At 40.1% G+C, this 72,089-nt stretch overlaps 2 protein-coding genes across 5 annotated transcripts; one reads left to right on the top strand and one right to left on the bottom strand.

Moving 5' to 3' along the window:
• Positions 1-24,977: 24,977 nt before the first annotated feature.
• On the bottom strand, positions 24,978-54,854 carry LOC120311430. Its single transcript, XM_039350901.1, has 5 exons — positions 54,839-54,854; positions 53,409-53,530; positions 50,616-51,053; positions 39,617-39,681; positions 24,978-25,184 (listed from the first exon to the last, which is right to left on the bottom strand). The coding sequence occupies exons 1-5, from the start codon at positions 54,852-54,854 to the stop codon at positions 25,031-25,033; spliced, it is 795 nt and encodes a 264-aa protein (XP_039206835.1). The 3' UTR covers positions 24,978-25,030.
• Positions 49,577-66,637, top strand: SPRY4 (sprouty RTK signaling antagonist 4). 4 transcript variants are annotated; one of them, XR_005557691.1, is made up of 4 exons: positions 49,577-49,800; positions 51,994-52,089; positions 56,986-57,047; positions 57,788-58,475. XR_005557691.1 is itself a non-coding variant. In XM_039351376.1 (3 exons), the coding sequence occupies exon 3, from the start codon at positions 64,950-64,952 to the stop codon at positions 65,838-65,840; it is 891 nt and encodes a 296-aa protein (XP_039207310.1). In that variant the 5' UTR covers positions 49,581-49,800; positions 51,994-52,089; positions 64,902-64,949; the 3' UTR covers positions 65,841-66,637. The 4 variants fall into 4 exon arrangements, 3 of the variants coding, with proteins under 3 accessions (XP_039207310.1, XP_039207326.1, XP_039207319.1); XM_039351376.1 differs by lacking the exons at positions 56,986-57,047; positions 57,788-58,475 and adding an exon at positions 64,902-66,637 and having other exon boundaries at positions 49,581-49,800; XM_039351392.1 differs by lacking the exons at positions 51,994-52,089; positions 56,986-57,047; positions 57,788-58,475 and adding an exon at positions 64,902-66,637 and having other exon boundaries at positions 49,581-49,800.
• Positions 66,638-72,089: the final 5,452 nt, after the last annotated feature.

Here is a 72,089-nt window from a genome sequence, read left to right as displayed (position 1 = left end):
GACTGGGTATGTGATAGGAGAGAGTCCTAAAAACACAGGAATGGGCTTTTGCACATCGGCTTCATTGTCTTTATTATTTACTAGGCGATGCTCCAGAATGCCTCTTGATGCTGCAAACAAAATGATTTTGTAATATTTACTGGGGAGATCAGCACTGTTTTCCACTTCCCCCCTAGTTTGCTTTTGCAGTCTAAACTCATTGCTGTAGTAGAAATATTGTGCAAAGTGAAGCGTGAGGAAACATTCTACATCTTATTTTGAAAATCTTGCATTCAGCAGCTTAATAGCAAAAACTGAAGTCAGTGCTATTCAGAGTTTAATCAAGCCCTTCCTCATCCACTTCATCTCCTTCCTCTAACCTCACAAGAATAATGCTATTACAACATTATGTGCTGTTTTCTAGAAGTTAAAAGCCATGTACACATTTTTCTTATAATTTTCATGTTCAAGTCTGACCTTTTCACTTCAATCTGGTTGCTGAGCTACAGTCAATAATCAATCATGGCTTGCTTTTCTCTCTTCCCCTGCCTTTCCCTCAAAGAGCCCAGGATACTTCACAGCATCTAGTTTTCTGACCTTTGACCAAAGCAAAACAACAAAAATAATTTCATTGTGCTGCCAAATTGTATCTAGTCTCAAATACTGGCAGCTAAATGTGCGGCACCCATTTGACATGAATTATGTTTCAATCATTATGAATATGAAAAATTATCACATATTCCGAAGCATTCTGTACAATGGACAGGTATCTTTCAGCCAGTTAATGTCTTGATTTTGTCCCAGAGAACGGAAGTTCACTACTTGTAATGTATGACAGATTTGGTGCCACCTTCAGGAATTTCAAAGGTTCCTACTCAGTTGCCAACATTGATGTGTGAAAAGAAAGAAATTGCATGTATTTGCAATATTGCAATTGTGAAAAATAATCACAAGGTTAGGTTTAATTTTAATGGAAAGTAAAAATAAATGCTATAAAAATAGGATTTATTCACTAATTTGGGGGATGTGGACTTCAATATGCCACAAAGGTGAATTGTAACACTTTTCCTGGAAAACAAAATGTGGAGTCCTGCAGTTGTGCTTTAAAATTTTTTGCAACAAGGCCATATGCTTTTCCATGAAAGCATGGGTACTAAAGAGTGTCTCAAAAACCGTGCTAAGAAGTTACATGGATGATAATCAGCTATACTCTTTTCAATTACAGCTACCTATCTCTGAAACTTCTTTTCCAAAGAGGTTTTCTTGTGTTCTTTTCAGTGCTAGTTGAGTTTTGTTGTTTTTCCAGACCATTTAGTTGTTTGCATTTACATTGGACTATATTTCTTCCATTTGTTTTATTATTGATATGTATTCTTTGTTATACATCAATAATTCATATAACTGTGATGCCAAAATGATTGCACTTAGTCTGGCATTCTAATCTTAGTGAATATGGTCTGTTCTTGTGGGTCCCTCAGGGTGAAAAAAAGTCCACACAGGAAGACTTTTAGGAGGAAAAATACATATTATTATTACTATACATTATTATACACACATTTTCTATTTTTTTTTTGACCTTTCCACATTTATTCTCATTTATTATTTCTAATCTCCAACCAGTCATACCACTTATTCCATATTAAATAGTACTCTGTGTCTTCCTTTTCTTTTATCTCTTTTGTTAATTTGTCCATCTCCACACAGTCCAGGATTTTTCTTATCACTTCTTCCTCTGATGGTATATTCTCATTTTTCCAGAACTGTGCGTATACTATTCTTGCTGCCATTGTTCTATGTAGAATTAAGTACCGTATTTCTTTACTATATTTTCTGTTTAAAATACCCAGCAGAAAGATCTCTGGTTTCCAGTCTACGGGTTGGTCTATTATTTCTTCCATCCATCTTCTTATAATAAAAATAAAATTATTATCAGTATCACTACCATGTAAATAATTGTAATATGCAAAATGTTTGTTACATTCATCACCTAATTTAGGATAATTTTTATAAATAACAGGAACTCCAAAAATTGCTGCTATTAGTTATTTATCCTCCTGTGCTTACCCACTGCTTTTTCTAATTTTTTTGCCTAATGCTGGTAAATCTATTTAGGAGGGAAAATGGAATAACTGACCAATTCCTTTTGCCTGGAAACACTAAAAGTCCTGATATCAACAGGCTGCTCTCTCTGTTATCTTACTGATTACTGATTTGGTTAGAGTTAAGCACTCATATATGAAATAGGCTTAATATAAGAATAACATATGAAGGTAGTATTTGAGCACCACAATTCCAATTAGATGAATCTCTTCCCCAACTGGATATTTTTCAAATGAGTTAGGACTATAGAATATCATGCTGACCTGGGTCTTGTGGTCCTATTGCAACTGAAAGACATTATATTACAAAGACTAAAGTATATTCTTGCCTTGCATTTAGTACCTTAGATTTTTCACTGTAGCTGTAGGTAGAACAATAGAAAACTATTTTGCTTTTCTTTTGCTGTATGAACTATCTTGCTCTTATTAAGTATAATTAATTTATAATAATATAAATATATTTTAACATGTGGTTTCAACTGAATTTTCATACTACCCAATAGACAATGTTCCTTCCATTCGGCTCCATGTGGTCTGGATTATGGTTTTACTCTAATGGAAGGTGAAAGGGAGAAGAAAATGGATTAATTCACTAGTGCCAAGTCTTCCATTGCCAAATACACTGTAAATCACAAGGAACTTCACTTCTCTGACTATTCAGATTGAGCAGCTGGTTGCCATAAAGTGTTGCTGCTAGGAAGATGATTTTTCATTGTGCATATAAAGAGCATCTTGGAAACTACAAACATGGGAACATTTTTCAAAATTTATACAATGAATTTATACTGCAGAGTATCATTGGACTCTGTCTCCATTTCAAAGTTTTCCAACATTTACAGAACACCCCCTGGAGAAGTCATTTAGAGATTTACGATGTGATAATGTCAGTACATTGTACTGTGTACTTGTATCACCCTCTCTCATTAGTTCCAGTTGAGGCAATGGAATCTCTGAACAGGTAGATTCAAGATGGGGCTAAACATGACCAATAAATTAAAACTTGATTGTATTTATTTAATTGTGTCCCACCTTTATTATTTCTACAAATAACTCAAGGTGACGCACATATCCACCTACTCCTCCTACTATTCACAACAAGTACCTGTGAGGTGAAGTTGGCTGATGAGAATGACTGGCCAATATCACCCAGCTGGCTTTCATAGATATGGTAGGAACTAGAACCACAGCCTCCCACTTCTCATGCATGGTGCCTTAACCACTAGACCAAACTGGCTCAACTATAATGTTCAATATGTCCCAGACAGGATTGAACCTGCCCCAAATGATCACGATCACTCTATTCTAGGTTACTTCTGCATCTAAAGAGATCTAAAAAGGCTGCCGACTAGATGTCGCTTCTCCTGGAGAAAAATGACCCCTGACCACAGTTTCCTGTCTTGTTAAAATGACTGCTTATTTATTTAGTGTCCTATGATGATTTAATTATCATCTAATGTATATATTTATTCCACTCTTCTACTTACAAAACATTCAATATGTGAAGCTGTTTTTGAAAACAAGTCAGAAATTTAAATTATCTGGATGGGACCTCCTCTGTTCCACTCCAGCTAATGATCCCCAGCAATTAGTTTAGTGTCCTATTGCCCCTTATACCAAAAGTGACAAGTCCCGCATGTATTGAAAGATTTTCATTGCCTTCCCATCCATCTCTGAGGACCCTTCAAAGAGCTGGCAGCTTAGAGCAAAGCTATCAAAAGAAGTCTGCTCCACACCAATCTGTCTTTGTGCTGATGTTATCTGTTGGCAGACAGACAGCCCTGTCCTCATTTTATATTGCCATCCAATCTAGTAGAATAGTATTAAGCACACCAACTCGAGGAATAAAATTGCCATTGTGACTGTTAATTATTTTGGGGCTTACACCAGATAGACACAGTTTACTTTGTCCAGTTTGTTGGTACAAAATAAATGAACTCTTCTTCCAAATCTAAAACCAACTTTAATTGGTACCAAGGCCCCTTTTGTTCTGGTTTCTGTTGCCCTCTTTCCCAATCTTCTCAGCCTGTCATCCAGCTACTGTTGTCGAGGACTATTGTCAGACTAATTTAGATTGAAAACATCTCACAGTAGGGATCCTTCCTCTTGCATTTTAACTTCTGTCCTCTGTTTCCAAGCTCAATAAAAAGGTGCAACAGAAGTAAGAGATAAAATAGTCATGAAGAGGAAGTGACAGTGGAATGTTTTTGAAAAGGATGCAAGAATGAGGTGGTAATAATTACAGGAAAGCTTTCCCAGCAACATCTGAAAGACTGAGCAGTTTACATTATATTGTTTCCTGGCAACTACCGTAATGAAAATGCAGAATGCTGGCAGGATTGAATAATATTCTCAATATCTTGGTTAGAAGATATCTGGCTGGCATGCAGGTTGAACCCCATTCCTATTGTGTTTAGCTTCAGCATGCCAACACATGGCAGCCCTGTCTGATCTTTGGTTACACAGAAGTAAGTCATTTTTTTCCAGTGGAACTGATCTCAAGTGAATGCACAACTGCAACCTTCTTCTCTCTGTATTAAGTAGTTTAAGTGTAAGCTTAAATAAGGAAGACAAAGACTTATTTTGTCTTAATTATAATTTAGTTGTATTGATTTGATCAATATCCTAGTGTCTCCTCAAAGTTCAGATATCAAAGGCACAGAAATAGCATGAGGCTCTTTGAAAAACATGTATGTTTCCCTGACACCGCAAAGTTGAAGATGTTGGCAACAACAATGAAGGCAATCTCTCTGTGTGGTGCTGGAAATGATGTTATATTCCCAGAAGTCTTCAGAGTGTTACTATATTAAGTGACATTTCCAGCAAGGGCTCCAAAGCTTATATGTAATAGGCAGAAATTAACAGACTAATGTCCTACTATAAATAACTTTTTGTGCTAAGAAAACCTGGGTTTCCTGATGTTGAAAGAAGAAGTAAAAAATGGAAGGTCTAACATTCATTGCAATTTGGCGAACCGATTAGGGCACCAGACTGGGAGAGTGGGGAGTTCTAGTCCCATCTTAGGTGCACAAAATCAGCTGCGTGACCTTGAGCCAATCATTCTCTCTCAGCTCTAGGAAGAAGGCCATGGCAAACCACTTCTAAAAGTTTTACCAAGAAAACTACAAAGACTAGTCCACACAATTGCCAGGAGTCAAAAACTGACTTGGAGACACACACAGAGAGCATCCAGTAGGAAATTACCAGCTTATTCACCAATTAATCTTTAAAAAAACATTCCAGTTCAAAACAATCTACCTTCTTTGGTTGTATCTTTTATTCTTTTCAGTTGTGAAGATACAATTCCATACATTTTTGTTCAAGACTCCTTTGAATCAAGTTAAACTCTTGGTATCTTCATGGAGAGGTCTTTGAAGTATTTCATGCAACTATACAGAAACATTTTGCCACTTATTTTTTCTTCTGGAACATTTTGGGAACTTCCCAACATGATCTGCTTCCTCCTTTTTAAAAGAAAAAAGAAAGAAAACATTTACTCTCACCATCATAATCAAAAGGCCTTCTCATCAACTGATGGCTTTCTTGGTGGACGTCATCTCAAATCCCTGAGCAATGAGATTTTTCTCATAACCTCCCATCACTTTTATGCACATTGAAGGGAAACCCAGGGTGTATGCCCTAGCAGTTCTAACTAGATCATTAAAGCATGTTTAATTAATGCCGAGAGCTATGGTGTGATCTTGTACCTGAGATACTTAGAGGTGATGCAGCCTAAATAGGAACTGAATAATAATAATAACAACAACAACAACAACAACAACAACAACAACAACAATAATAATAATAATAATAATAATAATAATAATAATTAATAATAATAATATATAATATAAAGTTGGAAGGGACCCTGGAGGTCATCAAGTCCAAACCCCATGACTCAGGCAGGAAACCCTCCACATATTCGGACAAAAATGGCTGTCCGTCTTTCCTTTTAAAAGTTGGAGCATCACCGCTTCTGGAGGCAGGTTGTTACATGGTTAATTGTTCTAACTGTCAGGGAAAAAGTTTATCACTTATTCCTAGGTTGCTTCTCTCCTTGATTAGTTCCATCCGTTGCTTCTTGTCCTGCCCTCAGGCGCTTTGGAGAATAGCTTGACTCCCTCTTCTTTGTGGCAGCCCCTGAGATATTGGAACACTCCGATTTGGCACCTCCAAAAGCACTAGTATGAAAACTCTTCAATTGCCTGAATTAAACCTGAAATCATTTCTGGAAGGTTCTAGATTGGGAAAATTGTTCTACACTAAGAGCACTGCTCAGCAACAAGTCCCTACGGCACACCCCTTTATACAGAAGCTAATTCACATTTCCAATAAAAGGTTGTATTTATTTAAATAAAATAACACAGCAATTCTCACTGCAGTTAAAAGAACTAAAGATAGAAACACATTCCTCTGATTACAGCACTTCCTGGCACCTGCCTCTGGCTGAGATTTGTTCTGGCTTAGAGGAATGAAAACAAAGCAAAACACAAAACTGACTTGATAAATGAGAGGGATATAAAAGGAGAGGAATGGATTTGTGGCTTTTACCAAAGATATAGAGTGAAGTGAAGGCAGTTGTTGTTTCAGGTGTCTTCCTGGGAAGCTGCTTTCTTAGAATCTGGAAATGACATGTGTTCTTCAGAAAATCTTGTCAACAGAAAAAGCACCACTGTCTCATCCTCTTGTACTTCCTGAAGGCACTATAGTTCATGGGAAAGAAATCAAGAAGGTAAAAAGAAAGTGAGATGAAAAGACTTTGCTCTACCATATATGTTCTAAAGCATTGGACTGATTAAATTATTACATTATTTAGCTTACTTCCTAACTAAGTGGTTCGTTGGGTATTTAGGATTAAATAATTACATCATCAATAAATACATCAAACTCTGAGATTCATATTGAGTTGCTTATTGGTACCAATGCACCTGCAGACATTTTGCCAGACATATCCCTACCACACTGGACTGAATGATTGACAGATGCCTGTATAGATGGATGGATGGGTGGATGGACTTTGTTACTTTAGCAGTAGAATTAAAAGCTTGCTTCAAAGCTAAATAACAATTCTGAGCATTGTAAGCATGACTGCAAAATAAGAATTGCAAGGCTATGCAGCCCAGTGCTCTATATACCCATCTGCCAAGGAAGAGACAAAGGTAAATGAGGGAGAGGTTAGATAGCAAAGGGGGGCTTTAATTGGTTATGATGAGCAACCTCACCAGTTTGCTCTTGAGGAAAAGAGTGTTTTATGATATGTAACTCTTTCCATAGCAATTCTTGCCTGGGGATATGCCTTACAACATTTGATGCCACAGCACTCTACACATCCATAGTCCCAAAACTCTCAAAAGAATTCATGACACTCTTGTGCAGGTTCTGAAGTTTTGCTTGATAAAAAAAAAATACAGGAAACCAGAAGTTGCCTTTACGTTTTTATTCAGCTGAACAAAGATGGGCTCCTCTAAAAGAGAGAAGCCCCGAATGACAAGAAATCCTTGTATTTATTCTTTCTGATTACATTAGCAATCCACCCAACAAAGGTGACACACATAAGATAAAGATTTCACCCAGGAGGTTTGGCACACTGTAGATAAGAAGGGAGAAAGCAGAAGTAGCTAAAAATGTTCCCTTTTGGGTGTTTCCTTAAAGACATAGTATGTTCCCAGGTGGGTTAGGATATTGGGTGTTTTCCTTGCTGTCCTTTCATGACCCTGCATCCAGGACTCTGCAAGTGCCCAAAGACAGCAGGGTCAACTGCACATATTCACAACTGATACTTCCTATGCTGTCTCCTAATTCTGGGTCAACAACACCAGTACTATACAACACAACTGACCTAATTAAATACACTAAGATCAAAATAATGAGAAATATGAACTTCATCAACCTCTGCCTCACTAGCTAGACAGATATAGCAACAAATCAGAGGAATACCCATACGATCACCACTTTTAGGACTCATAGCAGTGACTCTAATGAAGCATCTAGAAACTGTAGCACCCCGTTGCACTATCCTTTCTGGATATCCTCATCAACAGAAGAAATGATAGAAAATTAGAAATGCAAGTCTACCAAAAAAAAAAGAAAATCTACAGTAACCACCTAACCTGGTATAGATATAAACTTGACAGATCCATAGTTCCCTGGGCCCTCCTTCTTCACCTTTTTGAAGGTAGGGACAATATCCTCTGATCTTCTGAAACCCCTCCAGTTCTGCTGGAATCTGCAAAGTTCCCTGAAGATGGGCTCCAGCACCAGTCTGAAAGCTCAAAAGACCAAATCTCTGGTCCCAGTGACCAACCCAGATTGGATCCTGCAATAAGGGTTAGGTTGTTGCATGGTATCTAGAGAGAAAGTATTGGAGCATGAAAACCTTATTGAATGTGTTTGGCCAAGCACTTGCCCTGTGGAACAACAACACCACCTTTCTAGGGAGATCCAGTTGAACCTGGTTGTTCCCTTAGGCACTTTGGCCAGGAGTTTAGGTAAGTTCTGCTGGTAATGCTGCTTTTATTATTTGGATTTATTGTTTTGACTATCGGCATAATGATTTAGCTGGTGAAGTGTTTTATCTGGAAGACAATGAAATCTCATATAAAGTTTGCAGATAGTCCCTGTGGAGACTCTCAACAGGAAAATACTCACCAACACAACCTTCGTTATCTTGAAAGCCATTCTTAGCTTTCTTTGATTCATGACCGTTCAAGTAGCCTCTTGAATTCCATGGCAAGGTTGCTCCATGTCAAGGTGGCTGTGGATTACCTTCTAAAGGGAAAGCCTACTAACTCTTCCTGAGTTTCACTAACCCTGAGTGCATTTTGACTTTTGGGGGTCACATGTTTTTCACATGTTGATTTGGTCAAAAAGAGTTTTATTTATTTATCAAACAATATAGGATATCAAATCAAGAAAATGTACAATGATCAGTCAGATAACAGTGTAAGATAATGCACAGAAATGAAGGAAGATCTCTCGACCCAAGCTTTCATTCATCATAGGTCATTCTCGCTTAACAGCTATTCATACAGCAACCATTCAAAGTTACAAAGTCATCCCCCCCCATATCTGCCCTTTTGGCCACCCTGCACTCCACCATCTCTACTGCCTCAGTCCCTCCAGTTGACCTTCAGCATCTTCTTCGTTCCACTGCTGACAAGGTGTGTCCAGTCAAGGGAGCTGCTGGCCCTATGCAAGTCCATGCAAGCCTCCCCAAGGCAGGGCCGGCAGCTGACTCAACCAGGCATTGCAACAGGGAGAGGAAGAAGATGGCAAAGGGATGTTGGGGGTGGCAGGAGTGGGCTGGGAAGTGCAGGACAGCCAAAAGGGCAGATATGAGGCAAAGTGGGGGGGGAGTTGAAATGTATCTGTGGACATGAATGCAGGCAGATTTCCAAGCACCTGAATTTTGATCATGCAACCGCAGGGACACTGCAATGGCTGTAATGTTGAGGACCAGTTGTAACTACCATTCGTTCAGCATTATTGTAATTTCAAATGGTCACTGAATGAATGGCTGTTTTTTTGTCCAAAGACTAAGGAATAGTGCTTTAAAACAGTTGTCTGGGAAACCTGCAAGAAATCAGATGCAAGAAGTCAAACTTTTATCTACTAGTCTGGTATCTTTTCCTACTATTTTTCCAAGATTTTGCAAAGATAAAATATCCTTTGTTTCTATCAGCCAAAAATCCAGCCTACCCTTGACTTCAACATTCCTCTGTGATGCAAGTATACCAATTAGAGCTGTGTTGATTCTTTTTTGTTTAGAAAAGAATATCTTGCATACATATGCTGGTCTTGAATCTTTAACGCAGTTCCGGGACAAGCAACTTCAACCCAAATAAGACATTCCAGGACCGACACTGTGAATCTTTTGTATACTTGTTGTTTCAGGTGTCCAATATCATAGCTCCCATTGGGGAGAGGAAGTGTCCCATGTCACACCGTTTTGTCCTCTAGTATTATGATATCAAAGGATCAGTTAAATAGTTCCTGTGATCAGTGGATTGTGGTTTAGTTACTTTCCCATCCTATCCCATCCTAATCCCAGCTGTTATGACTCTGAATGTGCCTGGCTGCTAAACATGGAACAAGATAAAGCTTTACTTAAGAAGTTTCTTTGAACTGAGCAAAATACTGTAAAGAAGAGAAAGGGGGGGGGGAGTGGGAGGGAAGGAAGGAAGGAAGGAAGGAAGGAAGGAAGGAAGGAAGGAAGGAAGGAAGGAAGGAAGGAAGGAAAGTTCTATTGAAGAGGTAACCCAATTTTAATGCTTGACAAGAGAAAGAATGATAAAACTGTACAGTGCAGAAGACTAAAAAATAATTCCTCATAAAAAAATCAGTAGCATTGTTGTATAGTAATATAATTTTAGTTCCTTTTATGTGAACACTAAAAACACGTAGCTCCCATTCACCACACCCGTTTTTGTTTTTTGTTTTATTGTCCTTACAACCGAGAAATAGTTGCCTAAACCGGTAAACCTGTAAATTCAGTATAAATGTATATGGAAAAGGCTTTCTACATATGCCCACATACAAACACTCCAATATAATAAGCTCTTGGAAAAGAGAGATTCCTTGTCAATAGTGGGTACACAAGCACAGACCTCCAGACATCTATTGTTACCTTTCCTTCAGGAACAGACAGGATTTTACAAAGAAACAAGGATGGGTTATTTGACTAGCTGCCCAGCAAGACTGGAGCTTAACATTATCTACAATCTACTCCATGGATCAATAGAGCCTCCTGGCAAGATTTTGTGCTCTGGTTCCTGGTTATTCACTACAAAAAACAAACAAACCATAAAGCTTCAAATACAATGAAGAGTGATCTGAATATGGTAGCTTAGAGACACAGTGCTCTCTAGAACCATTTTATTTATATCCCCCACCTACTTCAACAAGTTCAAGGTTCAGCTTCCTCCATTTTATTTTCACCTCAGTCCTATAAAATAAATTTAGCCTGAGAAAGTTGCCCAAACTATTGAACAACAATTGGCATTATCCCTAGCATATTGCGTGGCATTATGGAAACATGTTCTCTGGCCTTATGGAGGTATAATCCTAGCACTCAGCCCTAATCATTTCGTTTAAACTCTGTGGCATGGAGATTCCATTTTACTTTATTTTTAACAATAGAAACCAGTGCAAAAGTTCCAAAAATCTAAATACCTCATCTGTGAATGAAGAAATGCAAATTAGGTGCTCACTTAGTCAGTGAGCCACTAATGACCCCACACAATTGAAGACAGATTTAAAAACCTAGCCTGATTAACAACAGATGTCTACATTTGGAAATACTTCTAAACTTTGCATTGCATTGTAATATATCCAGGTTTGTACAGTTGGATTTAACAAAAATCTGCTTGGTTAAAATGCAGTCCCCATTTCAAAAAAGCAACTATTCTGTGTAATCATCGCAGCTGCACTCCTCACATCGATAAGAGTTGATAAGAAGTTGGATGGGAGGAAGGGGTGAGGGGAGGAGGAGAGGAGAGGAGAGAGGGAGTAGGGAAGTAAGGAAGGAAGGTTGAGAGGGTGGATGCAGTGGGGGGGAGATAGACGAGTGACATCTAAGGTCTTATTTTAAAGGTATTTTTCTCTCTTTTTTTAGTTTTATATATAATGTATGGAAAGTATTATATGTATTGAAAATTCAAATAATTTTTTTTTAAAAAAAGAGTTCTAATCCTTCCGCTTTTCCAATCTTCTTTGTCTCATCAGAGTCTGTCAGCCACTAACTGCCAGAGGTCATTCACTATTCTTTGGTTGAAGCCATACAGGAAGGAAGCTCTTCTTCACAGCCATGTTAATGTGCCTTCCAGCAATCCTTGATTCAAATGGGAAGCATACATTGCACTGCCTCAGTGTTCAAACATGGCCCTAAGGCAGGGGTAGGCAACCTTGGCTCTTTTATGACTCGTGGACTTCAACTCCCAGAATTCCTGAGCCAGCACAGCTCAGCTTGGAAACCACTCCCTTTCCCCTCAGCATGGCTGGCTCAGGAATTCTGGGAGTTGGTCCACGAGTCATAAAAGAGCCAAGGTTGCCTACCCCTGCCCTAAGGCAGAAGGCTGGTGCTGCCCTCAGAGAGTTAAAAAGGGACAAGTTAAAGGAAAGCAATTGGGGAAGTTCCCTGCCTTTGCTGTGCTTCCCTCCCACCAAGTGACACTGTCAGTGGGAAAACCATCCACTACAGGTGGTCCTCAACTTAAACATTTAATAACCGTTCAAAGTTACAACGGCACTGAAAGAAGTGACTTATAACCGTTTTTCACACTTATGACCGTTGCAGCGTCCCCATGGTCACGTGCTCAAAATTCAGATGCTTGGCAACCGGTTTGTATTTATGATGATTGCAGTATCCCGGAGGTGTGTGTGTGTGTGTCATGTGATCCCTTTTTGTGACCTTCTGACCAGCAATGCTGAAGCCAGATTCAGTTAACAACTGTGTGACTAACTTAACAGCTGCAATGATTAACAACTCTGGCAAGAAAAGTCATAAAAGGGCACAAAATTCATTTAACAAATGTCTCACTTAGCAACAGAAATTTTGGGCTCAGTTGTAAGTCGAGGACTACCTGTAATTGCTAGGTAGCATCATGGAGCAGGGGAGGGGAAGGAGGGAGTTCTTGCAATAATATTTTATTTTATTAATTTTATCAAAGTATAAAATACAAGGAAAAAAAGCATAGAAAACTAAAAGAAGAGGGAGTGAAAAAAAGGGGGGATAGTGTAAAGGAAAAAAGAAAAAGGCCCTGGCTTCCGACTCTCTTTAGCACAGTAAAAGGTAACAACATTAAAATTCACAACTTTTTGCTTTTACACAATAGAAGGGGCAGAGTTCTGATAGAGTTTCATCATCTGTCAGAATATGTTCTGCTTTGACCCAATGGATGCCACACTAAGGAAAAGTGTGAAATCTATTTTAGAAGTATTTTTCTATTTTAGAAATAGCTCAATAAAGATTGGGGAGCTCTTCTCTGGGGCCAAGCAACACCACCTTCTCATGCTGTTATTATGTGATGCAGTTGTTATTAAAATAGTAAATCAGTGGTACAAATGGTACTTTTGAGAAGAGGAGATCTTCCCCCACACACACACACACATACCTGGCTCTTTAATGAATGCTTTCCTGGAAATTTAAAACACAGGCACGCTTCTTCTCCCACAACCCTCACTGAATTTTAAAGGTATCTCTTCTAAATATAAAATAATAACAATAATATATCTTGTGTGCCATTCAAGCTTCTTCTCCCACAACCCTCACTGAATTTTAAAGGTATCTCCTCTAAATATAAAATAATAACAATAATATAACTTGTGTGCCATTCAACTCTCAACAACTCTGGGTGGCTTGGAGGGAAAGGTTGTGAGAGTTGCAAGCGTTAAAGGAAAAGTCACAAGGTCCTGTCATTCAAACCGATTTGAAAAACTGTGTGTAGAACTGGTGGGTGTTCAGGGAAAAAAAAACATGATTAACAGTAGTAGGAGGAATAGTAGCAGTAGTAGCAGGGACTGGAGGAAAGATCTTTACTCAACAGCTAAAAAATAATCCTTGGGAGCCTAGGAAGGTCCCAGACCCTGGCTGCTTCATCAGCAAAACTTGTGTCAGTAAAACAGAAAACACAACTGCACAACTGGAACAGTTAAGAACAAATTTAGGTGGAAATGATATGGTGTGGAGTAATCAGGACAAGCACCTTTGTATTGTGGTTAGCAGGACATGACTCCCGTAGGAATGACAGCAAGTGGGTCTCCAGGATTTCAGACAAATATCTTTCCCAGCTCAATTTAGATATCCCAGAGAGACTGAATTTAGAATCATTTGCAAGCACGATGCAGGCCAATGTGCATGCAAGATTTTTAAAATGAAAAATAGAGATTAATGGGGATTATAGGTAACATAGGTAAATTAAAAATGCAAATGAAATATCGGTAAGATCTTGGATGGGAGAGAAGTACTTGTTCATATACAAAACTCCTCTTGTTTATTTTTAAGCTCTGTTTTGGTATTATCTGCAAACCCAATAGTGGGAGAACTGATATGGCCCAACCACTGCTGCTGTTCATATGAACATCCTCCCTGCCTTTTTTCTAACTCTTGTAGATGGAGTGCCCATATAACAAAATGCCATCTTAGATACTGCTCCCAGAAATATGCATGAGAACCTAAGAAGTTTAGTATTTCAGTACTGAATTTGGAATAATTAAGGTCAGTAATCAAGAAAATGCTGATAATTACCCATCCCACTTTGAATGTTCCCAGTGCTATTTCTCAGGATACTGATCCAGCCAGCCTATCCACAACTTCACATGCTTTGCACAGGTAGTTGCCACCGTGGATTTAGATTTCAGGTTATTTCTTTTCCTAATGAGAAAATGTCCCAGTGAAAGAAATGTGCTCATCTCAGGCTTGGACATTTGACAAGGTTTCATTTATTTAAAGTCATTCCACCTCATGAACTGCTGAGGACATAGTTTGACCAAAGCAGAATACATGATGGACAGGAACATTAAACGAGCTGATCTTTGGAATTTACACCCTACTTAGATTCCTGATTTTCCTCCTTTGTACTTTGTGCAGCTGTTTCATTTCACACCCCAAGAATTTACCTTTCTCCTCTCTGATAGCCAGGTACAACAACTGCTTTGGAGTGTCTCAGCTATGGGCCCGGGCCAGAGTGAGTTAGTGTTCAAAAGGCTTGCTCACTGGCAAAGGACATTAGGTTACATTACAAGTGGCACAAACCTCTGAAGATCCCAAACAAAGAGCTGTGAGTGAAAACACATATATCTGTCAGCTTGGAATAGCACTCCTGTAGCTCTGTGTACAAAACCTTGAGGAAAATATGTCAGGGAGCTACTTCAAGGGTCAGATGTCACCAACAGTGTTTGAAAGAAAACAACTTACTGTTGTTTCACATCCAAAAGAAGGAAGCCTCTACTTAAAGGCTGTGAGCCTCTACATCCACAAGGGTCAGAAACACTGATTCCCTTATTACTATAAGAGACTCCAACTTGTTGAAGCTACTAGCATACTTGACCATTAATCATCAAGGCGGGAAAGGTTAATCACAAAATACTAGGGCTACCAGATCTGAACTGCAAAAATCCTGACTGTCACTGCAAAGAGTTAGACTCTAATGATCATCCAAATGTTGGCAATCCAGATCCATTCCATGTGCAAAACACCAGTTTATCTGAAGATGAACTCATTGGGTTGGTTCTTACCATGTTTTCCAGACCTCCAAAACATTATTTCTCTCCACACCTACGTATTTTTTGGCTTTTTATTTCTAGATGGATTAAAAAATGCATGGAAGGTCTCGGGAAGGTGACTTCTTCTTACAGACAGTTGGGTCTTCTACAAAGAGAGGAAGAAGGACACCATTTGTGTTTACTCCTATTCTCTTCCCTTGTATTTCTTCAGTGCCACCAAGAGGCTAAGCCTAAGGGCATTTGTGCACTTTTTGCCTGGCCCATTGCCAACATGGACTACTCACCACCTCCTGAGTGCAGGAATAGATGACATCATCCTACACTTACTCCCAGCCCATTGCAAATGCACCCCACACCCATGTTTTCCAGCTTCAGTTCAATTCTTGTTTTCCAACCCAACCTATCTTAAAGCCTTTCAGAGCAGAAAGTCTCCAGTGCTTCATTCCATTCCATAGCATCCCCAGCTCTGATTGGCTATAATTCCCAGCCTGACCCCCTCCCTTCCAGAAGTTGGTTGATGCCCCAGGCAGACACTTCATCCTGGGTTACCAGGCTGCTATTGCATGTTTTTATGATCCTGCAGTCAATTCAATGGTGATCTGTCAAATCACTGAACTATTTTCAAATTGGAAGCTCAGGCTCATTGAATTTTTATATTTCCCTTTTGGTTTCTGCCTGGGCGAGTTGTAGTATGCTTTTCTTGCTTTCCTGTCCCCTGGCTACAATATTACAAAGCTCCCCTCCCCTTCATGTTTTAAAAAAATATATTTAACCTGCAATGTAGAAACTTTACTAATCTGTTTTTGTGAAGCTAATTATCTGTTCTTGCTGCAGTGGAATCAGGGTTTGCATTATTATCAAAAAGCATAATAATGGGAAGGGAATGTTAAGTCTTCCATGTATGCAAATCTGGGAAAGCATAAGAAAGACAAGGGGTCAAGCAAAGAAGGAACATCCCTAAAAGAAATCACAGGCACAGGTAGACTGATCTACAGAGGAGCCAGCCAGGAAGGATTGCCTTCTCTGTATGAATGGAAAGATCAAAAAGCAGATATAATGGTATGTGGGAATGGTCTTGGGAGATAGGAGAAAGAGCAACAGACTGGACAACTGGCCTAAAAAAGATTTCTCAGCCCACAGATGGAGAGGAGGTAAGGGAAGCATTTCAAAGGGGATCCTCCAGATAGTAAGAAAAGGAGAGGGGAAAAATACTTTCAGCCTTGCAATTCTGTGGATGTAACCTTACAATAATGATAGAGTTGGTACTCATAATTGTGCTTCTTGTCTGGACTGCCTCAAAGGGCTTACAACAGGGGAATGACCTGTCAAATCTTCCATAGCTCAAAATGAGACGAACCCAGCCCATTTGGCAACCCTTTGCAATCTTCACTGAAATATCTGATATTGGCTCCAGAAATTGATGGGAAACAACATGGGAGACAAGCAGCTTAGGCTGCAGTGCAGATTTAGCCTAAATATATTTTGCAGTCAGTATGTCATAACATCATCATTTGCACAGACATCCATGGGATTTGGGGGGGGGGAGAGGTGGAAATGACGAAACTCATATTGTGAGAGCAAAATACAAACCTTGTGACTTTGGTATTCATGTCTGGCCTTGGAATATAAACACGAGAGGCCAATTTTTCTATGTAACAGGTTGATATACTTTTCATCGTTGTTTTCACCGTCATGGTTAGTAGCCGGTGTCTTATGATCACTTTACATCTCCGACAAATCAAGAAAAGGAATATATGTATTTCATGGATATTTTTGTAGCATCTTAATGAAACCAAAATACCTCCATGTCTGTACTCTTTTGGCTATGCTAACGAGTGTACATATTTTTCCATGTAAAAAAAGCTGATCTTCAAATAACCCTGTTACTAAATGAGACTGAAAACAAAATAGTAGAAGACTAAAAGGACCACTTTTGCACTGTGCAATAATTATCTATTTACATTTCAAAATTAAGACCAGTGTTACAAATTTCAAACGCCCAAAAATGTCCTAGAACCTAGATGATTTGTAAATACCTTTTTAAAAGAATACACTGACACTACCATTTCAAAAAGTTGTTTATAATCAAGAATCTAGCTTCTTCTCCTTTTTCCAAATGTCTCCAGTGATTTCTTTATTTCAGGCTTAGTGTGACCAAATATTTGGAACTGACCACCTATCCTCTCAGAAATTCCCAGAGGATAGGAAATTCTCTCATCATATAAACTTTGGATATGTTTTCTTCTTTTGGAAATCCAACACAGATTGTAACAGTTTACAGGGTGAAGTACCAAAGACTAAATTATTTTAATGTCAGTTACTAACATACTCAAGAAAGTGACGCACTAGTTGATTTAGCACATGCGTAACTTTTCAAGCCAGTGTGTGTAGGTGTGTGTCTAAACAGAAGAAATGAAGCCAACTAATTTAATCCTGGTTAAAAGACAGGGTTTTCTTTTTGCTAGTCAAACCTGGCATTAACTGATTTCTAGGGTGAGGGAGGGCAGTCTGAAAAAAAGTAATTAGTCTTCAAGAATTTTGTTTTCTACACTGGAAGATCTTATTGAGTTCATGGTCTTTCCATGTAAACTGTACTCTAGTTACCCCAAGCTTTTCTTTTATTACAGCTGTACAATTTGGCTGTGGTATGCTGGAGAGATGGAAGAATTCTGTTGCTGTTACATGGCTGTCCAACACATATGCAGTGACTCTGGGCAGCTTAGAGAATTAACATTTCAGGCAGCAACCACACATTCACACCAGCCACTTGATTGGCTGTCTCAACCTGGATGCCTAGGCCTGCTGACAGAGCCACATCTTCAGAGCCTTCCAGAAAAGTATCAAGGAGGGGGGACAATCTTATGTCCAGGGGGATGATATTCCACCAAGAAGGCCCTTTTCCTTGGGGTTATTAGATGTGCTTTCCTAACAGATGTAACCTGCAACACACCTTGCATTTCCTGCTGTGGTTGGCCAGATAGATGTAATTGGGGAGAGGCAGTTCTTCAAATAACCTAGCGGCCTAGCCCATGTAGGGCTTTAAAGATGATAACCAGCAGCCTAAATTTCATCCAGAAGCAAATCAGTAACCAATGCAGCTCTTGCAAAAGAGATGACACGTGCACAAATCTCAGTTTACACAGTGGGCCACTGCAGTTTGAACCAACTGAAGCTTCTGGACACTCTTTAATGGCAACCCCATTTACAGCGCATTACGGTAGTCCAAACAGGAGGTGACTAGGGCATGAACGACTGTGAAGAAGGGACGTTGGCTCAGGAATGGATGTAACTAGTGCACAGTCTGCAGTTGCTCTCCTGGCCACGACTGCCACCTGTTCCTTGAGCATGTGTCAAAAGTCCAGAAGACCTCCCAGGTTACACATCCTGTCTGTCTAGGGCAGCGGTTCTCAACCTATGGGTCGCGACCCCATTTGGGGTCGAACAACCATTTGGGGTCGCCAAACAACGCGATCCGCCATTTTTTCCTCTCAGGGGGCAGCGCCGCGCATGTGCGGTGCGTCCGTGTGACGGGGGTTACCGTCACACAAAGGCTGAGAACCGCTGGTCTAGGGAGTGCATCCCCATTCACAATCAATGTTCTCCAAGACCAAGGAAGCCCAAAGCCAAAATCATTCCGTTTTGCCAGGGCTCAGTTTTAGCCTATTGCTCCCATCCAGCCTCAGCAGCTTCCAGGCATCGAGAAAAACGGTCCCAGCAACACTTATCTTAACATAGACAGAACTGTGTAACTTGGAATCATTAGCATATCATCCATGGTGACACATAATCTCATCCAGCAGCTTCAAAAGGAGTGGGGAGAGCACTGATCCCTTTGGAATCACACAAAGCTGGGACTGAGGGTCCAGAAGCTTCAGTTGGTTCAAACTGTAGTGGCCCACTGTGTAAATTGACTTCTGTTAAATGGGAATTTTATGATGAGCTACCTATCTCATGGCAGGGCCATTTTATAAATGAGAAAGGGCAGCCATTTGGCAAGAGAGTCAATGCACCTTTTCAAACTCCAACTTTTTAAAGTGCTCCGATATGGTTTGCTATAGTTACAAAACATCTCAGAAGGAGGCAGTGGTAATTCATTTTTATACTGTTGCCAAAGGAAACTTTGGCAAAAATATAGAAATATTATTTCTATAACATTTTGAATAAGTATTCGAAAGCGTGAATATTGCATCCAGTTTTGGTCGCCACAATATAAAAAAGATGTTGAGACTCTAGAAAGAGTACAGAGAAGAGCAATAAAGATGATTAGGGGACTGGAGGCTAAAACATATAAGGAACAGTTGCTGGAATTGGGTATGTCTAGTTTAACGAAGAGAAGGACGAGGGGGGACATGATAGCAGTGTTCCAATATCTCAGGGGTTGCCACAAAGAAGAGGGAGTCAAGCTATTCTCCAAAGCACCTGAAGGCAGGACAAGAAGCAACAGATGGCAACTAATCCAGGAAAGAAGCAACCTTAGAACTATGGAGAAATTTCCTGACAATCAGGACAATTAACCAATGAAACAATTTGCCTCCAGGTGGTCCAACACTGGAGATTTTTTAAGAAGAGATTGGACAACCATTTGGTTGAAATGGTATAGTTTTTCCTGTCTGAGCAGTGGGTTGGACTAGAAGACCTCCAAGATCCCCTTCAACTCTTGTTATTCTGTTATTCTTTTGTTATTCTATGTAGTTTCAGAAATTGAGTGCAATTCAAGGGAGTATTTATCTATATCTATTGCAGGAATCGGTTACAGGAATTGAGTATGTCTAATCTAATGAAAAGAAAGACTAGGGATGACATGATAGTTCCAATATTTGAAGGGCTGCAACAAAGAAGAGGGGGGGGGTCAACCTATTCTCCAAAGCATCTGAAGGCAGGACAAGAAGCAATGGATGGAAACTAATCAAGGAGAGAACCAACCTAGAAATAAGAAGAAATTTCCTGACTGTTAGAACAATCCATCAGTGGAACGGCTTGCCTTTAGAAGTTGTGAGTGCTCCATCACTGGAGGTTTTTAAAAAGAGATTGGACAGCCATTTGTCTAAAATGGTATAAGCAGGGGGTTGGAGTATAAGACCTCCAAGGTCCCTTCCAACTCTGTTATTCATCTTGAGCTATGTATGGCATGGTGTGAGACAATGGGGCAAGGCTTGCTAAGATTCTCAGTTAGTCATTCTTGAGCATTCACACTACCTTCAGTAGCAAAACCCAAGAGGACACCTTATTTCATTAAGTCTGAGGAGAAGTTTCCTTCCAGGACAGCAAGCTCCATTCAGAGAAAACAGGGAGTTGTAAGCATTGCAAGCATAGCATTACATCCTATTCTGTCATCCACCAAATGACACTGATACTGAATGGCGTTCTTCTGTGTGTGTGTTCCTTATGTGCCCATCAGAGCAACTTTGAAGAATCTACCCAGGAATTCAAAAGAAGAGGGCAAAGGAAACCCCTACTGCATGAGTAGAAGTCCACTTACACCACAGTATATGCATTTCCTATCTATACTTTGAGTCTTCTGGTCATTCTCACTTATGATGAGTTTGGATACATGCAATGTATGAATGTCTGTGAGAGAGAGAAGGCTGGGGAAGGCATGTGTGCTGTCCAGATGGGCAGCAAACAGCAAGAGAGATCAAGGCTAATCCCATCCCAAAGGCAACAGAGCATGGAGCTGTCTTAGGTCAGATTCTGGAAAGTGCTTTGGCAGAGAAGAACCCATGGCACACAGAGTTACTCTCTTGACCTTTTGAGCTATGGCTTTCATTCAAGGTGCCCTTAACAAACCAGACTATATAATCTAGCCTTTCCCTTAAAAGGCACTGCCCCAGTTTAGCAGTCATCAAATATAGGCCATAAAATGAACTGATTACTTGAGATCTGTGTCGGATTAAACAAACAGCTAAAGGAGAAGTGCTGTTTCTCCCCCCCCCCCTCCCACCTTCCTATTCTACATCTTCACAGTGAAGTTTTCGAGGTCCTTTCTGCTTTCTCTGGGGACAGAGACTGGGTTCCAAGTGAAAACCTGTTGCCTTGGTAGACTCCCAGGCAGCTAGTAGCATCAGGACATTCACCAAGTTCAAGAAAGCAGAGGAAGCCAGAGTATAAAATTGAAAGTCTCCTGAGGTTCAGCGGCAAATTGTCCAAATAAGGAAAATGAGTAAAGATATATCTTTAGCAATATTTCTTCCAGGCTACCTGTTTTCCCTGTGAGGGTGCCTTGCTTTGATGTTGCTTTTCAGCTATTCCAACTTAGTCAAAGCTATTCTTGTTTGTAGTTTGGGGTGTTGTCGGGCATACTGATCAAGCTCCTTATTCAGACATATCATCTGTGATGGTTGGCTTCAGGTGATGCAGTCCCTTAATTATTAATTAACCAGCCCACTAACTTCCAGATCATTTTAGGATGGCATCATGTGTTTTTTGCAGATGTTTTCAATTGCATCCAACTGTTTAGATAAGAAGAGTCACGTTTTACTATGTTTCCTGTAAATAATCATTGCTATTACAGGTAATATCCCTCAGGATTATTCAGCTGGCTCTTAAAGTACTGTCATTAGGCGCTAAAGTGATAACAGAACTCAGAATAGTCACTTGAGATAATACCTATTGCTAAACTCCATTAAAAAAATATCAGAACATCCCACTCCAACATATCAATTGAATTCTAATTTTCAACAACAATTCCTTCTCAATACTAACTAATTTGCCAACCATACCATATAATTCTTAAATAAATCTGCACACGCATATTAACCAACTTATCAAGCTAATGCATAAGCAAGTCACATTCATATTTTACAATCTCCAATTACGGTCTTACCATTTTTTAATATTCTCATTGCATTTTTGGCACTAATGTTTATAGTGCTGCTTTCAATTTCATACTTCAACATACCACTACTATTCTTATAAAGATCTCTAAAGTTCTCTTTCTGTTATTCCCTCACTTCAGTTTCAACCCTAATAATTTCACCTATTTCCTTTTTAGTTCAATTTCTTCCAACAAAGTCTTCTTACTGGTCCTCTTCCCCTACTTGACCTACTTCCAAAGTTTTTTTTTTTCCATCAAAAATGCTCTGTAATTTCTCTGCCTCTTTTACTATTGAGCATTTTTTATTTTCTTTGCCCATATTTCCAACTTCTTTGTTTTCTCTTTACACATACATCTTTCTCTTAGCCTCATGTTTTTCAGCAATAATGTTCTTATACATTTTTTTCATCCACAGCTTCTTTCACCTCATCATTCTTTTTCATCATTTTCTTTACTGTATAGTAAATCCACAAATTTCTGAGGCACTGGGTAATATAGTCCTTTTTACTCTGTTACGTTTGTCATTTACATTTTCTTCCCTTATGTCCACTTTTATTTTATTCTGTTGGGACTTTTTTATATAGAATAACTTTTTGCAGCCCAATGTGCACTCTCATTTCTTTAACTTCTTTAATGTCTATTTCTTGCAAGATTCACATTATTAAAATGAGATTACTAAAAATATTCTATCCCATATTCAAATTTTCTTGCAATCACTGTATATTTCACTAATTATGTCAATATCTCATCATTAGCGAACAAATCAATCACAATTTTAAGATTTATATTCATTATTTTGCCATATATACACTTTAATTATCCCAGAATCACACATTTAAGATCACATTGAGATTCACTGCAGTTAAGAGATTGTAGTAGTATTAGGGGAATCTAGACTCAAGTCTTCCCCCAGTAATGGAAGTTCATTATCTGACTGTAAGATAATAATAATTATTATTATTACATCAATAATAATAATGGTGTTCAAGGAGCACCACTTGAACACCATTGGCATTGACAAATTTGCTATTAGTCAATTGCAAAAGGAGGCCTTACCAGGAACTGCTTCCATCCTGCAACGATATTTGTAATACCATCAAACATCCACATCTGCCTATCCCAGGTCCTGGGTAAGGACTCGATAGGTAGACAAAATGCCAAATCCAGTCTGAACATCTGGCTGATTGTGCGATGATCCAATAATAATAATAATAATAATAATAATAATAATAATAATAATAATAATAATAAAGTTGGAAGGGACCTTGGAGGTCATTGAGTCCAACCCCCTGCTCAGGCAGGAAACCCTACATTTCGGACAGATGGTTGTCCAGTCTCTTCTTAAAAACTTCCAGTGCTGGAGCATTCACCGCTTCTGGAGGCAGGTTGTTGCATTGGTTAATTGTTCTAACTGTCAGGAAGTTTCTCCTTAGTTCTAGGTTGCTTCTCTCCTTGATTAGTTTCCATCCCTTGCTTCTTGTCCTGCCCTCAGGCACTTTGGAAAATAGCTTGACTCCCTCTTCTTTGTGGCAGCCCCTGAGATATTGGAACACTGCTATCATGTCCCCACTCATCCTTCTCTTCATTAAACTAGACATACCCAATTCCAGCTACCGTTCCTCCAGTCCCCTAATCATCTTTGTTGCTCTTCTCTGTACTCTTTCTAGAGTCTCAGCATCTTTTTTACATCGTGGTGACCAAAACTGGATGCAGTATTCCAAGTGTGGCCTTACCAAGGCATTGTAAAGTGGTATTAATACTTCACGTGATCTGGATTCTATCCCTCTGTTAATGCAGCCTAGCACTGTGTTGGCCTTTTTGGCAGCTGCAGCACACTGCTGGCTCATATTTAGTGATTGTCCACTAGGACTCCGAGGTCCCTCTCACAGTTACTACTATTGAGCAAGGTACTCCCTATACTATACCTGTACATTTGGTTTTTCTTGCCTAAATGTAGAACCTTACTTTTTTCACCATTGAATTTCATTTTGTTAGATAGCGCCCAGTGTTCAAGTCTGTCCAGATCCTCCTGTATCTTAAGCCTGTCTTCTGGAGTGTTGGCTATTCCTGCCAGCTTGGTGTCATCTGCAAATTTGATGAGTTCCCCATCTATCCCCTCATCCAAATCGTTGATGAAGATGTTGAAGAGCACTGGGCCTAGAACAGAGCCCTGGGGCACCCCACTATACACTTTCCTCTATGTAGATGCAGTTCCATTGAGGACCACACACTGAGTACGGCCAGTCAGCCAGCTACAAATCCATCTGGTGGTGATGCTGTCTAACAAAACTCTTTCTAAGTAATTATTCATTTAAGTGTCATTATTCTCATACTGGGATCTCCCATTAGCCTAAACCCATTTTTATGTGGTATCTCATTTTGTTACCATCCATTTATCTACATCACTTACCAAAATACTTTTACATCTGGATCACATTCATTCAAAATATTATACATTTTTTCCCAAAATTCATCTCTGGTTCTTCTTATTCATGGGAGCATAATATGCAAAGATGACCAGCTAGTTTTGTAACAAAGGCACATTCAGTTTCTCACATACTGTTTTGGCCCATTTGTTTATAATTAAGGCTATCCCTTCAATTCCCTGTACATATTTAGACCTTCATTCCGATGTCTAACATCTTTCCTTTTTCTCTCTCTTTCAGATATATTTTCTTTTTTGTAACAAGAAAGTCCAGTTGCCTTGTGAAAAAAAAAAAAAAGCATCTTTGGTATAATTATGACCTGGATGACTGAGAGTATCCATAGACATCAATGACAATACATATTAGTTTAGGCATATTTTGCCACAAACTAAACCAATATCAAGTGCTCATCATTATATTACCAGAAAACAAAAACAAATCCAATGTGCAGAAGTTTTATTAGATTCTAAAGCAGAGTTTAGTAATTGCATCTTCTATTCCATACTCCTTCCAGGTGTCCAGAATAACACAGAGCAGAAGAACCAGCCAAAAATATTAGCATCCCCACAGGCCAGCTTTAGGCTAAGGCAGAATGGATACCAGCCTGCGGTGCCATTACTTGAGGGAGGACCCCAAAATTGAAGACGTCTGAAAAACACAGTAAAATAGCGAAAAGCAGTAATAGCATATTCCTTGAACCAGTGTGTCAACTTGAGGGTTAAATATAATTAAGAAACAAGAGAGTACCTTTTTGAAAGTAATAACAAAATCAGAAGATGAACCAAACCACAGGGGTATCAGAATATGACTTTTCTTAGGTTTTGTTGTTGTTGTTGTTAATTGCAAAGTCGTGTCCGATCCATTGCGACCCCATGGACAACGTTCCTCCAGATCTTCCTGTCCTCTACTATCTTCCATTTAAGTTCACACCTACTGCTTCAGTGACTCCATCCAGCCATCTCATTCTCTGTCGTCCCCTTCTTCTATTGCCCTCAATCTTTCCCAGCATTAGGCCCTTCTCCAGTGAGTCCTTCCTTCTCATTAGGTGGCCAAAGTATTTGAGTTTCAACTTCAGGATCTGGCCTTCTAAAGAGCAGTTGGGGTTAATCTCTTCTAGGACTGACCTGTTTGAACTCCTTGCAGTCCAAGGGACTCGTAGGAGTCTTCTCCAGCACCATAGGTTACCTACTGTAAATGTCCAGAGCTGGCCCTGCTAACTTGGGTCCCTTCAGTTGTTTCCCATTAGCCCTCAACCAGCATAGCCAATAATCAAGAATGAAGATTAAAACAACTGGGATGACCCAGGTTTGAAAATGTTGCTAACTCTTTAGGCATGCTAATTCAATAATGAATAAGTCTGGTGGGTAAAGGGATTTTGGATGTGGCCATTCTGACTCCTTCCATTCAATTACACTGGAATATATTTCTCTAGAACCATAGAGGAGGAATGAAATGTATTTAATTTTATCCCATCTTTACTACTTTATAAGTAACGCAATGCTACGAACATATATAATACTCCTTTCTCCTCACCAGTGTGGTGAGTTGGGCTGAGAGAGAAAGAGACCGACCCAAAGTCACCCAGCTGGCTTTCATGCCTAAAATGGGACTAGAACTCACAGCCTCCTGGTTTCTAGGCCAGCACCTTCACCACCATTCTTTGAAAACTGAATTCAGGAGAGTTAATCCAAGAATGATTTAAAAAATGTTCCTGCCATCGTTTTTAATTTTTTTGAATTATGTATTTATTGTTTTTTTTTGTTTTGTTTTGTTTTTTGCTTAGTGTAAATGCATATCACACCACATATATTTGGATCATGGCTTCCATGTTAAGGATATAATTGAGGCCAAGTGAGTCAAAGGACGACTGAATAACCATGCATATACCAAAAATATCTAAAAGTTGTAATTTGAAGAATGGTGCTAAACATACATGGCTTATAGTCTTGAGAATCTCTTTTCCAGCTTCCAGGGACTGAGTAGGAGTTGCACTGTATGTAGCCTCTTGTAGTTCTTTTCATCCCTGGGATTAATGGAACTAATCTGGACCAGGTATATAGGTATCTTGATATAGATGGTATAGCATCTCTATTACACTAGAGAAAATAAACACCTGAAAAGTCCAGTGGAATCTGCAATCCAATTTGCAATTTTAAGTTAATTTGTGACCCTGTTTCATTATTTTTAAAATAAAAGGCAAAAGGGGCCAGCCTTCTCCTCCTCCCACTGTAAAATTGCTACATAAAGGAACAGCAAACAGTCAGAGGACCTTCTTTGCTCTTTGATCCTCCCCGCAGAGAGCACACCATGAAGCATCTGTTAAGACGTTAATCCTATTTAAAACCAGCTTTTGAATAGTTTAAAAGAGGAAATGCCAGCTTCTTATTTCCCACCCAGCAGGGATGAGGGGAAAAAAAAAACCCTGTGTTTTCTCTTCCTATATGTTAGTGGTGTATAGATCCAGGGCCAATCATTAGGATGTCAAAGCTGAAATGTGTTCCAACAGCCAAACATGTATTTTTCAGGAATCTCTCCTTGGAGGCTAAAACACGTAACATAGGTGAAATGGGGAAATAGTTTTGAAATACCAGTTTTGAAATACAATGATTCATACGAAGAGGAAATGTGGATAAGAAGGCTATGAATCACAGTAGTTGAGATAGGATGTCCTGAAGCATTGTTGCTAAATAAATCCTTCTTCAACCCCATTATTTTCTTTATAAACTAAACCAGTTTATTCAAGACAAAAGGAAAGGAAAGCGCCTACTTGTGGTTGTGTGGCTTGTTTACATTCAGACAGCTGCCTTTCTGTATCACTTACCTTAAATATCACACCAGAAGTCAGGCATATTAATTGACGTGACAACACTATGCACGGTTGCTCAGAAATAGATTCCACCACACTCATTCAGGCTGCTCCCAGGTATGGATGCCTAGAAAGGACTACCACAAGCTTTAGAGTTCAATAATCTGGATAGTCTTTCCCAACAAAGAAAGAGACAGAGGTAAGCTTTAAGCAAGCTTAAAGTACAGGAGTCACTGAAGCAGTAGGCGTGAGCTTAAATGGACTCCAGAAAATGGTAGAGGACAGGAAGACCTGGAGGAACGTTGTCTATGGGGTCGCGATGGGTCGGACACGACTTCGCAATTAACAACAACAAAAAGTACAAGTAATCCTAAACTTACAACAGTTCATTTAGTGACCATTTGAAGTCACAATGACACTGAAAAAAGTGACTTATGAACATTTTTCACACTTATAAGCCTCATGTTCACATGATTTACATTTGGATGCTCAACAGCTGGTTCATATTTATGACGGTTGCGGTGTCCCAGGATCACGTGGTCACCTTTTGCAATCTTCTGACAAGCAAAGTCAATGGGGAAGCCAGATTCACTTCACAACGGTGTTACTAACTTAACAACTGTAGAGATTCCCCTAACAAATGTGCAAGAAAAATCATAAAATGGGGCAAAACTCACTTAGCAAATGTCTCACTTAGCAACATAAATTCTGGGCTCAATTGTGGTCATAAGTCAAGGACTACCTATGCTAAGGTATTCATTCTTGCATATACCTGGATCCGAATTTCTATGGTCAGCAGAATTAAGTGATGTAACTTAATGGATTGTAGTAAATTATTAAATCAGGAAAGAATGGTCTGCAGTCCACATGCATATGGGCTCTTGAACCATAACACATACACAAAATGGCAGGCCAAGTAGAAAGGGGGGCTGATTCTTTTGCCTTGATATGTTCATTTCCTAGATAAATGAATTTCTGGTATGAGAGATTTAGATATGCGGCTTTACCTCTACAGCCTACAGTCTGGAGAAAAGCAATAACATTTGATTGTAAAAAATCATTTCCAGTAATCCTACCTGAACTTGCTTTCCTCTCCCCATTCTCTCCCTTAGTCTGTTTAATTTCCGCTTACCTTGTCTCTTTTTATTTTCCTAATGGGCCTAGAGCGTACGCCTCTGTGAAGCAATCATATTGAATTACTTTTCCTGCATAGACTTTTCTGCTACAGATGCTTGAGTTCATTGAATGAGGATGCAATGTGCCACAGAAGGACCAAAATAGCACCTTTTCTACTCATTAGTATATACAAGTAAGCTTCTCACTCCTGTTTTCCAACTGAACACCAACTAAATAAAAGCGTGGACATGTATGCACACAGACACAGACAGACACCTGCTGCTCATAAGGAATAGAGCTGGAAGGGACCTTGAAAGATTTCTAGTCCAACCTCCTACTCAAGCAGGAGACTCTATCCAGGGGTAGGCAACCTTGGTTTTTTTATGACTCATGGACTTCAACTCCCAGAATTCCTGAGCCAGCATGGGTCCACGAAGTCCACGAATCATAAAAGAGCCAAGGTTGCCTACCCCTGCCCTATACCATTTCAGACAAGTGACTGTCTAGTCTTTTCTTAAAAACCTCGAGTGATGAAGCACCCACAACTTCTGAAGGCAAGCTGTTCCATTGGTTAATTGTCCTCACTGTTAGGAAGTTTCTCCTTAATTCCAGGTTGCTTCTCTCCTTGATTAGTTTCCATCCATTGTTTCTTGTCTTGCCTACTGGTGCTTTGGAAAATAAGTTGACCCCCTCTTCTTCTTTGTGGCAGCCTCTCAAATACTGCAATACTGCTATCAAGTAACCCCCTAGTCCTTCTTTTCTCTTGACTAGCTTCAAATGAACAAATGAAGATATATTTTTATAAAATGAAGTTCCCACTTCCCCCCCCCCAAAAAAAAATTAGAACAAATGTATTTTTCTTTAAAAAGGGCACTTGGACACACACACACCCCTTCACCCTTTAATTTTATTGCTTTTATCCAAGGACCGGGTGTTAGCAGAAGCTGCTAATACCTCAAAATAACACTTTGTGACAGGAAAGACATAAATTATCAATTAACACCCCCTGCCTAAAGCACAGCTGCTAGAAACAGCTGTGATAAGATGCAGTTTCCTCCCCCCCCCCTTTCCTAGTGAGGCAAGAGGAGGTTCTGGTGTGAATATACTCATTCCTGGTGAAGGCAAGACCTGGGAGATGCTGTTATTTGATAACTTAAATGAAACCAAAGAAGTGATTAAGAAATAGAGGGGGAGGAAGAAACAAAAGGGAACCTGCAGGACCATTTTTCTCTCTCTAGGTATTGAATTCCCACAAGGAGGGCCCTTTTCCAACAAACAGGACAGGAATGCTCAAGTGCAAAAACTGTCACCTGGGATTCATGCATCTCAAACAGCCTTCTGGTGATTTGGAACTTGGAACTGGGGAAGACCTCAGGGAGAAAATTCACCCTCCTCTTCTCTTGCTGACCAGGAATGGGCCCAACCTCCTATTTGCAGCTCTGAAAATTCTCTTATTCTTATTTTGAGACGAGAAAGAAACGAAAAAATGTGACCAATGTAAAGTAGGCCTTTCAAAAGTAAATCTTTCAAGTTGAGCTCAATTCCTGGTGATTCCATGCACATGGTCATATCATTTTTGGATAAGTTTGTGCAAGGGAGTTTCTATGATCTTCATCCATGACGTTTATTGCACTTTGTAGCTTCTAGTACAGGGGTCCCCAACCCCTGGTCCATGGACCAGCACCGGGCCACAGCAAGCCAACAACCGGGCCGCATAAACAAGCAAAGCCCCATCCATGGGATGCAGGTAGCACATGAAACCATGTTCTCTCTGGTCTGCGGAAAAGTGTTTCTCTACAGAACCAGTCCCTGATGCCCAAAAGGTTGGGGGCCTCTGTTCTAGTATATTGCCCTAGTATTTTCTGATGTCTTCCATCTAGACCAGGGCTTTTCAACTTTTTCACCCACTGTACCACTTTTAGGATATGACAACATCTGAGTACCACCAGTTGCCTAGCAAGGTGTCAAAAACTTGATGACCCCCCCCCAAAAAAGAAAAAAGTGATAAAGTACAGGTAGTCCTCGACTTACAACAGTTTGCTTAGTGACTGTTCGAAGTTACAATGGCACTGAAAAAAGTGCCCCCCAAGGCACAGCCAAGCAAGACACCTGCCTGCCCATCTGGTGGCGCTCTTCCTCCTGTCCGAGGTTTTCATTGTTGTGAGTATTTCTGTTGAGGATTGGCAGCAGGGGTGGAGTGGGGGGTGTTTGGTTTTTATTCCCCCTGTCTACTGGGTGGTTGCAGCAGGTTTTGGTCACTTCACATGACTCTGGGACACTGTGACCATCATAAATATGAATCAGTTGCCAAGCATCTGAATGTATATCACAAAACCCTGGAGATGCTGATTGGCACTTCTTCTGGGCTTAGCAGAAGCGCCAGGATCAGCGCCGAGCTCCAGCTGGAGCCTGGCACTGATCCTGGCATTTCCTCTGAGCCCTGACACCCCCAAATAAACGCTGATCCAGGCGATAGCGCTGAGGCCTGACAGCCCTGCAAGCTCCAGCCATCTCTCGCTCAGGCTTGTACGGTGCTGCCACTGGTTCAGCTCATTCCCCTCCCCCGCTACCACTTTTCTAGGATGTTCGCGTATCACCTGCCAGGTGCCAATGTACCACAGGTGGTACCTGTACCAATGGTTGAAAAGCCCTGACCTAGATCTTTCCCTGCTTAGATTTCCAGGTTCAAACAAGGGACTATAGATGCTTTTCCCTAGCTCAGTGTTCTCTGCAAATCATTGCAAGCTTCCACCCTAAACAGTTGCTTTACAAAATATCTACAATCAGATCATCCTTTGCACTCAGCAAAAACGTTACCATGCCACTATAGATTATGGCTATACAACTATAGGCAATAGTTAGTAGCAGTCCTATAGCTTCAGGAGAGTTCCTTTTTTCTAATGGCCTAGCCCTAGCCAGTGGTGGGATTTCCTTTTTCTCCTTCTGGTTTTATTGCTTTGATGTTAGGAACACCTAAAGCTATTCCATGATTTTCAGTGATACAGAATATCTGAAGCAATCAAGAATATTACCAAAAGTGGCACATTTGAGCCATATACCCTAAACGTCATTTAGGTTTCTTTGGGGACAGAGTCAGCAATCCATATTTGATGCCTTTTCACAGTTAAACCTTACTGACCAAATGACAGTTTTAGGTCAGTGTTTCAATTTCTTTATTCTAAATGACCTTATGTTTAGTTAAAATAAAGTAAAATACTCCTTGCTTAACTGAACATGAAATGCTGGTTGAATATTCTTCTTCTTAAACATTTTACATGCTATTTTTGCAAACCAACAAATACCTATGTTGCAATACCAAGCCATGGCAGGATACTTGATACATTTACTCTGCAAGCATTTTGCTGTCTCTCCATCATAGTCTGGCATTCTGAAATTAAATACCTTAAACCCTTATTTAGAAAACGCTTATTGCTGCTGTGACTTGAATAATGTATACAAGTGTGACCTCAGAAACAAAGGCTGGCATGCTAAATATGCTTCTTATTTATACCATGTTGGACTTCAGGTAACTTGAGTACAGATAGTCTTCACTTAGCTACTGCCTTGTTTAATGGTGATGAAAAAGTAATGCTGCAACCAATCCTTGCATTTACAATCTTGGCCAGGTCTGTAAAGCAAAGAAAAGCTGAACTAAGATTCTAAGCACAGTCACAGTTTCACTTAGTGATGGCTTCATTTAACGATCAAGTAGAGGTTCCAATTGTGGTCCCCAAAAAGGAAAACCTGTAGTCTTCCACTAAAAAGAAAAGCTGACACTGAAGATCTCAAGCTCAGTTTAATCCCCAGTGTCCAATTTCAATGTGTGGGTAACCTTTTGAATAGCAATCAATAAATCATGTAAACCCAAACATGTTCTCTAAATCTCAGTTTATATCCTGATTAGTATTTTGTGAGAACAATGCCTAAAATAGTTTGCATATGTTATGTTTGAAGGCGCCTAAAGAAGTAACCCTTGATTGTGCATGAGATCTTTCCTGGGAATCCTTTGAATATCAGAAGAAGGATCCTCCTAATGGTGTTGATCTATAGTTCCCAGCATATCTCACTATTTGCCATGCTCAGTGGGATTATAAACGTTGTAGTTCAGCAATATCTGGAAGATTATACAATCCCTACCTTTGTTGCATATAAAAAAAACCATGCTACCTCCATGACAAAAGAAACTAGAGTAGGAATAAATCTGTTTCCAGTTTGCATTATGGAGCTATATCTACTCAAAAGTAAATCCTATTGGGTCTACATGAATTTGCTCCCAGTATCAGAAGGAATAGAATTGCTGCCTTAAGTTCCTAAGCATATTTTATGAATTATAGCCCTTGCATCTGCTTGGATTTGCAATATGAAACACTGCAATCTCCTATATCAGTTTTGGATCAAAACACAGAGATAAAGGAAAAGATACTCTCTTTCAAAGGGAAGGGTTGAAAATGTCCTAACAACCACATCCAGACCTTATAATTTTAAAGACTTGCCAAATCTGTTGTTAAGATGTTATCTGCAAGTAAAAGAAATAGAAACCATTTTAAGTGTGGGGGGGGGGAGATAATTTTGACAAATTAGGCTCCCTAATTTGGTTGTGTGTGTTTGTGTGTGTGTGTTTAAAAATGCCAATCTCAGTGACTGAATAAATCAAGGTAAGTATGGAAATTATCTTGGAGTTGCATAATCAGTTATTCTGAGAAAGGAGGTATCCAACTATTACAGGGATACATCCATAACCAATTAACAGATTGTCACCCTTTAATCCTATGTTGCAATTCGATTTCCTGCCTTTGGTTCAGCATCACTGTTAGGCTGAAAAATCAAACCTGCAATCCCTTCTTCAAATTTAGGAAATATCTCCAAAATACAAGCAGGGCCAGGCTTGGTAATTACTTGGATAGAGTAACATCAGAAAATGCCAGAATTGGAGACTCGCCTGGGATTTTGAAAACCTGGAAGAAATCAATGGCAAAGTACTCCCATACTGTTGCCAGGAAAACTATAGAGACTTATCCCTGAAGTAACCCAGTCAAGGCTTGAAGGAGACGTTATTTGTACCCCACACCTATAATCCCAGAATACACTTTGCAGACATAAAAGAACTTACAGGCAACCCTACGCCTATTTATTCAGAAGTCCTATTGCATTCAATGGGACTTATTTCTAGCAAAATATATGTAGTTGTGTATGCCTTGATTTTGAGTAAATATGCTATGGGACTGGACAGCAGACTGTCTTCCATGCAGCAATTTAAATATGCTTTTATGGCAGCCAACATTATCAAAAAAAGCTAATTCTGCCAACTGCCAGGAGCTCAATCCTGACCAGCTCCAGGTGGACTCTGCCTTCCATCCTTCCGAAGTCGGTAAAATGAGGACCCAGATTGTTGGGGGCAATATGCTGACTCTGTAAACCACTTAGGGCTGAAAAGCACTATGAAGATATATATAAGTCCAAGTGCTATTGTTATTGCTATCAGCAAGGCTTGTATACCTCTATGTGGGCAAGTGAATAGAAAGGGCTTTTCATAATAGTCTTCATTCCTCTCTGGCTTAACTTATTTGAACTGCATAACAAGGACATCTGTTGTCCATCTGGAGGACAGTAAGATCATATTTGGTATTTGCCATCTTTTTATTCAAAACAATCATAATATATACATAAATCACTCAAATTCCGGCAAGCAACAAAATCAGTCAGTTGCATTCGGCACTAATCACTGCAAATGCTTTCTCAAGAATCCATTGGTATTAAATCCTATGGTCAAGACTGAGTCCAATAATAGATTAAATATCCAATTCCTCTAAATATTTTATTTTTTAGATTTTTTTTCCCTTGTCTTGGCAGTTATCTTGTTCCCTGGCTTTATGTGGCAGATTTTCCTTCCCCATTTATCAACAGGCACCAGAAGTTATTTTCTATGCTTTTTGTCAGAAATAAATCAGCCATATTCCCAATCTGTTCTACAGGCTTCTTCCTAATAGCATAAACAGGACTTATTTTCATTTCCCACACAAAATTGGTGGGGATATTGCGGTATTAGGTTTGTTTTTGTTAATCTGCTAATTTTAATTATTAATTTGTTAATCTCAAATTATTCAATAATTACTCAAATACCTTAGTATTAATACTAGCACTGATGATGTTACCTAGTTTGGATACTGAAACGTCTGCAAGAAAACAACGAAGATGAGAGCGCACCGAAGCACTCCTCAAATACTGGTATTCTCTGGTACATTATGATAAATCCAAACCGATTATGTTTAGATCCATGGAATCAAGGGGAGGGCACATTGTAAGTGAAAAAACTGAATCTTTCATTTTGTGGTTGTAAATTAATCAAGGCTGCTGCTTTAAAAATAAAAGAGGGCCAAAACTTCATCTCTTGATATATCAGCCCTGGCACACTAGTGAGAAAGTGGCACTGAAGAGGGTCCCCTAACTGAATTATTGGAAAGATACGTTGGATTTCAGGGATTTCCTGCAGGACCAACTCTGTTATTCTGTGAGATCTCAGCTACAAAATGGATTAAAGCTAATGGATTCCTTCCCTCTCTGCAGAGAGAAACTCACACAGCGAACGACTTCCATCCGCCCTCTGCCTCCATCCCCCAGTGCGTTGTGACGGGGACAATCATCTTAAACTACGATAGCCCAAAATCAAGAGTCTGGAAGCAGCTTTTCCAACTACCAGATCTCATGAGTTTATGCTTTTTAATAAAATGTCTTATTTTACAGTAGTCTGGAAAAAGTGCTACCACTTTCCTTACAAAATGTAAAACGGTCCACACTCCCAGCCCAGCAAACAGCACATGAAACAGGAGCGGGGGGTGGGAGAGAGAAATGGATCCGGACTTGGGGTTCAAACAGCGACAAGAGAAGCAAGTAGCGCCGCGCACACCGCAGCCGAGGCGCAGAAAGCCACAGGCTCAGCGAAATTCCCTAGGTTGAACCCGGCGCAGGCGCAGACGCTCCAGGGCTGCGGGGGTGGCAGAGGCGGAAGCGAAGGAGGCAGACGGTTGGGATGTTTAGAGGAAATTGACACTCATTTCCTCTCTGTGGTTTGGTTACAAATCAACAACATCCTGTTCTTTTGTGAGGCTCGCCGGCGTCTGCCAGACGGATGGCTGCAGTCCCTTAAAGCTGCAGCAGCAGCAACAGCAGCAGCGCTCAAGCCGGCTAGGCTGGAGGGGGGAGGCGGGACGGCGAAGGCACCCCCGGCGCCCACGCTGGGCTCCTCCCTGGACCGGTTGACAGGTCGAGAAGGGGATCCAAAGATCTAGTTAGGAAGGGGAGCGACCCGCTCTCCCCTTGCTCCTGCATCCTCGGAACGCACGCTTAAGCCGTATGGCAGAGCCGCAGCTCTTTCGCACCCTTTAGCTGGGAATGGCTTTACACTGGTTTTGCTTTTTACGTTGGCTTTACTTGTGAGTAAGCCTCTCCTGAGCAACTCCTGCTTCGGGAGCAAGCACGATACTGACAAGGAGGGGGGCCCTGCTGAGTTGAAGGGAGTTTACTCCGTGTAAAGAGATAAAGATGACTTTCCGGGAAAGTGGTGGGCGCTGATCCCAATTCCTGCTTCTCCAGGCAACGGCTGAATAAACGGGACTGTAAGGAGAGTAAAGTCCCAGTGGCGGGTCAGCTCCAAACTAGGTGCAGGACAACTAACCCGGCGATAAGATTTTATTCTTACAGTCCCATTTAATATTCAGAAGTAAACTCATCTGTTACATGGAATGTGTTCATGATGGGTTTTGCATTTTTCCCTTGGACGGGTTAAATCCGGTTGAAATCCGTGTCTGTCTGGTTTTTTTTGTTTTGGTTTTTTTTTTAGTAAACCTGCCTACAATCCAGTTATGGCCATTTGAACATAACGATTATTATATCTGGCTTTGACTTCTATTGGCATTGCCTGCATCAATAAAAATTGTCAAGGAAACTAACAAAAATATCAAGTGTAGATTAAATGGGAGGAACTTTCCCCAAAATGGCCAGTGAGGACTGAGCCTGTTTAATGTCCCTGAAATTCTGAAACAAAAAACTGAAAAATCAAGAGCAAAGCATTGGGTAAGACACTTAAACCTAGAGATTGAAATGATGTCACAATACATCAGTCAGAAATACAATGGAATGAAATATTGAATCCATCACCCTTGTTGGGACCCTGACCAGAAGCCCTTGATATGGCAACATTAAGAGGCAAGGCCCACTTTAAAATCCTAACTTCAGATAAAGAGGGGGGGGGGTGTAGATATATGCTGAAGATATTTTAATTTGAATTCCTGCATTAATTAGGAAGCTGGAATGATAACTGAAATTATCCCTCCCAGCTATATAATTCTTTTTATTTCACAGTTTCAGAGCATGGGAAAGCCATGCTATGTAAAACACATCCATGCAGAATAATGTTTTAATGTTAGTTTTCTAATTGCAGACTTAATTGTATTCTAGTTTCTAGGATAATGTTGGTCCCCAGGTTGCCAATTTTTTGTGGAACTAACTTCCAAAGAAATATTATCTGAATTGCAGTTTTATTGCCCAGTCCTAATCTATTTACTTAGAAATAAAACGCCTGTTGTTTCCTATTTTTACTTTTAGCTTTATTTTACAATGTTGAATCTAAAACAGACGGAAAGGAAAGATTAAAACTGTTTTTAATGATTTTTTAAAAAAAGCTTTCAGTATTTTTGGACTTCTCTGTATCCTCTTGGCTAATTGTATACCACAGACGAATATTTCTGATAAAAGCCTAAAGGATAAATTCTAACCTAAAATGTACTGAGTTCTTTTCAGAACTTGGTTTGTAGTGATATAGATTCCACTTCTACATTTCTTAATCTATAGGAACCAGGGAATCTTAGACAAAATGCCCTCCTGGAATATTATATTTACAGAACCATCATCCTGCAGTATGGAGACTTCAGCTAGCTCTCTTTAAAAGAAAAGGATACTTTTTTTTCTAGAGGAAGAACTATCAATGACTTCTAGACATCAAGCTTACTGGGATTTGAAGCTCAGAAGTAGAATCAGGCCAGTTTCTGAAAAGCAATTGTCTGACTCATCTTTCCAGAAACTAGGAGTGAGAAATAGAAAACTTCTCAGCCATAAGACTGATTTTTTTTTTAAATTTCAGCATTTATATTTATATCATCCATAAATAGCACCTAGTATATTTTATTTTTAACACTGTAGGAGTTAGAAGTGTTGAGTTTCTGGCTGACTTAAGATGGTTGGAAATTATGGAAATTATACTGTAATAGATGCTGTAGCTGTAATCTATGAGCAGCTTTTGAGGAAAGGCTTGTCCAACTACTTTCTCTACAGCAGTAACTCTAAGACAGTAGCTCTAAGCCTTATGAAAATTCACAGTGACCTGGAAAATATTTCACAAATCTCTTTCTAGGATCTTGCAGTCAAAAGTTAGCAGAAAAACCTGCTAAAATATTAAACAATTCTTAATGGAAAAAAAAGATTTCCATTCTCTAATCAAGTAGATTATTAAACACAAGTTTAACATAATATACAAACTCCTGACTGTGTTGTTTCTGTCTGTGTGGATATTTCAGTCATTACAGAAAGGTGAGTTACAGTATTTCTACTATCTGATCTATCATATTTGCAAAGGATACAGTAGCTAGGATCTAAGGTATGCACTACAGCTATACTATAATCATGCACTGCTCTGAAAGCTTGTTTTCAAAGAGCAGCTTTCTATTGTGGATACGTTTCTGAAATTAAAAGACTTCCAAAAGCATTTTTCTGCATATGTATACTTTCGTGCAAAAAAAAAAAAAAAAATTCCTCCGAGTGGCCAAAACTCTTAGGTATTGCTAAAGTAGCTATTTAAATGTCAGTATAGCACCTTAAAAACATAAAAGTCTATACCAGGGGTAGGCAACCTTGGCTCTTTTATGACTCGTGGACTGGCTCAGGAATTATGGGAATTGAAGTCCACGAGTCATAAAAGAGCCAAGGTTGCCTACCCTTGTTCTATACCACTATCCCTCTAACAGATGGCTGCTATGCAAAGTTAGTTACACCTTCGCTCACTGATTTAAATATATTTATTTCAGAAAAATGTAATCAATGAGGTTGCCCTAAATCTTCATAGGAAGATGGAAGTGCCATTTACGACTCGATCCTTTTCACCCAAGGCAATACGCTATTCTCATCTTTGCTGTTTTGGTCTGCTTAGATCCCAGTTGCAATAGTTAAATAACGTCTCCTCCACATTTAATACTAGCACATGCAGGATGTATTTGTTTACAGTACAGTCATTTTGTTCTCTGTCTCTTTGCTATGCTTTGAGCATTCACCATAAACATCAAAGTTATTGCTGATTCCTCAAAATACTAGAGAAAACTACAACAATGGCAATCATAGGAGAAGGGGAAAAAAAGATATCAATGGCTTGTTGGACCTGATCCTATGATGATATTATTTCTGATCTGCCCAATAGCTGAAGGGGCTGCATTCCAAGCAGATTAGAAAGTTACTTTCAACTCAAAGATGGGCTTTAGAAAATGGAAGAAAAATAGTAAAATAATAAAACATACATGAAAAATATGAAACTCTGTTCCGCTCTGGAATGAGCACTGAAAAACAAACAACAGAAATGCTAGCTAGGACAACAGAAATCCTCAGACCTAAGGAAACAATTACCAATTACTTATGCAATCCATAAGTAGAGCCCCACAATGATTGAGGATCTTGAAAGATGACCCGTAGACCCAGGCAGGAAGTTTCCTAAGGTATCAGCTGAGTCTAGCCTAGGTAATTCCTAGGATAACCTTCAAGCAATGAGAATAAGGCATATTTGTGCATAGCTACAGTGTAAATACCTTGGATCCAGTAGGAGCTAGTTCCAGGTGAGCACAGGAAGGAGCTATTAGAGTTGGCAGACTCCTACACTGTACATTCCTAGTATCTAGTTTTGCAGCTACAGCCATAAATCAGCAGCTGAAGAGTCCCACAAGAGGAAGCACTTCAGTCAACAGAAACACCCCAGTAGATTTATCTCCTGATTTGAAAAAAGGTTCCTGTTTCTCATTTCAGGAGGGGCAGATATATTAGTCAGTTGCAAGAAAAGCAGCAAAGCGTTTCAAGGTATCTTGAAAATTAACACATCAGCTGTCATGGGCTAAACTAGGCTTACCTTGTAATGAAAATGCTTATTTTTATGGTGCTGCAAGACGAACAGGTTTTTCTCCGCCACATTTTCTAAAAAACAAAAAAATTGAATGTGCTCACCTAGTTTTTATGAATTCTCTTAACTGCTGCATTTCTTAATTTTGTAGGTTCATTGTTAAGTTGTCTCAAGCATTCAACAGAAGGGTGGGCAATTCAGAAATATGTAAGGGAAAAGCATTTGGCAATAACACATACAACTTTTTACCTCTTGTTTTAAAAAATTATTTTCTGCTCCTTTTTAAAAGCCTAGTGAAAGTAAGTCAGTTGCCTACAATAGGATTCATAGACTTAAGAATTCAAGGAAAAGAACTGATTTGTTCCAGATTAAGTTTTGGCAAATAAGTATCTTTCCTATTCTATAAAACGCTATTCAGTCCATGGATCATTTAAATTGGTATGCATCAATTTCAGATCATATATAACTCAGTTTGATCTACTTTAGACAATGAAATGAAAGATGGATTTACCATAGAAAGTCCCATGTTGCCCAAAGAATACTATAACATATTGTCCCTGGACTATGTATACTTTCTTTTTAGCATAGAAGTTACTGTACCAACAGACTGCCATTTTCTAAGTCTGTATTTGTTTCCACCACGTTCAAGCTAACTAGTGGAAGCAATAGAGATTTAAGATCCTAGTTGCTTAAGGAGCTCACTGAATGATTTTGAGATTATCATGTTTTCCTGGCATAACCTATTCCACCGGTGAGGTGCTATGACAACAAAATATGACAAGATCATCACTTGAGCCATATTAAGAAAGCTGAAATATAAAATTAATTAATTAATAAAACTGAACTTATTGCAGGAGCATCATTTGTCTTCTAGTCAAGTTACAGTTATATGCATACTCAGAGGACATATAGCAAGCAGCCAAAAATAATTTGCTGTGAATTTATCTTGGAGAAAGGCTTTTGATTCTTTAGAATGAAGTGCTGAATAAAAGAAATAACACAGTATGTTGTAAGAACTAGGTAACCTGTCAAAAAACAGAATGAGAAATAGTTATCATAGACTCAGTTTAAACTGTAGATTGTAATGGCTAAGCTACCAATCCAATTTCCGGACCATTGAGACTAATTATTAGTATAATCAGGCAATAAAATGCCACTACCTCATCTTACCAGTTGCAATGTGTGATGGCAACTGTTCATTCAAAAATCAGGATGCTTTCCTCAAGTCCATAGAGTAAAAATAAAATTACTGATTTACTAGAATGAACTGGTGATATATCTGTTTATAGATAAAGATGACTCTGGTTTTGTCTGCAAATCATTTATTTTGGAAGCCATACTCTGCACTCTATTTTCACTCAAATCAAAAAGGATACATTTGATCTGCTGAACTGTGAAATCCTGTCCAGGAAATGTCCATTTAACTATAAAGCATTGATTTAATCATTGGATCCAGTACAAGTCAGCTTGGAAAATATTCTAAACTAACTATCACTGTCTGCTAAATATCACCTTTCGGTTGTGCTCCTTGTCGTGTGCTGGGCTAAAGAAAACAATTTCTTCTCCTGACTGTAGAAAGAGAGATGGTAGCTACAAATGATATGAAAGTAATATCCAGAAAGGCATCAGCTCCACCCAATAAAGCTACCCACACACATTCTGGTTATCGATTGTGGTCAGACTATGTCGCCCAGTAACTGAGTGGCCATTTGCCCGTTTTATGATACAAATGTGAAAATAGTGAATCTGGATCATTAGAAAACAATAAGCAGGTGATTTAATTAAATCATTCAGAATCTGAATTTCCCTGATACAGAATTGAATTGGTGAAGATAATTCAATGCAATAATTGCTGTAATTTATCCATGGCACGTATTGACCAGCAACTTTGCTTAGACTTTCATCAGATCCACAAGAAGTCTTTACAGACAAAAAGTATGGAAAATAAGATATGAAGGGGAAGAAATGTCATTGTGACCACATTTACTCAGTTCCTGGATTCAGAGTGCTCAAATATCTTCATAGCATACAGCCTCTCAGGTCACGAGGCCCTGGGCATAAGGCCAAAGGCCTTTAGGCACAAAACTGGGGGGGGGGAGAAATCGGCTTGGATTCAACTATAGCAGTGATGGCGAACCTTTTAGAGACCGAGTGCCCAAACTGCAACCCAAAACCCACTTATGCATCGTCGAGTGCCGGGTGGGTGTGGCCCATTGGGTAGGTGTGGCCCATTGGGTAGGTGTGGCCCATTGGGTGGGCGTGGCCACAGTGGTAACGGCAGACTGGGTGGGACTAAAAAGTTCAATCAATCAATTCCAACTTTGCAAGATCTTTTTTTCCCCCGCAAGAAGTTGAAATTGACTGATTGAACCTTTTTTTTTTTTTTTGCACACGGCGGCGGAGGCCTAAAGCGAAAAGGTTTTATAAAACCCAGCTGAAGGCCTAGGACTGGGGCGATGGCGCGTGTGCCCACAGAGAGGGTTCTGAGTGCCGTCTCTGGCACCCGTGCCATAGGTTCGCCACCACTGGACTATAGCAAGGCAAAAGGGAACTGGGTTTTTGGTCTCCCTGATTCTGGTTAAGTATCATCTTTAACTCTTGTATGGCCGTACTCCCCCTGAGAGAGCTAGTGTGCAACTTGGGGTCCTCAAGGATTAGGTATCAGCTCTTTTTGGGGAGGAGGGCAGTTGCATAGATATATCTTGTGTGTTCCCATTATGTCCATTCCTGGATCGGGAAACCTAGCTCACAGTCATTCATGACCTGGTAGCTTCTCAGCTGGATTACTACAATGTGCTCTATATGGGAGTTCCCTTGAAGTCCATAAAGAAATTACAGCTGGTTCAGAATGTGGCAGCATGTACAATCCTGGACTCTCAGTTTGTCCATGTTGTGTAAGCTACACTGACTTCCAGTTTCTTTCAAGGTGTGATTCAAGGCACTAGCTCTCTGTCAGGCAGAGATAACCAGGAACATTAACTGAGTTCAAAACACAGAAAAGTTTCTTTTGTTGTTGTTAGTTGCGAAGTTGTGTCTGACCCATCATGACCCCATGGACAACGTTCCTCCAGGCCTTCCTGTCCACTACCATCTTCTGGAGTCCATTTAAGCTCACTCCTACTGCTTCAGTGATTCCATCCAGCCACCTCATTCTCTGTCGTCCCCTTCTTCTATTGCCCTCAATCTTTCCCAGCATTAGACTCTTCTCCAGTGAGTCCTTCCTTCTCATTAGGTGGCCAAAGTACTTGAGTTTCATTGTTACCTATAGACAAGAATTTAGTCAACTAATGGTCAAAACTAAATTGGTGCTAGATAAGGGTCAATGGAATTCACATGGGGCTGGATTTGGCTATGCAACCTCCACTTCTCCCCCCCAAAAAAGTATCAGACATGAGTAATTCATGGAGGATATAAGTACCAGGTATTAATGAGGCAGGAGCAGAAATCAGAGGTTTCATCTACGTACATGACAGTATTTGTACCACTCTCTAGTTTTAACCCAAGCTCGGGAAATTGAAACATATGTTACCTCCTCATGCCAGAAAAATGTTAGGTTCGCAGATGACCACAAATAAATGAGAAAGCAATTCCAATTTTTCCAATTCCATTTAAGACATAGATCATGGATCTGCAGATTAGGCCAGAAAATGGGAACTCCAGATGTTGTAGCTTCTCTTGCACATTTTCATTTGGTGCCCTTTTTTATATTTTGTGAAGGGAATGTCACATCCTATGCTGCACCCTATGCCTTCTACCCACCTTTGATTTGCAAAGTTGGCAAAGAGCTAAACTGGGATTCAACCTTCCAGTTTAAGGGGTAAGAGAAGGTGGCCTGCTAAGATAGCACTATCTATCATGCTGAAAGGAGAAGGATATTGCTATATTGTTCTTTTTCAGGTTTTATTTTAAGATCTTCATAAATTTAAGCAGTTCCATTGATGGGGTTACTACCAAGAAGCTGCTGCATACCTAAAACTGATTCAGGAAAGCAATGCCAAGACAACTGTTTTCCTTCCCAAATATCTCATTGGTAGTTAATGAAGGTGCAACAGATTACTATTTGAAAGGTCCTTGGTGCTCTCTGAGCTTGCTTGTTTTCTTACAGACATTTCATTACCCAAACTAGGTACCATCATCTAGCACTGACGATGTTATCTAGTTTGGGCAATGAAATGTCTGCAAGAAAACAAGCAAGCCCAGAAAGCACCACTCATGTCAACCCTGATCTACAAATATTCACCTTTATTAGATTATTATTTCACTTCAGGTAATTGCACTATGTCCTCCATACAATATGATAGTCTTGAGAAGCTGAAGAGTTAGCACTGTGGGCCATCCAACTACTTAACCTTCTCTGCTAAAAGAAGGACTATGGGTGACATGATAGTAGTGTTCCAATATTTGAGGGACTGCCACAAAGAAGACGGGGGTGTGTGTGTCAAACTATTTCCCAAAGCACGAGAAGGCAAGACAAGAAGCAATGGATGGAAACTAATCAAAGAGAGAAGCCACCTAGAACTAAGGAGAAATTCTCTGACAATTCTTCTTCTTCTTGTGCCATATCCATTATCGGACATTGGCAATCATGTTGGCGATCCTGTTTTTATCAGCAGCTGCACGAAAAAGTGCTGCTGAGTTTTGTCCAAACCAATCCCTTAGATTTTGAAGCCATGATGTTCTTCTTCTGCCTGGACCTCGTTTGCCTTCAATCTTTCCCTGGAGGATTAAAAGGAGTATGCCGCATTTTTCTGGGTGTAACATCACATGTCCGAAATATTCTAATTTTTGTTTTTTAATTGTTTTGATGATTTCCCTTGGCTTTCCCAGGCGGCTTATCACCTCCTCATTTCAGATCTTGTCAACCCAGCTTATATGTAACAGCCACCTGTAAATCCACATTTCAAATGCTTCTAGTCTCTTCAGTCAGAGACCAACTCTCTACTCCATAGAGCAGGATAGGAAAAATATAGCATCTGACAAGCCTGATTTTCAGTCTTAGGCTTATGTCGTGACTGCAGAAGACCTTTTTCCTTTTGAAGAATGCTGTTCGGGCTTTTTCTATCCTTGTCTTTACTTCAACAGTCATGTCCCAGCTTTCATGTAAATTCTCTGACAGTTAGAACAATTAACCAGTGGAACAGCTTGCCTTCAGAAATTGTAAATGCTCCATCACTGGAGGCTTTTATGAAGAGACTGGATAGCCACTTGTCTGAAATGGTATGGGTCTCCTGCTTGAGCAGAGTTGGACTAGATGACCTCCAATTTCCCTTCCAGCTCTATTATTCTGTATAGTGTCCTGCTCTTTAGCACCCACTGCCTAAGATGCATTTACTTTGCCCACGGATAGAGCTGGCTCTGCAGGAAAATGATAGCTCTTTAAATAAGCTATTCCCTTTTTTGCATAACTGTTCTCAAACGTCTTTCCTTCGCAGGAGATATTTACTTTGTGATCTACTTTTCTGTTCTAGAAATTCAAGCAATTCTAATGTTATCAGTAAGCCTTTTAAAATAATGTTTTGGAGTAGAGATGAAATTGATGTGAATTAAAACAAATTACAAAGTGTATACTCAGGTTTGGTTTCGTTTTTTTCTTTCCTGAACTTTCAGGTGGAAAGTCTCCTGAGAAGGAAGCATTTCCCTTTTGCATTTCTTAACTTATACAAACATACAGGCATTATCATAGCTATCTGCTAGCAGAAGGGTTACTATGTTCCCCATGCATCAGATGAGGTACGTTTTAGTGCATCAGCGTTTTATCTTTTAATAAAATGTGTTAATCTGAAAAAAATCTGCTCCCAGGCTCCATCTGATTCTATTCAATATCTTTTATATATCAAATAGTAACTTGTATTTCCACATCGTTTTGAATATTCAAGGGCCATTTTCAATTTATTCTACAATCCAGAATACTACGAACTTTTCCTTCATGGAAAAAAAATAATGCTTCTGAATCTCTCTTCGTGTTTACTTCCTGTATTAAAATGAACGAGAGGCACTTGCAATTAATATTTAACAAGGTTACAGGAACGTTCAGATGTTATTAGATTATTGAACAGCCAAAAATAATTTGCTGTGAATTTATCTTGGAGAAAGGCTTTTGATTCTTTAGAATGAAGTGCTGAATAAAAGAAATAACACAGTATGTTGTGAGAACTAGGTAACCTGTCAAAAAACAGAATGAGAAATAGTTATCATAGACTCAGTTTAAACTGTAGATTGTAATGGCTAAGCCACCAATCCAATTTCCGGACCATTGAGACTAATTATTAGTATAATCAGGCAATAAAATGCCACTATCTCATCTTACCAGTTGCAATGTGTGATGGCAACTACTCATTCAAAAATCAGGATGCTTTCCTCAAGTCCATAGAGTAAAAATAAAATTACTGATTTACTAGAATGAACTGGTGATATATCTGTTTATAGATAAAGATGACTCTGGTTTTGTCTGCAAATCATTTATTTTGGAAGCCATACTCTGCACTCTATTTTCACTCAAATCAAAAAGGATACATTTGATCTGCTGAACCGTGAAATCCTGTCCAGGAAATGTCTATTTAACTGTAAAGCATTGATTTAATCATTGGATCCAGTACAAGTCAGCTTGGAAAATATTCTAAACTAACTATCACTGTCTGCTAAATATCACCATTCGGTTGTGCTCCTTGTCGTGTGCTGGGCTAAAGAAAACAATTTCTTCTCCTGACTGTAGAAAGAGAGATGCTAGCTACAAATGGTATGAAAGTAATATCCAGAAAGGCATCAGCTCCACCCAATAAAGCTACCCACGCACATTCTGGTTATCGATTGTGGTCAGACTATGTCGCCCAGTAACTGAGTGGCCATTTGCCCGTTTTATGATACAAATGTGAAAATAGTGAATCTGGATCGTTAGAAAACAATAAGCAGGTGATTTAATTAAATCATTCAGAATCTGAATTTCCCTGATACAGAATTGAATTGGTGAAGATAATTCAATGCAATAATCGCTGTAATTTATCCATGGCACATATTGACCAGCAACTTTGCTTAGACTTTCATCAGATCCACAAGAAGTCTTTACAGACAAAAAGTATGGAAAATAAGATGTGAAGGGGAAGAAATGTCGTTGTGACCACATTTACTCAGATCCTGGATTCAGAGTGCTCAAATATCTTCATAGCATACAGCCTCTCAGGTCATGAGGCCCTGGGCATAAGGCCAAAGGCCTTTAGGCACAAAACTGGGGGGGGGGGAATCGGCTTGGATTCAACTTTATCAGGGATGGCGAACCTTTTAGAGATTGAGTGCCCAAACTGCAACCCAAAACCCACTTATGCATCCTTGAGTGCTGGGTGGGTGTGGCCCATTGGGTGGGCATGGACCATTGGGTGGCTGTGGCCGTGGTGGTAACGGCAGATTGGGTGGGACTAAAAAGTTCAATCAATTCCAACTTTGCAAGATCTTTTTTTCCCCGCGAAAAGTTGAAATTGACTGATTGAACCTTTTTTTTTTTTTTTGCACACGGTGGCGGAGGCTTAAAGCGAAAAGGTTTTATAAAACCCAGTTGAAGGCCTAGGACTGGGGCGACGGCACGTGTGCCCACAGAGAGGGCTCTGAGTGCCATCTCTGGCACCCGTGCCATAGGTTCGCCACCACTGGACTATAGCAAGGCAAAAGGGAACTGGGTTTTTGGTCTCCCTGATTCTGGTTAAGTATCATCTTTAACTCTTGTATGCCCGCACTCCCCCTGAGAGAGCTAGTGTGTTTACTTCCTGAATTAAAGTGAATGAGAGGCACTTGCAATTAATATTTAACAAGGTTACAGGAACGTTCAGATGTTATTAGATTACTGAACATATCAACAAGTTAAGTCTTCAGAAATTCTCTTCCACTGTTTCTTGAAATATCATCTCTGAATGTAAATTTAATTATATCCCAATTTCCTGGGAATTTTCTCGGCACTTAAGAGAGACACATTTCTGTGTCAATACTAAGACGAAAATTTGACTTGGACAGGAGGTTCCGTGTTCCTAGATAGAGGGCTGTGCTGCCCTAAATCCCAGTGCTCTTTACGGAGATGAAAGGCACCACAAATTATAGATACCACCTTTCCCTATTGGGGCAAGAAAGAGTTCCGCAAAGAAAATATTCTGAAAAGAATTGCAATGAATTCAGTTAAACAGGATCATATACGGTAGCTTAGATCTAATTTACAATGCAATATATATAGAAATATATATCCAAGGCTTTTATTGACAATTACCCTGCTTCATTTATGGAATTTTAGAGGCAATGTAATAATAATTTTATCTTCCATTTTTCCGTCCCATCTTTTATTTTTAATACCAAATATCTACTAACATTTACCAAATATTGTTATTACCAAATACAGTTATATAGAGACAGAGTAGCAATGCCACATCTTTTGATTGATAGCACAGAGATCCCTTTACCTGGGAACATTTACCAAAATAAAGGGACCTTCCATTTCTTTATTTCTCATGATTCAAACAAATGGGGGAAATACCAGACTGTAGGTGGTCTGAAAATATTCTTTGAGCCTGAGTGAAAGTAACAAATACATTTTGTTTTCCCAGACAAAGGTGTTGCCATAGATTGGACTGCAATTCTTGGATAAACTGTTTTGCTAAGACTCATCTGCATTTCTGCCCCCCCCCCTTCTGCCCTTCTCCCCATTTCAGGTTTATCTGATTGCTTCTAAACCTCAGTGATGATGGATCAGATCAAACGTGATGGACTAACAGCTTTCATTATCCCCCATGGCAGCTTGGGGGGGGGGGTGTTAGAGATCATTGTAGTCCCACACATCTGGAGGTCACTGAGTTTGAAGAAGTGAGCTCACACGGTTTTGCCCAGCCTTTCTGGATGATCCGGGTTCTGCTCTTGCTTGGGAAGATATTCTGGAAAACCAAATGCTCCATGTTAAACTTATTCTTTACCCTGCTTTCTTACTCAGGCTTTGCAAATGCACTGAATGCAGCTATTATATACGATCCTGTCCTGGGGGAAAAGAAGAGGAAGCTGGTGGGAAGGAGGATTAAGGAATGAGTATTGATTTTCCAGCTCGGCCGTTTTCCATTGATTAAGAGGCCTTTTCTCAAATACATGCTTTCCTTCCTTCCTTCCTGCTGTCCTCAAGGCTCACAGAAATGCAGATCACGTCCTTAACTGGAAAAAAAAAATGCAATATCCAATTCAGGGAATTCCAGATTTCTTTTGAGCCGTTGACGTAGGAAGAAAGTAAGATCGCAGTACGGCCCTACAAAATTTCCAGATTTGTGAAGGGATTGGGGGGGGGGCATGTTCTTCCACCCTCTCAATGTCGCCTTCATTTTTTAAAGGTCTCCGAGATACATGGGACTTCAACTTAATAACCAGAAATGCCGCCGCCGCCGCCGCCGCCCTTCACAGAAGGCGAGCAGGCGTCGGCGCTGTATCGACATCCCGCGGGGCGTCCGGAGGGTCACTACAAGCCCAGCACCAGCCAGGAGAAATACTCGCAAAAGGATCCGAAACAAGGTTCAACCACACGCAGCCTTTCTCTTACGCCCTCTGCACCCGCCTCCTTTAATTACTCATGAAAAATCCCATCGGCCGCCCTCGATCGCGAAGACAAAGGATATTTATTCCACTACGACCTATTTCCTTTATTTCACTCTTAACCGCACATCCACTCCCCGCCTCTACTGTACTTAGCTTTACCATCGGCCCGAGGCTGGGGGTGTGTACTGTGGGGCATGCGCAACTGCCTGCAGCTACCGCGTTTCATTCATAAAAAAAAAAAAAAAGAGGAAAAACACCAGTCTATAGTCATCCTTAACTCTCAATGAGTTCCTTCCGCCCCCCCCCCCATTCATAAAATGAGAGCAGAGCATGCGCCTTGGAACTCCAGTGCCCACCCATTCATAGAATTGGGAGGACAAGCATGCGTAGTAGAGGCCCTTTCCCTCCCATTCATAAAATAGCCATTTTCCCAGGCAGCGGTTGTTGCAACAGCGAAGCGAAGGGCAGCGAGGGCTGCCGCCGCTCCTGACAGCGCACCACTTGTAGGTTGCTCTCTGAGCCTCGGGTGTGTTTCGTGTCGGTTTTAACCTCATCCTTCACCACCCACGTGCAAGTGCAGCCGGGATTTTTCTCGGATTTAGGATTAAGTCGCCTGCTGAGATATGATCTGGACTGGATTGTTGAAAGTAAGTAGGAAAATCATCGCGGGATGAGGTGCGGGGGGGGGGAGAGGAGACGGGGTGAAAGAAGGGGGGAATCGTTCTACTTCCTCGTCTGATCTTCTGCGGGAAAGGCTTGTGTGCCCATGAACTTCTTGGTGTATCTTGGGTGGGGTGGGGAAACGAGACAAAGCTGTACTCTTTTTTTTTTTCATGAATTGTCTCTTCGGAATGGGCTGTAATTAAACCTGATGCTCCTGCGACAGAGGCTTGTCCCCTCTCCGTACGCGCCCGCTTTATTAAGACACGGTTAGTCGCAGGCACCTGGGCGTTCGCTGGGATTAAGATCGGTCTGGCGGCCGTATCCCAGCGGGGTCTGCCCCGCTTGTCCTCGGGAATCAGTCCACACACTCAAAGGGACCGGACTCTCCGGCTTGTAGCCCGGCCGCGCTGGGGAACGTCGAGTGTTACCTTCTGCCTTTGGCATCTCTCTCTCCTGCCGCCTCGTTAGCTCCATGCGGTGCCGGAGCCTGGGCTGGGATCGGGGCACTCGCCCAGCCAAGCTGCTTGCTCGTTGCCGTGACCTTTGCTCTTTCCGCTTGCCTTTTATTTCGGGTAACGATCCTGAGAGGCGGCCTCATTCTCCCCCCACCCCAAACCCACCCCCATATTTGCTTCGCTTCGCCTGGTCCCCGTTCCTTCTTTTTTTCCCCTCTCCTACCCCCTCCCCCCCCAAATCCACCCAGCGGCTTGTGGCTTTGAACTGCGAGCTTAGCTGGGAGGATCGCGCTGCGCTAGAAGGAAACGGCGCCGGCTGCGTGTGCAAAAGGCTTTTTTTGTACCTGTAAGCAGCGGACGAGGAGCGAGGGGGGAAAGAGCCAGCGAGAAAGGGGGGGCGGTAGGGAGAAGCGCGGATCTCGTCGGGGCCTTCTCCACCTATTGCGTCGTGGAGATCTAGGCCCGAACCGTCCGGGCCTCGCAACGTCGCAAAAGAACCCCCGGTGCGGCCTGGCTGCAGGTCCAGGGCAGAAAATGGCAGGCGCCGAAGCAGCGCAGGCTGAGCCAGATGACGAGGCCGCTAAGGAGGGTCCAATATCTGGCCGGGGGCGAGACAGGAGCCTGAGCTGTGGCGATCGGTTTCCCACCCCCGTCGGGAGGGACAGGCTAGAGAAGGTGGCGTTGCAGCCTGCCGCTTCTTGCAGCGCAGCTCCTGAAATGTCAGTGTCAAAAAAATGTCCTTTCACCGAATTTTTAGAAAGGTGGACTCCCCAGGCTCTTTCCTATCGCTGGCTTACTTTATTTAAAAACATCTGACAGTCTAAATATTGAGCTTCTGCTCTGCTTGACACCCCTCTTTTTAAAAAAATAAAATAAACATCATTAAATTCACAAGGAAACTGGACAGAATATTTCAGCTCTGACTTTAAAGCTCTCTCTCTCACACACACACACACACTTGCTGTCTCTCTAGCATTTTTCTTATCTATATCTTTCTCCCACTAATATTAGTAATTATTGTAGTATGTTCAATGTGTAACGGAGCTTCCTTGATATGGAGTTGTTTTACAATAAGTGTTTGTAAGTTGGGCATTGAATGACCAGGTTCTTTTCCACGGGCTTCCTTCTACTGACTCTCTAGTTCCCATTATATAAAGGTGAACGATACAGGAATTAAGGAAGCATTAAAACATTTTCAGGATATTGGAATACTGCTGGTAATGTCTTCATTTGGTAAATGCTTCCTACGACCTATCAGACTAAGGAGTCTGTATGGGATTCCTGTTTTCAAGCACCTTTTTTAAACAGCCGCTTTCTCCTTCTGCCAATGATCTTTTCACCTGCAAAAAATGAGGTGCACAAAATGAAAAGGTTTATACTGCACAAAATGAAGAGGTTTGTACTGCGCCACTTCTAATTCTGCCTGAGCAAAGCCATGGTTTTGTGTCACTCACTTTGTAAAATGGCTGCAGCAAGAAGCTTTCCCTTAGCAGCAACTTTCCCTCCCTGATGCTTTCCAGGCAGATTGGATTACAACTCCTATCAGTCCCAGTCACCACAGTCCAACCTATCTACAAAGGCCCAGGTTATGGGAAGATTACTTCCATTGACCATGTTCCTGTGTCTAGTACCTATTGAGTATAATGTTCATTAGACATTTTGTGAGGAAATGTCTAATGAAATGTATAATGTTCATTAGACATTGCCTTTCCCTTTTGACAGATGGAATTCTGGAGCTTGTTGCAGTCATAAAAGACCTGAAGCCTGATCCTAAGCATGTTCACTCAGAAGTAAGATTCACTCAGTTCAGTGTGCCTGGTAAGTGTGTTTTTCTGGTCTGGGTAGTGGCAGCTCAAGAATTATAGTCAATGTCTTTTAAAAAAACTTTGTGTGTATATATATATATATATATATATATATATATATATATATATATATATATAATATAAATAGTTGAGGAAGGAATTTGAAGTAAATTTCCTAAGCATGTTCACTCAGAAGTAAGATTCACTCAGTTCAGTGTGCATGTTCACTCAGAAGTAAGATTCACTCAGTTCAGTGTGCCTGGTAAGTGTGTTTTTCTGGTCTGGGTAGTGGTAGCTCAAGAATTATAGTCAATGTCTTTTAAAAAAACCTTGTATATATATAAATAGTTGAGGAAGGAATTTGAAGTAAATTTCCTGAAGTAGACAAGATGCCATTTAAACCTAGAAAGAGATAGAGGGTGGAACTGGATGCTGCTTATTTCTTTCAAGTGTTCCCTTTAGTATAGTTTGAAGTCTTTTGATGCTATTCAGTGTTAAACACTACATGTTCCATGGGGATTACAAGTAATTTGATCCTCATTAACTGGCATTCCTATTCTCCTGTCAGTTTGGTCAATGCAAGGGAGTTTTTTTCCCTTGTTTTGCACCCTGGGAAATTCTTTTGAATGTGTTTTGTCCTCTGTATAGTTCCTGAAGGTATAGTTTTCAAAGAGTCAGGCTGCACTGTCACTTTTTCAAGCATTTTGTAGTAGAAAATATTTCTAGATTAGGAGTCAGAAAATCTATGATCCAACAGAAATTTCATCATCCTTCACTATTGGTCTTGCTGACTAGAATTGGCTTGGACTCAAGATCAGAATGGCCACCGATACTTTTTTGTTTCGTTTTGGTTTTTTTTTATATATATAGATCTTTCATTCTAATACAGCAGGGCCATCTTCATAATTGAGATATTTACATTCACCCTTACCTGATTGACAGTTGTGCAAATGAGCACCCAAAATATAGAGTAACAGAGACAAGGCCTGGCTATTTGATCAGATATTTGATTGGAAATGTTGAAATTCCAATGGATTTCCTTCAGAAGGTTTACTGCTCAGAAATGTATGGGAAGCCCGGCGTTATGTCTTACTGAAGTGGTACCAGCCTGGTTTTGTGTACATGAAACTGCTGTAGCACTGTCCTGGTTTCTTATTTCTCCATGCAAATTGAGAATTGCTTGTTCCTCTTGATCATTATCTACATATGACAGATAATCTGCCCAATTTCTATCCCCCAAATGGTTGACCCTAAAGTAAGAGTTTCTCCTCAGATTCATTCACTGTGGCCTTGCCTGCTTCTAGAAGTCTTTTGTCCGAGAGGAATGAATACTTTCTTATTCTCTCTCAATTCATGCCAGGATTCTCTGGAACATTCAACAAGAGCAGTTGAAAGTTCCACAGCCATTGCATGTTTACTCAATTCAGTAGGCTTCTGCTCTTTCTTGAACAGCTCTTTCGGGGGAAGAGTAAAGTTTCCCTTAAAAGAAGTTTTTGTTTGGTTTGTGAGAACCAAAACCTGTATTAAAACTATACCTTTTTTAAAGATTTATAAAATAATAATAAGCTTCCAGATTTTCAAGGGTAGACGTTTGTTTTCTTCATCAAGTTGGTTAAAAACCAGAAATACACATAGTATATGAATGTACACATAGTAAATTTATAAAATAAGAAATGCATGCTTCTAGAAATTCTAGGTGGGGTTGTCTGTCTGTCTGTCTCTCTCTCTCTCTCTCTCTGTATCTCTCTCTCTCTCTCTCTCTGTATCTCTCTCTCTCTCTCTCTCTCTCTCTCTCTCTCTCTCTCTCTCTCTCTCTCTCTGTCTATCCATCCATCCATCTATCATGCTGCCCAACTACTGACTTTGGGCAATACACAAAAACAGTTTTAAAAAAATACAATAAAGACAAATAAAGAATAAAAAATGACAAAGATGACAAGAATCTGACAGCAACGGGGGGGGGGGGGGAGAAACAAATTCACACAGTCCAAGGAGGCTTTACTCACCCTCTCCAAAGGCTTGGAGAAGAGCCAAGTCTTCAAGTCCCTGTGAAACACCTTGCGGCTCTCAAGGGGAACCTTATTCTCAATCAAAGGAACTCAGAGCAAGCTCACCCAGCCAGATCTAATCAGTTGGGCAGATACAATGGGAGATAGGTAGCTTCTCAGGCCCAAATGGGAGAGTGAAAGCAATTTATGTTTTAAAATTATCTCTAACCTTTAATCTAAATGAACTGTAAATTCCTTTTAAACCGTACATCTCGTTTCTTCTGCTAAGAACTTGGACTACAACTATTGATCTACTTGGGGATGAACCCCAATGTATTTGGTATGACACATTTTCAAATAAGCATCCTTAGAAACACAGCCTTAATACATTCACCATAATGATTTCAAAGGAAGGTATACTCCGTAGCTATCTTTCATTTTGTAGGATGGTGGTCAGACTGCATCTTAATAACATTTCCAATTAAAATATAAGGCTAATTAATTGAAGCACCTTCTTCCAGCCCCCTACTTTTGAAATGAATTGGTCTAGCTCTAGTCCAAATATCTATAGCTTTATTCTCTGAGTTGAAGGGTGCCTTTCTTGGGACTCAGGTCAGAAATCTGAATCCAAGTCTCCTATGCCTTAAAAACCAACCCCTAGAATCATGCTTAGTAAATATTCCATTCGGGGCTTTGTTTATATGGCCTCTTTTCAGGGTGTCTCTTCTTGAGTTATTTTGTTATTTTAGAATTCCAATGTTTTCAGAATCATACCTGAAATAACAGACATCGTTACTTTAACATGCAGTATCTTTTAGCATAGGGATGAATAGACCGTTTGAGCCTTACTTGCCATGATCCCGAGCTCTTGGCTTTGATGACAGTGCCTGATGGGAATTGAACATACAGGATTGTTCTCTACATCCTAATTTAGAGTCTAGAAAAGGAGCACACTATTTGCACTGTTTCAAGAACCACAGCAGAATTTGTGTAGTATAATAAGGACTGAGTCCCCAAAATGGGTAGTCAGCTCCCCAACTACTGGGAAGATTTGGGTTTCATAAAGGGTGAAATGGGTCCTCAAGTCTCCCCAGTGCTTAGCGATCCAGGGGATTGCTCACAACTACCATTTCCTGTCCTGCTCTCCAGACTCAACATGGGAGGTCAATGGGTAGGGCTCATGTAGAAAGGGAACTTTGCTTCTGTAGCTACTTATATATGAAAAGGCCCTCCAAGTGGATGTTGTGGACATGTTCAGTTGGGGGGACAAGAGAAAAGTAAAAAACAATTACCTTAGCCATAGTTTCATCCCATACACCATTAACCTTGTGAACTCTCAAGCTTCCTCCTTCTGTTATATATTCAAGATGGACAGTATTTAGTATTTATTTGCTACATATATGTAGGGATGTGGGTCTGTATATATGTTGTTCATAGTATGTTTAAGTGTGTGTCATGTATGTGTTTCACTTTGAGAGCGGGCAACTAAATTTCATTTTTGATATGTGCCATTGTGCCCACAGTAAAAAAAATGACAATAAAGGTTATCTTATCATCTTATCTTATCTTGTCATCATCTTATCTTATCATCTTATCTATCTTATCTTATCTATCTTATCATCTTATCTTAATTTCCTGAAAGGTTGCCTGCAATGAAATATCACTTTTTCATGATTGACTTAGCTCAAAAAATAAAATGGCTCCATTTCAAATCCATAATTTATCTGTGTGTCTGTTCCAACTGCTTTGTTCAGTTGTTTGATATAGAGTCGTCTATAGTGCTGTTGTACAGATTTATATTTCATAGGCCACGTTGTTTATGTTGCTTATACTGTTCTTAATAATATTAAGAGAATTCTGTACAGAATGCAACCTGAAAGTAGATTGTAATGGTGGCAATCTGAAATCCCTCCTACGTTTGCACACCTCATTTCTCATCTTTTCCATGGGCTTGCTCTTGAGGGCTAATGAATACGTACCATTTTGGATCAATTAGTAATGTGAAAGATTATATTTGGGGAGCATGGGCATATAAGATAAATTATTGAACTGTATGTCAAATCCCTAGCATCTAGTTTAATATCCAATTGCTTTTCTTCCTTGCCTCATAGCACATGTACTCCACTGATAAGGCCCAGGGGAAGATTAAATTATGGGATCCAAATGTTAGCAATCAAACATCCCTGGTCACATGAGATTTGCTTTGTCATATTAGTTATTAGTTATTGTTTAAAAATCCTGGGTGGTGAACTTTTTAAAGTTGAAATCATGATTGTGGGTTCACCAGTTGGTTAGTTCCAACTGCAATCTCACAAGTTTGTCCAACCTTGTATGAACACCTATGCTAACATTTCATGGGATCTTGTGAGTTTTGGTACTATTGTGTGATTTCAGCTGTAAATAATCTGTATTTAATTTTGTGGGCATCTTAGTCATGTTGCTTTTTGTCACAGAAGCATCAACCTCTGTTTTAAGATTCTACCTACTTCCCAAACACCTTGCTATCTAGCTTTAAGAATACTTTTTATTTTAATTTTTAAAATTCCTTTTTTGTCTGGGGTCAGTTGTTGTACAAATAAGGTACAGGGTTTTTGCCTGCTGTTAAATCCCCATCAGTCATAATAAAAATGACTTTAATATTGAACTCCACATCAGTCCTGGCCAAACCTATACCACTGTATTATAGCATCTATTGAACTTATTTTACGTATTGTGCTTTTCTTTTGATGTTGTCCACTAGATGTAGTTCAGAAATAAGCCTTCCATATACACAGAAAGAGAAAAAATATCTAGTTCCCAAAGGCTCTGAGTCTACTATTGGCTCAGTCAAATCAATTGCTCAGTTCTGGTATAATAAATGTGACTTGTCCAGATATTTCTTTTTTATTGTTTTCTATTTTTTTTAATCCTAATCTACTAAGAGTCATTCTGGAGCTGGCCGTCTCTAGTCCACTGGAGTTGGGTGGCCAGTAAATTTTAAAACGTAAGTTTCTTGAATCCTGTTATTTTTGATTGGTCTTCTCAAAATATAGATAATTATTGACTCAATTCTATATCTTATTTTTCTCTTCTGTGAACAAGAGCCCCATGTCTTCATGGGAATCTTGCAAGTTTTCTGTATATTCAGATTCCTCAAATGCTGTTAATTAAGGATGTACAAATAACTTTGCATTTGAAATGTTTGAAGTCTGAAGTGCTCTGTTCTGAATTCAAAGGCTTTATTGCTACCATTCCAAATGCATTTTGCCCTTGAAAGTACAAAACATCTGATTTAAACTCAGAAGAATTGTTTTAAGGTGAAAGCATCTTGAGCAGTGGTTGGATTCAGCCAGTTTGCACCACTTCGGCAGAACCGGTAGCTAATATTTTGTTGCCCAGGCCCAGAATGGATTTCCAGAAGTGCCATCCACAGTTGTTCACATATTTGAATCTCACCTCTGATCTTGAGAATAGTTAGAACAATATCAGAACAGTTCTAGGAAAGTCCCATTTATTCATCTGACTTCAGCAAACTAATGCTGTATTTAGTTAGAAGTAATGTATTTCATAATATTATTCCTACCTGAGCCAACTCTACCTGAAGCTCTGAGCTGAAATGTGCAAATTGCAACAAGATTGTATTCATATCTCATATGGGTGATTTATTCCATTCCCTGTATAATACAGTCTTATTCTTTAAAGCAAAACTTTTCATGCATGACTTGTCCCTCATATGTTCCTTAGGTCCTTGATGCTTCCCTCTCCTTCCAATGCTGATTACTGTGACCACCTTACACTTCTCCGAATGACCTGAAGTTTCCTTGATATGGTTTCATCTCTCAGGCTAAGCAGGCCTGAGCAAGCCCAAATTTCTCCTTCACCTCTCTCTGCATTACTTGAAGACAAGGATGGACTCCAGAGGTACCAAATAATGTGTACCATAATCCCTGTAACTGAGGTGCAAGGACAGATTTGAGACATCTTTACTGAAAGCCACTGTATAAGTGGGAAAGCCTTCATTGTCCTCCCAAAAATGATTTAATGCATCCTGTTGCTTCAGATCTATTTCAGACATGCAGAGACAGCATGATATGTAGCTACTCCCAGATGATCATATCTTTAAAGACTAATATGATATTCAAATTCACTTTCTCCCACTTGTGTTGTAAAATAAGTGTAAGACGAGAGAAAATACAATCATGATGTTTAACCACCTTCTTACACGGCTATGATTTTCAGTGTCCCATTCATGTTGATGATAATAAGTTAGTATTTTAAGTAATGATTACTAATATAGTTAATGTAGCATGCATTTTAAATCCTATCGTGTTAAAATATAAGATGTGTGTTAAAGTTACACATTCAATCTTTTCTTTAAAAGCTTGATTTATCGATTCTGTCCATGCTGGAATAAAGACCAAATAACCATCCACCTTAATTTTAATACTTTTATCAACTTCAAGCAACATTTCTGTCATCAGTAATCGAAGATGGAAACCAGCTGTCCACCAATACAATACACATTTTTAAGCTTTCAATCTTAAAAGGGTCCCTTGTTGACCCAGGCAAGCAATTAGCCTACTCTAAGTCCCCCTTCTTTTATCCTTTAGGAAGCAGGTCAAAATCATCTTCTTCCTTAGGGCTTTTGGTGACGACTTATGAATGCAAGACAGTGATACCTTTTAAAAATTGCATTGCCTCTATAGATGGTTTTGTGTAAACAAGTTGTGAGCTGTTAAAGTCATTCAAGTTGAAGGCCTACACAAAAGTGAAATAAATGCTCGTAGCGATATAATTGCCTTAAATATATTTTTGAGATTGGAACTTGTAGCAAAAAGACAGTGTACATTTCTTTAAACTCATTCTGTTCCTAATGAGCTGTCAGTTGCTTTAAGAGTTTACCAGATTCCTGGGGAAAACAAGCTTTTAAAATCCATAACGTTAAGTAATCGATCAGTCCCAGATAGCTTAGGGATTTATTGTGAACGACAAAAAAAGTCAAACTGTTGTTAAAGTCTGACACGTTCATAAAGGGCAATGCCACTAGCAATTTTTTCACTGCTGACTTGTGAAATAACTTCTGTCTTGTGCCTCCCATTGCACAAGGCTGGTTGTTATCAGGTTCTCATTATCCAGCCAAGTAATTCTGAAAATGAATACATAATATCTGCAAGACCAGTTTAATTCTCTACCTTTGGCTCCTTCCTAGTTCATACTGGAAGTGCCTCAAGCTCTAGAAAACGAGTCAAACAGTGCCAAACAATTTCAATACAAATGTTGTTGTTGTCTTCACAGTCCGCTAACATCAATTTACTCTCTGTCTCCTTCCCCTCCACTGCTAAGTGAGAAGAGAGTAAGCTGAAGATTGAGATCAACTCAACCTAAAATGCAGACATTCTGGTCAGTGTCACGGGGGGGGCAGGGGGGGGGAAGCAGACCTGCCATTCTGTGTCTTGGAATAGAACTCCCTCTCTGGAGTTCCAACAGAGGCAGAAACCAGTTCTGCCAGTTTGCAGCAGAAATCGGCTATCCTGTGCTCTGATTGGCTGGAGTTTACAACATCACAAACCCACCCACTCGTGCAGCTCGTCAAAAATACATGTTTCTTTCTCTAAACTGGGGGAGTGTTGTTGAAGGGCCAAGCAAGGGTTTTCAACCATTCTGGCTTTTAAGAACAAAAAAGGTAGGCCAGCTAAAGGATTTGGAGCAAAGGGGCAAGGCCAAAGGCTGGAAATGGCATTTGAACTGCTGATGTCTGGTTTACACAAAGCAAGGGAGAAGACGCCTGATTCACAGCATGCAATGAAACTGATTTTGGATTTAATGGGATGAAAATCAAGGTGTAGCCCAAATAAGGGACTCTTAAGTCTCATTGGATCTTGAATGGAGTTCTTGCTCTTTCTCTCTCTCCCCATGACTTCTCATGTTTACTCATTCTGTTCCTGAAGTGGTGTTTCCCTTCAGTTCTCTTTTTTGGCTCTGCAGATTTCAACAGCTTCTCCTCAGTCTTAGCTAGGAATGCTTGGGGTTGCTTGCCTCTTTAAAAAAAAAAAAAGCATAATTAATAAAGAATCTAAAGGTCACTGCAAGGAAGTGGCAACTCCACCAGAAAACAATGTGTACTCTCTAAATTTGAACCAAGCCATTTCCGTTCTTTGATTTAAGTTTAGTTGCTTCCTGTGGTTTCATGTCCTCCCCTACAGTTGAATCTCTGGATGGGCTCCAGTATAAATTGCACTCTTCCAATGAAATTAGAGACTAGCAATAAAGGGATTGGCTAGTAAACAGCATTTAAACCAAATATTATGTGGTGTTTGGTGTTTGGATGAAAAAAAAATAGTCTGAATATTTTAAAGGATTTTGTGTCCTCTGTTCTGATTTGCAGCTCAGTCATTACACTCTCTTTTTGCAAAACAGTCAGAGGACTAATGTTCAGCCTAAGAAATATGCTTTTAAGGAATTTATATTTGGATTATTTTTAGCAGGAAGAGAAAATGTTTCGCCTATGTTTGCACTTAAAAAGTAAATTATGGTGCCCCCCCCCCAGTTCAGCAACCTGTAGCCTTCCATAAGTTCTTGGGCATTAGCTCCCATCTTCCACCTGGGCTGGGCTAGTTGGGGGCTGATTGAAGTTGGAATAGAAACACAGTTTCTCCTATCCTGGCTTAGCATTGCAAGAACATGTTGCATCACATCTTAGGGCTGCACACTGCATTTCTTCTGATGCAAGCATAGCAAAGAACTTGGAATTTTCCATTGTAGATTAATCACATCTGAATATACTGTCCAAATGATAAACTCTGGATACTCAGAGATGGGGTGTTAAGCCAACTTCATAAGCAGAGGGTTTAAAAATACATAGTTAATGTTACTGAGAGTTTAGTTTATGAATGCTGTTATTGTGAGTTATTCTAAAAAGTAAGTTTCCAATCTGGTCTTGGCCATGCTGGAGCAAAGAGGGAAGGAGAGGTTCAGGAGCTCAAAGCTTGGTATGACTGAACTTCACACCATTACTAGGCTATGCAGTTATTCTTGACTTATGACCACATTTAGAACTGGAACGTCCATCACTAAGTCATTAAGTAAGTCATGCCTTTCTGAACTTTTTTGCCATGAATTGTTAGTGAATTGCCTTGGTCATTAAGCAAATCAAAGGGTCATTAAAACAAATCTGGTTTCACCCATTAATTTTGCTTGTTGGAAGTCACATTGACTTTGCTTGTTGGAAGCTTGTCAGAAGAAATCAGAAAGTTGCAAATTGTGGGAGAATGTAGTCTGGATTCCCAGGAGGGAGGGGCTGCATTCCAGAGAAACAGGAGACAGCGAAGTTTAGATAGTTCAGTTGCGAGATAAGAGGTCAAGATATCTCCTCCCTAGGAGTTCTCAAAGTAGATCTTTAATGAAGCAAGTAATTGCTTTCGTTTGGCTATTTTTCTGTCTGTGAGTTCTAGTCCAGCCTTAGCCATGAAAGCCAGCTGGGTGGCTTTGGGCCAGTCACACACTCTCAGCCCAACCCACCTCACAGTTGTTATTGTGGGGAAAATAGGAGGAGGAAGGTGTGCTGGATATGTTCACCACGTAAGTTATTTGTAAAAATAATAAAGGCGGGATACCAGTAAAAAAAACACACAAATTAAATGAAACAATAAAGGAAGCTACTTAGAAGAAACTCAGTGTATTTCTTGGTTTTGGAACCTGACACAAATCGTGATCATATGACTCCCAGAGGCTCCAACTACTGTAAATACATGTTGGTGGTAAAGTATCCAAGTTTTAACCCCATGACCGCAGGGACACTGCAACAATGCAAGGACTGGTACAAAGACTGGTCATTTTTTTCAGTGCCATTGTAACTTCAAACAGCCATTAAATGAATGGTTGTAAGTCGAGAACTGAATGCAATATGATCATGCTATATTCCTGATCTTGTGTCCTGAGGATTCAGGGAATTCTTGAGGAACATCCTAACGCACTCTTTCTCAACCTTGCCTCTTGGAGAGGTATGGATTTCAGCTGCCAAATATCAGTACTATTCTAATTCCAAAGTATACACGAGGCATTCTAGTATAAAAGGTGATTTAGAAAATGGCCGTTCTTGTAGTTATTGATGGATTGAATGAATTATTTCCAGCCCACCCCAGAGCAGTAAAATCTGAGATTGGCATAAACTTCTTAAAAAAATCAAAACAATCATTAACTATAATCCATTCAGTCTTCATCAAAATAGAGAGCAATGACACACAGGTATTTTAAAGTTACAGGCCATGAAATCCAAAGCTTTCGGTACCAGGGTAGAATTGGCTTAATGTCAGGATCAAAGCTGATACCCAATGGACCTGTCCAGTGAGTTCAGTCCAAAATCAGAACCTCTGTCTGGAAATGGCTCTCCTGTATGTTTTGGCATAATGAATATCTCCTGATAGTAGGATGCAGAGAAAGGTTTTCCTGGCACTGTTATTTTCAGATACGTAAAGAGGAGCATGGAGTCCAGATCAGGGGAAAATAATTACTTCACTCTTCTCAGCAAGAGTCTTGCCTTGCTTGGAATCTAGTGTCCAGTACTTGGCACCATAGTCTAAAAATGGGATTGCTGAAGTGGAGTTGGTTGAGGGGGGCTATCACAATTTCAAGGGAGGAGGGAGTGGACTTATTCTTTGTTTCCTCAGAGAGCAAGACTGGAACCAATGAGTTAAAACCTCAGGGAAATAGATTCAGGTTAGATATTAAGAAGAACCGCCTGACATAAAGAGATGTGGTGGCGCAGTGATTATAATGCAGTACTGCAGGCTAATTCTGCTGGCTGCCAGCTGCCAGCAGTTCGATTTTCACTGGCTCAAGATTGACTCAGCCTTTCATCCTTCCGAGGTCGGTAAATGAAGCACTGTGAAGCAGTATATAAGTCTAAAGAGGTATTGCTATTCTTAACCAAACTGAAACTAGATAGCCATCTATCCAAAATGCTTTAGCAAATCCTGTCCTGAGCAGGAGAATGGAGTAGATGACATCTGAGATCATTCCAGTTCTTTTATTCTATGAAATCAGTCATTTAGAAGGAGTTGACATTTGAAGGTATAAAAATGAGGGTTGGGAACACACATTGAATACTGTTGATGTAAAATTGAGACTCTCCTTTCCTGTGTTTTCCATGTCTTCTAGAATCAGAGCATCTGTATCTTGATTTATGTGGGGGTCCTTTCCCAAATTGGTGCCCTCAAGATGTGCAATGATTACAAGATCCAGTTTTGCATGATCACTATCTGGAAATTCTGAGAGTTAGAATCTTAACATATCTGGAGGGCATCAAGTTGACTAGCATCCATTCATGGCCAACCTTTTTTTTTTTTTGTAACCTGTGAATGAGTGAGAGTGATGAATGATGACATTACGCCCCTCTTCCGTTCACAGATATTTCTGAATAAGTTGGCAGCACTTGTTTTTGGCTGGATTTTAGACAATATTTATGTATGCATTTTTAACATTTCCTCTTAATTTATCATCTTTTACTTTTGGACCTTCAGAAACTAGGTACGGGTTCAACAAATGAGTCATCATAACTATTCTGCATATTTAGAGACTAGAAAACTGAGGTTGACAGATGGCACTGTGGGCAGCAGGCCCAGAATTTCTGTGGCAAGAATCGGTGTCATTAACTCAATAGCACAGTTCTATTTAAGACTCTTGATTCCAATTCTGTGTTCCAGGTTCATAGGACAAATTAGTCCTATTCCCCTTATTTTATTGCACTCTGCAGAAAACTATTGGCAATGTCTGTCATTGTATACCTCTTTGATTTCAAGTATCCCTAAAGAACATGTAGCTTTCCATTTAAGTCTCACACCCACTCTGTGAGTTAAGCCAATCACTGCCTCTTTACCTTTCCCAAAACCAGATTCTAATCTCTTCCTAAGATAACACTGCCATCCTTAAAACATCCACAGATATATGCTACAGTCCACAAAAAGTTTCCCCCTTCTGCTAGATCATGTTTGAAAAGACTCCTTGTGGAAATCAGGTTAATTCCAAAAGATCCCTTTTAATTCCAGTAAGTGTTGCATACATGTGTGTCTATAAAGGTTCCCTAGAGAAGCAACCTGTGCAATGCATTTATTTATTAAATTTAGATAATGACTCCTACAATTCTGGCCATCCGGAAATCAGAAACATTTTTAAAAAGTGAAAAAAATTATTGCAGAGACCATGAAAGGAAGTGTCCCCATGGCTAAAAAAAAGATAGGGATCCCTGCATACTGAAGCCACATTGGCTTGAAGCCTTCACTGAAGTTGGATTTCTGGGTGGACAGCTCCTAGTGCTGCCCGCAGAAGGCATTTGTCCTAGCTACTTATTTAATAGTATTCCATTGTCCCATTTTTTAAAACCCCCAAAACAGTCCTGTGAGATATTGTGAGAGAGTGAGTGACTGGTTCAAAGTCCCCAAGCAGGATTCCCAAGACCCTGGGTCTCTCCAATTTTAAACTCTGCATTAGATTGGTTCTCATACACCATACTAGTTATTCTACCTTTTTTCTTCTTAACAACAATAGATATACTTTTTTCCACCCCTCTCCCCCAATGTTAAAAAACATTGTTAAAAATGTTAAAAATCCCCCATGGAGGTGGGATTGCAGTTCAAGTTGTTTGGAATGCCATCACAGTGTAGAGTCATTCCAACTCCACTTGCACATCCACATTGTCACTTCACATCTATGGGATTGACAACACTCCAAAGAGTTAACCTGTAAACTGCCAGGATTGACCCTGGGACAACCCTGGCAGAGAAACAGCTCAGCTCTTTGTTGGAATTCTTGACAGCAATGGATAACATCTCAGCCTCTTTTCTCTTTATTCTCCTTTTTTCAGGACACTTAAAAGCAGGGTTTCCCAGTGCTGGACAGCCTAAAAAAAAAAATGGAGCCTCGAATGCCTCACAACATGACTGTGGTCCCCAATTCTACCATGGTACAGCCTCTTCTAGAGAGCCGAATCCCTTATGGCAGACTGCAACATCCCTTGACTATCCTGCCTATTGACCAGATGAAGACCACACATATGGAAAATGACTACATTGACAATCCCACACTGGCTCAACTGGTTGCTCAGAAACCTCCCCGGGGCCACCACGAACCCACCCTCCCACCAAGGTGTGAGCAAGATGTCACCCATCCGTGGATCTCCTTCAGTGGGCGACCCAGCTCCATCAGCAGCAGCAGCAGCACATCTTCAGATCAAAGGCTTTTGGACCACATGGTCCCAGCTCCCGTGGCTGACCAGTCCTCCCCAAGAGCAGTTCGGCTTCAACCCAAGGCAGTTCACTGCAAGCCCTTGGATCTGAAAGGACTCCCCTCTCTGAAGCTGGACAAGCACTTTTTGCTGTGTGAAGCCTGTGGAAAATGCAAGTGTAAGGAATGTGCCCTGCCTAGGACTTTGCCCTCATGTTGGGTGTGCAATCAGGAATGTCTGTGCTCAGCCCAGAACCTGGTCAATTACTCAACCTGCATGTGCTTGGTGAAGGGCATATTCTACCATTGCACCAACGAGGATGATGAGGGCTCCTGTGCAGACCATCCCTGCTCTTGCTCCCATTCGAACTGCTGTGCCCGTTGGTCCTTCATGAGTGCTCTCTCCCTGGTTTTCCCCTGCTTGCTGTGCTACCTACCAGCCACTGGTTGTGTGAAGCTATCGCAGCGATGCTACGATCGAGTGAGTCGGCCTGGATGCCGGTGCAAAAACACAAACAGCGTGATTTGTAAAGCGTCCCCAGATGGGAAAGCTGACAGCAGACCGGAGAAATCTTTTTAACTGCTGGAGAGATGTTGGGAAGTGCAGGATGGAAAAAGAAAACAGGAAGGGTGTTCTGTCATCTGTGTCAAAGTATAACATATGTCAGTCTTTTGCAGGGAAGGAAGGAAGGAAGGAAGGAAGGAAGGAAGGAAGGAAGGAAGGAAGGAAGGAAGGAAGGAAGGAAGGAAGGAAGGAAGGAAGGAGATATTTTACAGTGCAAGGGCCAAAACAGGCTATATGGAGCAATTTGAAGACATCTCCTCTCCTAGTCCTGGCAGCTAGAGATTGCAAGAATAATCCAGAAGTAGGCTTGGCATGTACATCAGCAGATGGAAGCAGGACTTCAGTTCAGGGCCACCATCCAATTAACATATTTATAGGTTACGGGCAGTAAGGGCTAAGTTTCCCTCATGGCTTTAACAAGAATGTTCCTTACCGCCTCATTTTGTTGTTGTCATTATTGTGTCTGTATGTTGTGAGAGTACTCCTTTTAAAAATAATCTTTCTGAATATGTAGAAATCAGTAGCTCTTCTCAGGTATTAAGCTTCAACAGAGTATTCAAACTTGAATAAAGGGTTCAAGATTGACCAGATGGGTAGATTCAGGGATAGGGCATTCTGCGCCCTCCCCATAGAGGTTTAAATGCCCTGGGTGAGCTTAACACCTGGATTAGCACTACCTTTAACTCCTGTTGATTCTACTGCCATTAAGGCACAGTCTTGAAAGTCTGAATAACAAGCAAATATTCCAATCTCTCTCTCTCTCTCTCTCTCTCTCTCTCTCTCTCTCTCTCTCTCTCTCTCTCTCTCTCTCTCCTCTCCCTCCCACCCTCTCTCTCCCTCCCATCCTCCCTCTCTCTCTCTCCCTCCCTCCCTCTCTCTCCCTTTCCCTCCCTCCCTCCATCTCTCTCCCTCTCCCTCCCACCCATCCTCCCTCCCTCCCTCTCTCTCCTTTATAGAGAATATAAAGAATATATTCTGACTATCGATTACTTCCTTATTAAATGTTGCTTGATCTCTTGTAACAGAAATGGTGGGGAGGGGGAATTCATTCTCTTTTGCAAGTTCCACAAAGAATTCAACTCACCGGCCGGCCACCAACTTGCACTCTATCCATTAATGTCAGTAGGAGCAAATGGTGATATAAGGTTTTTGATGTTTAAAGGCTGGAGCAAGTTTGAAAAGCTCTGACCCAACTCGGTCAGAGAATACCCAGCCGAAAGAGTTTCTAGGACTTTAAGCCCTTTTTGCATTTCAGATGCAGAAAATTCTGAGCATACATTTGAAATAGTGCATTATGTTGCTTGATCATTATTGCACATTTTTATTGCACAAATAAGATCCTGCTATGCAAAAAAAGAAGAAGAAGAAGAAGGAAAACCTGAGCATAAATTTCAAGGGAACTAATCTCAACAGTACTTTCAGGATACAAATACAAGCAGTTCAGGTCTCCTGGAAAAAAATTATACTTTATTAAATCAGATGCTATGCTTGAGCTGAAGCTTAAGAATTAGCCTTTACTCTGCATCAGAAGGATTAATCCAAACCAAGCACAATATACTTGAGTATCTTGGGACAGTTAGAAATGGATCAGCACAATCCCAAACTCTGTTCAAAATGGAATTGTTTTTGACAAAACAGCATACACTCAATATTTTAATTCTCAAAACAGATAGTTGTTGCTTAATCCTCTTTCTATAACTTAGCATGCCACTGTTCTTACAGAAGGCTTGCTAACATTTTTTTAAAGTGCTGTGGTGGTGGTGGTGGTGGGGAATAAGCTTGAGGGGCATATTTCTGACAAAGTGCCTACAGTTTTTGTCAGCCACCCCTTTCCAGATATCATCTATCAATCTCAAACTTCCTGAAATCGGTGCCCCCTGGGTAGGTTGGATTACAAGTTCTCTGGCTCTAGTGCTGACTGGGAGGGATAGAGAAAAAAGGGGAGTGGAATATATTTGAAGGGCTGGAGGCTGGAAAGGTTAATCTTTGCACTTGGACAGCAACAAAGGTTGTTAAGATGCTTTTTAGGTAGGAAGGATCCCTGCTCAAGGCCAGTGGATTAACCTTATTACAAGAAGCTAAACAGAAAGTCATTGACATTACACAACAAATAGAAATGACCAGCATGTAAAAAAGCTGGTCTGTAAAAGTGAAGAGTATTTCTCTCTTTAATTAGAAAAGACAAACTCAGGGTACTGATTCAAAATTAATCAACTATGTAGAGAGAAAGAAGCCAATTTTCATATTATTTTAGGAATAAGCTGGTAGAAGCACATGCTCATTTTTATTTTCATGATGGAGAGTTTGTCTAGAATGGTAGATATTTTCTGGCTGGAAATTAGTTTTAATATTTTTATATGTTCCTGTACTTCTATTTTATAGGAAGGAGCATTTGTTTTATGAGTCCTTGATGTCTGGAAACCTTTGTCCATTGAGATGAATGGTGGGAGAGATCTGCAAAAATGTTCTTCTTCCATTCATTTCAGTGGAGATTACAAGTTCCTGCTTGTAGATTCTGTTCAGGATGTGTTATGGATGTTCTTCCAAATACTTGAGAGAATCTCAGGGGCATGGGGTTGGGGGCAGAGTGGAGAAATAAAAAGAGAACCTTAGGCAACATATTGTTGAATATATTCACCCCTGTCAATATTCATGGTAATGAAGTAGCACTATCCAACCATAAATGCTTTGTTACGGCATTCCTCAAAGTGGTGTCTATTAAAACTTCATCTCCACATCCTCCTGACAGCCGGGGAACTAATGTGTAAAACATCTGGAGGTCACTAAGTTGAAAATGCTGTCTTTTTGTTCCTTTTGTTCCTATTAGTGTGCAGCAATATTGATCAAGCAATATTTTTTTTAAAAAAAATAATAATAAGTAAATTCTAGCAATCTTAAGTCAGACAAAGTAGCAGAACATCCAAATTGATGGGTCAAACTTTTGACCTGTTATACTTGTCTCTATTTCTTAGACTTTTTAAGAAAGAAATTGTGGGGCTTTTATTGTTACTGTACATCAGTGTTTCCCAAACTTGACAATTTTAAGGCATGAGGACTTCAACTCCCAGAATTCCACAGCCAGCAACGCTGGCTGTGGAATTCTGGGAGTTGAAGTCCTCATGCCTTAAAATTGTCAAGTTTGGGAAACACTGCTGTACATAGTTGAAAACCACTGAAATTACTGTGTGGGATTTTGAAACTTGTTTTTAATCTATCGATATCAACGTATTGGAGATGGATTATGTGTGAAAAAGACCGTGGAAAGGGAGAGTCTGAAAATACAAGCAGAATTCAGCTGCCAGCCTCCACAGCTTCCCCCTCCTTCTGCCTAGCCGTCTTGTGTAGCAGTCAGTCCGCATGTTTCTACCGCTCTTTCCCTGAGACCTAGCAACACCGCTGACAACATTCTTGCCGAGCATTGAAAACTTTCTGGGTTAGTCCAGCCCAAGAAGACCCTGAACTGCTTCATGCTATTCCTTTGAGATGGTCTTCTTGAATGCTCTGCCTGCAAAGGTCCTTCCTTGCTACCCTCACCCTTTTGCCCTTTCCGTTCTACAGCTGGTCCTCTTCTCTGCCCCATTCACCCTTCTCACCACCTCATCCTCTCAAGAGACAGAGCCACCACATCCTTGTGTAATTAAGATCTGACTGGCTAATCCAGGGAACTTCCTTGCACTCTACTGAATGGTCAGGCTGGATCCTGATTCACAAGGAAATTGTTCAGAAGCATCAAAAGTGCAATCTACATAGATACCTACCCACCCCATCCCTGGGAAAAGCAAGGAACCCATGGCCTTCTTGGCAGCTGGCTACCACTTCCTGAATGGCCAGTGGTGGAAGATGCTAAAAGTTTCTTCTCCTTGACCTCTTCCTCTTCCTCACTTATCTTTCCTGGGTGGTTCACTTTGTCCTGAAGGCTCCCCTCAGATGGATGGGCCTTCATTATTCAACAGGACAAACAAGAAAAATGCACACCAAGTAAAGGTCATAGTTCTATCCCTTCTTTTAAGCAAACATTATTTCTTCTCAGACCTGCCTGGCAGCATAATTCTATACAAAGCAAGGAGACGGAAAGTGGGCACACAGTGGCACAGCACTTGCTATTTCTGTCTCTTGTTGCTTTAGCAAAGTAAAATAGCTGCTTTTTCAAGTTGCTGTCCTGAGCTCTGTGCATGGTTAGGTTATTTTTATTAATCTTTACAGAGAGCAGTCCAGGTTTTCCCTCTTCTTTACTTCTTTCCTCGACTGAAAAAAAAATTACCACAGAAGTTTTCCTTTGTATAGAATATTTATTTCGAAGCTCTATTTTAATAGTATTTATTTTAGAAATTTACTATTGTAAGAGTTCTTCTGTTTGTGAAGAAAAACACATTAAACTGAATGTACTGATCTAGAAATTATATATTAAATATATATTGTTAAATATGTCGCAATCTTGTGGCTTTGTTCTTGAAAAACATTTTTATTACAGCGGCACTATCACCCTGCATGGCTGATCTTGGAAAAACACTTGGAGAAATGGGAGAGTATCAAAAAAAAATCCCAAAGGTGTAGGTTGAACTAGGAAGGCAGTGGCAAATCATTTCTGGATTATTACTAAGAAAACTACCTAGATGTGTTACTTATGTCACTAGAAATCAAACTCTGCTCAAGAAGCACAAGACTTTATACACATTCCTGCATTGAGCAATGTCTATCACATAAATACAACCCACTTAGAGCAGGACCCAAACTCTTCAGCTCATCAACCCATTCATGGACTTTCAGATTGTTCACCAAGCCCCAAATATTGGAAAAGCCTGGCCTAGAATATTTTTTTTCAAGGGAACACTGTGTCCACTTTGTCTTGTAAAGACTTTCATACTTGTACCTCAGTGGAAGGGTATACTGAGTTTCAAATCACCAAAAAGGCATAGGCATTTTTTTTAATGATCACCTAGTCATTTGTCCATTTTCAATCTCAAGACATCTATTGCAGGATTGTCCTAGATCCAATCCCAACACAAGGCTGGTGATAAAGAGTTAGAGATAGTTTTTTTTTTTAAATGTTCCCAAAGCCCATAAGCTATGTACCATCCTCCCTTCTTCCTGTCCCTTCCATTTCTGTCTCCTTCCCCTTGATATTCCTTCCAGTTTTTATTAGCTTTGATCCTCTGAGCTAGGAATCTTCAAACCTGGCCCTTTTATGACTTGTGGACTTCAACTCCCAGAATTCCTCAGCCAGCATGCCTTTTGGCACAGTAGAATAAGGTAATAACATACAACCTCGACTTTATTTTCACATAATAATATATACTAGCCTTTTCGATAACAAAATAACTAATAAGCAAAACCCAAAATCAAAGTTTCATTTTTTTCCACCTCAAGTCCAAAAGTGGTTTCCAAGTAGAAACAACATTAACTGTATTCTTTAATCAAAGCTGTCAATTTAGCATCCCTGCTAACTCCATTAACAAGACATCTTTTTTTATGTAATTGACTTGTGAGGCAGGGAGAAGCCATAGCCCATCATAACTTATCTTCTATGGGTACATGTGATTGCGGGCTTGTGAGTGTGCCTATGTCCAAGCATTTAGACGTAAACACACAAACATACATGTATACATCCTTGATCACATCACTTCCGACCCAGAGAAGAAGCTGCATTCTTCTGAATCGGGTCTTTGGTCTATCTAGGACTGTGGTCTATCTAGAACTGGGCTGGACTCCCCAAGGCCTCAGGATTTCAGGCATTTTCAAACTCCTGGTTTGTGGTTCTCCAGCACCAGCCCACAAATGTCAAAATTAGGAAACATCATTTACCACCGTTCGGGGGTAGGCATTTAAAAACATAAACCAAAACCAAGTATAGGCCTTAAAATAGATGAAATGTATTTTTAAAGAATCCAACCTTCCACCAAAATCCAAAGAAAACCCCAGAAAACCTTGGTTTTCCCATATGTGTCACAGTTCTTGGTATTTTGCCTCTCTCACCACTCACAGCAGCCCTTATTCTTCCACAGCACTCATATCACATAAACCTCATTGCCACCTTCTTGATTTTGCCACCTTCTTGATTTAGCTCAATATTGTGGTCACAGAACGGGGGTAGTTTTTCATGGTTACTTATTGGAATTTGGGGATGGGGATTTAACTGATTTTGAGGAGAGAGGGGTATCTGCATGGAGGTGGTCAAAATAGCCAAGATGCCAGCCACAAGAACACAATCAAAGCCTGTCCTTTTTATCCAACTCAAGGCTGTTTACCAAGACTTCTCCGGAAGAT

This window comes from Crotalus tigris, unplaced genomic scaffold (assembly GCF_016545835.1).
Source record: "Crotalus tigris isolate CLP2741 ecotype Arizona unplaced genomic scaffold, ASM1654583v1 scf7180000017568.12009008, whole genome shotgun sequence".
NCBI lineage: Eukaryota > Metazoa > Chordata > Lepidosauria > Squamata > Viperidae > Crotalus > Crotalus tigris.
The sequence above is the reverse complement of the archived record's forward strand: the minus strand, read 5'-3'. Positions and strand labels throughout refer to the sequence as shown.

Bases quoted from the DNA above. Each gene is read 5' to 3' on its own strand.
- LOC120311430 (XM_039350901.1), bottom strand. The intron at 51,054-53,408 runs GTATTCATTCCT...AGCCAGCGATAG, and splicing joins AATTGAGAGAGAATAAGAAA to GAAAGAGCCTGGGGAGTCCA. The intron at 25,185-39,616 runs GTAAGCCTAGTT...TGTGTTTTTCAG, and splicing joins ATAAGCATTTTCATTACAAG to ACGTCTTCAATTTTGGGGTC.
- SPRY4 (XM_039351392.1), top strand. From the start codon at position 64,950: ATGGAGCCTCGAATGCCTCACAACATGACTGTGGTCCCCAATTCTACC.